General features: G+C 47.9%; 1 pseudogene; it reads right to left on the bottom strand.

Moving 5' to 3' along the window:
• Positions 1-35449: 35449 nt before the first annotated feature.
• Positions 35450-70261, bottom strand: LOC141160798 (gamma-crystallin-3-like; annotated as a pseudogene).
• Between the last annotated feature and the right edge of the window lie 1828 nt (positions 70262-72089).

Genomic DNA, 72089 nt, shown 5'->3' with positions numbered 1-72089 from the left:
GCGACCTCACGTCTCTTCCGAGGGGCATTAAAACCATCTTGTTAAGCTACTGTGACCTCCACCACTTCTCCAAGGGGCATTAAAACCATCTTGTTAAGCTACTGTGACCTCCACGTCTCTTCCGAGGGGCATTAAAACCGTCTTTTTAAGCTACTCTGACCTCCACCACTTTTCCGAGGGGCATTAAAACTGTCTTGATAAGCTACTGGGACCTCCACGTCTCTTCCGAGGGGAATTAAACCCGTCTTGTTAAGCTACTGTGACCTCCACCTCTTTTCCAAGGGGCATAAAAACCGTCTTGTTAAGCTACTGTGACCTCCACGTCTCTTCCAAGCAGCATTAAAACACTCTTGTTAAGCTACTGTGACCTCCACCACTTTTCCAAGGGGCATTAAAACCATCTTATTAAGCTACTTTGACCTCCACCACTTTTCCAAAGGGCATTAAAACCATCTTGTTAAGCTACTGGGACCTCCACGTCTCTTCAGAGGGGCATTAAAACTGTCTTGTTAAGCTACTGTAACCTGCACCACTTTTCCAAGGGGCATTAAAACCATCTTGTTAAGCTACTGTGACTTCCACGTCTCTACCGAGGGGCATTAATACCGTCTTGTTAAGCTACTGTGACCTCCACCACTTTTCCAAGGGGCATTAAAACCATCTTGATAAGGTACTGTGACCTCCACGTCTCTTCCAAGAGGCATTAAAACCATCTTGTTAAGCTACTGTGACCTCCACCACTTTTCCAAGGGGCATTAAAACCGTCTTGTTAAGCTACTGTGACCTCCACGTCTCTTCCGAGGGGCATTAAAACCGTCTTGTTAAGCTACTCTGACCTCAACAACTTTTCCGAGGGGCATTAAAACTGTCTTGATAAGCTACTGGGACCTCCACGTCTCTTCCGAGAGGCATTAAACCCGTCTTGTTAAGCTACTGTGACCTCCACCACTTTTCAAAGGGGCATAAAAACCGTCTTGTTAAGCTACTGTGATTTCCACGTCTCTTCCAAGCAGCATTAAAACCGTCTTGTTAAGCTACTGTGACCTCCACCACTTTTCCAAGGGGCATTAAAACCATCTTATTAAGCTACTGTGACCTCCACCACTTTTCCAAGGGGCATTAAAACCGTCTTGTTAACCTACTGGGACCTCCACGTCTCTTCCGAGGGGCATTAAAACCATCTTGTTAAGCTACTGTGACCTCCACCACATTTCCATGGGGCATTAACCCATCTTGTTAAGCTACTGTGACCTCCATGTCTCTTCCGAGGGGCATTAAAACCATCTTGTTAAACTACTGTGACCTCCACCACTTTTCCAAGGGGCATTAAAACCCTCTTGTTAAGCTACTGTGACCTCCACCACTTTTCCAAGGGGCATTAAAACCCTCTTGTTAAGCTACTGTGACCTCCATCACTTTTCCAAGGGCCATTAAAACCATCTTGTTAAGCTACTGTGACCTCCACCACTTTTCCATGGGGCATTAAAACCATCCTGTTAAGCTACTGTGACCTCCATGTCTCTTCCGAGGGGCATTAAAACCGTCTTGTTAAGCTACTATGAGCTCAGTGTCTCTTCCGAGGGGCATTAAAACCATCTTGTTAAGCTACTGTGACCTCCACCACTTTTCCAAGGGGCATTAAAACCGTCTTGTTAAGCTACTGTGACCTCCACGTCTTTTCCAAGGGGCATTAAAACCGTCTTGTTAAACCATTCTGAACTCCACAGCTCTTCAAATGGGCATTGATATGTTGTTTTTAATTAACTCTAACCTCCATGACTCTTCCAACGGGCATTGCATTTCCTTCTAATTTTAGTCAGCTTTTGCTTTTCAATGCATAGGCGAACACTAACGGAGACCCACTCCCCTATAATGGGTAGAAGGTTTTTAGTATGCTGTAATCCACGTCTGTTTCAAGGGCCATTGCAGTTCCTCATAATTTTTGGAAAGCCTTCCATTCACTGCTTAGGCCAACAGTGCACATGAGACCCAGTTGCTATAAATGGAAAAACAGTTTAGTTAAGGCCCTCTGACCTCCATGTCACTTCCAAGGGGCATTAGAGTGCCTCAAAATTTTTGGTAGGCATTGCACTCACTGTATGCCCTATAACTGTGTATCCGAACTGCTCCTTTTGGTACAGAAACATATCCTACAAGGCATGTGTGATTGACTGGCCTGATATTGATGAGAATGGTACCTGTTCCTCCTGCTCTTTCTCCTTTGCCACCACCTCATCCATCATTCATCACCTGAAGCTTTGTTTTAACGGGAGTCATAGAACTGGGATAGTGGCAGGAAAACATCCAGCAATCCTCGGAGGAGGTAGGATATGTGCCAAAACGCTGACCACCTCAGGCCTAGCCACTAATACATACATGCGCTTGCATTCCAAGGAACAGAAAGCTAAGGACATGGATGGCCTCATGATCATGAGTAATTTACTCGTTGTGTAGGAGGCTGACCACTGCTGCTGTCTACCTTTTGAACTTTGTGTTGAAGCCTGATTGACCCAGGACCCGCAATCCTCTATGTCTGGAGGACGTGTTGCATCCCAGTGTCCATCTGTGTCCCAGCTTCCACAATATTGACCCAGTGTGAAGGCGTGAGATGGACCATCCCTGGCCACATTCACTTGTCCACGTGTTTGTGGTTAGGCTGTCCTACAAATAGGGACGGCTGGGGAGCGTTTATGGACACCCATCCGCCCCCAGGAGGCTGGGGACCGTGTGTGGACACCCGGCCGCGGGGCAACTGGGGACCGAGTATGGACACCAGGCCGCCCCCTGGTGGCTGGGGACCGAGCGTGGACACCCGGCCGCCGAGCGGCTGGGAATGGAGTATGGATACCTCGCCCCCGACGCAGCCATGACGTGGTGGCCAGATTCCACCTGCACATGCCTAAAAGGCCCAATTTCAAGTGCAAGCAAGCTAGCAGTATGGTATTGCAGCCTGGGGGTGGGTGGGTGGCAGGTTGCACACTTAAGCTTGCATTCCAAGAAAACAAAGCAGATGCTAACTTCTATCATCATCATGCTCCTCACCTTGGCACTCTCAACTCCCCTGATGGAGAAGCCAGGGCACACTGGAGGAGTCTGGTTCTCTGGTGGGCTCGTCCAATGCTGCCCTAAAGCAGGCCGAGCTAAGAAAAGTGTGTGTGGGGAAGTTAACAGGAGAAATAGGGGTGGCTGGGGACCGTTTATGGACACCTGGCTGCCCCCAGGCGGCTGGGGACCGTGTGTGGACACCCAGACGCGGGTTGGCTGGGGACCGAGTATGGACACCCGGCAGCCCCCTGGCGGCTGGGGACCGAGCGTGGACACCCGGCAGCCAGGCGGCTGGGGACTGAGTATGGATACCAGGCCGCCGACGCAGCCATGACGTTGTGGCCAGACTCTGCCTCCACATGCCTAAAAGGCCCAATTTGAAATGCAAGCAAGCTAGCAGTATGGTATTGCAACCTGGGGGCGGGTGGGTGGCAGGCTGCACACTTACGCTTGCATTCCAAGAAAACAAAGCAGATGCTAACTTCTATCATCATCATGCTCCTCCCCTTGGCACTCTCAACTCCCCTGATGGAGAAGCCAGGGCCCACCGGAGGAGTCAGGTTCTCTGGTGGGCTTTTCCAATGCTGCACTAAAGCAGGCTGGGCTAAGAAAAGTGTGGGGGAAGTTCATCGGAGAAAAATGGGCGGCTGGGGACTGTTTATGGACACCCAGCCGCCGGGCGGCTGGCGACAGAGTATGGATACCAGGCCGCCGACACAGCAATGACATGGTGGCCGGCGTCTGCCTCCACATGCCTAAGCAAGCTAGCAGTATGCTATTGCAGCCTGGGGGTGGGTGGGTGGCAGGCTGCATACTTGCGCTTGCATTGCAAGGAAAGGGTGAGGTACAATTGAACACTGCTCTGGGAGAAGGACTTGCACGGGGATAGTTTCAAGTCTGCATCTTCTGATGCGGCAAGGATCACTTCTGATTGGCACACTTTTAGTCAGTGATCTAGGTGTCAGAGATGCTTCCAGGGGTCTTCCCCATGCTGTTCCCATGTCTTTTCAGCACTGTAAGCATGTGTCACACAGCACATGGCCAGATAAGGTTGTAAAATGTTAAAATGACATTTCCCGGTGAATGCATTTGTCACGGTTGAAAGCAATACAGAAGGGCAAAAACGCATAAAAAATGCTACTTGTGAACATAGCCCAAGGTGTGGCGGAGTATTTTTGTTTTTAGTTATTTATTTTACCTTATTCACAAGTCTTTAACCTGGAAAGGAAGTTCCGTAACATATTTCACAGGAAAGCACTTTCAGTTTAGTTTTTGAACGTTTTCTTGTGACCCCATAAAAGTGGCATAATACCTCTGACCACGTTGTTGACAGCAGTGACCTGGGGGTCAGAAATACTTCCTGGAGTGAAGCCCATGCTGTCCCCATGTCTTTTGAGCACTGTCACTATCGTTTTGGGCACTTTTTAGGCTTTGTACAGACTGCCAGGGGTGCCGCCGCAAAAATGCTCGGGTCTCCCATAGACTAACATTGGGCTCGTTGCTCGGGTCGAGCACCCGAGTATTACGGCGAGCTCGGCCCGAGCTTCGAGCACTCGAGCATTTTAGTGCTCACTCAACACTAGTACAGACCAAAAGTTTGGACACACCTTCTCATTTAAAGATTTTTCCGTATTTTCATGACTATGAAAATTGTACATTCACACTGAAGTCATCAAAACTATGAATTAACACATGTGGAATTATATACTTAACAAAAAATTGTGAAACAACTGAAAATATGTATTATATTCTAGGTTCTTCAAAGTAGCCACCTTTTGCTTTGATGACTGCTTTGCACACTCTTGGCATTCTCTTGATGAGCTTCAAGAGGTAGTCACCGGAAATGGTTTTCACTTCAGAGGTGTGCCCTGTCAGGTTTAATAAGTGGGAATCATTGCCTTATAAATGGGGTTGGGACCATCAGTTGTGTTGTGCAGAAGTCTGGTGGATACACAGCTGATTGTCCTACTGAATAGACTGTTAGAATTTGTATTATGGCAAGAAAAAAGCAGCTAAGTAGAGAAAATTGAGTGGCCATCATTACTTTAAGAAATGAAGGTCAGTCAGTGCGAAAAATTGGGAAAACTTTGATAGTGTCCCCAAGTGCAGTTGCAAAAACCATCAAGCGCTACCAAGAAACTGGCTCACATGAGGATCGCCCCAGGAAAGGAAGACCAAGAGTCACCTCTTCTTCTGAGGATAAGTTTATCCGAGTCACCAGCCTCAGAAATCGCAGGATACCAGCAGCTCAGATTAGAGACCAGGTCAATGCCACACAGAGTTCTAGCAGCAGACACATCTCTTCAACAACTGTTAAGAGGAGACTTTGTGCAGCAGGCCTTCATGGTAAAATAGCTGCTAGGAAACCACTGCTAAGTACAGGCAACAAGCAGAAGAGACTTGTTTGGGCTAAAGAACACAAGGAATGTACATTAGACCAGTGGAAATCTGTGCTTTGGTCTGATGAGTCCAAATTTGAGATCTTTGGTTCCAACCACCGTGTCTTTGTGCGACGCAGAAAAGGTGAACGGATGGACTCTACATGCCTGGTTCCCACCGTGAAGCATGGGGGAGGAGGTGTGATGGTGTGGGGGTGCTTTGCTGGTGACACTTTTGGGGATTTATTCAAAATTGAAGGCATACTGAACAAGCATGGCTACCACAGCATCTTGCAGCGGCATGCTATTCCATCCGGTTTGCGTTTAGCTAGACCATCATTTATTTTTCAACAGGACAATGACCCCAAACACACCTCCAGGCTGTGTAAGGGCTATTTCACCAAGAAGGAGAGTGATGGGGTGCTACGCCAGATGACCTGGCCTCCACAGTCACCAGACCTGAACCCAATTGAGATGGTTTGGGGTGAGCTAGACCGCAGAGTGAAGGCAAAAGGGCCAACAAGTGCTAAGCATCTCTGGAAACTCCTTCAAGATTGTTGGAAGACCATTTCCCGTGACTACCTCTAGAAGCTCATCAAGAGAATGCCAAGAGTATGCAAAGCAGTCATCAAAGCAAAAGGTGGCTACTTTGAAGAACCTAGAATATAAGACATATTTTCTGTTGTTTCACACTTTTTTGTTAAGTATATAATTCCACATGAGTTAATTCATAGTTTTGATGCCTTCAGTGTGAATGTACAATTTTCATATTCATGAAAATGCAGAAAAATCTTTAAATGAGAAGGTGTGTCCAAACTTTTGGTCTGTACTGTATTCACTTCCAAAAATCCATAAAAACGTATTAACACCACCTGTAGACCAATTGTCGCCTCGACAAATTCCATACTTTCTCCCTTATCGATAATATTAGACAAAATCCTGACTCCCTTACTATGCAATATTCCATCCTTTTAAAAGATACTTCGCATTTTCTTTCGGACATACGTTTGTTGAATCACATTCCTTTGAATTGCCTTTATGTGACGATGGACATCAATAGTCTTTATACCAATATCGATCATCAATTGGGATTTAGTGCTGTTGAGACTTTTTTGTGCGGATTCTCCTCCTTGACAGATACACAACGAGCATTCTACTGTGAAGTATTAACCTTAATTCTACAGAAAAACTATTTTCTTTCTGAGGATCGTTTTTATTTTCAGAGGACAGGTACGGCAATGGGGGCAAATAGGCACCCCCATATGCCAACATTTTTATGGCACAATTTGAAACAGATTACGTTTATTATAATCCTGTTTTTCAATCACATGTTCTGATTTGGAGAAGATTAGTGTTGAGCGAGCATGCTCGACACTGCTCGTTACTCGCCCGAGCATCTCACTACTCGGGATGTTCGGTGAGCACCGAGCATTTCCGGGTTACTCGGGCGGGAGCTCCGGTCTCCGCCCTGCACGTTTGGCGCTCTTTACAGAGCCAATGAACATGCAGGGATTACCAGCCAGTCACTGTAATGACACAGCCATGCATTACAGTGATTGGCTGGCCGCACAGCGTCACCTCGAGTATTTAAAACCGGGCGCCGCCATCTTGGACACAGTCTCTCCCGATCAGACAGTGTAGGGTCAGTGCTGCTGAATTAGGGAGAGATTTATCCTGCAAAATAGTTAGTTTAGGGTCTTTAAGCCTGCCAAATCAAACAAACAGTCCTTCTCAGGACTAATATCCATCCCAGATATCAGGCAGGCAGGCTGTATAGGAGATGCAGTGGTTAAACCAGCAAACGCTGCATTACAGTCCTTTGTGCTCCTGTTGATCAAATTGCTAGACATATCCCCCAGTCTCAGGGGCCAGGAAAAATAATTTTTTTCATCTAAATCCTTTTTTTTTTTTTTTCCCTCAGTCAGACTGTACAAATACGTGTTTTATTAACCTTTTGGCATTCCCCCCCCCAAAAAAAAAATTGAGTGTGTCTGTGACTGTTCAGACACCAATATATCTGTTTAAAAGAGTCTGGTGTAGGCCAGAAAAATAGAACTGTGGTTTTGCAGTTCCACAGGTCAAATCTCTGTATTATCCTGCTTTTGTCATTTTTTGCCGTAAAAAAAAAATGTAATAGTGTCTCCCTGACTGGTCAGACACCAATATATCTGTTTAAAAGATTCTGGTGTATGCCACATAACTATGACTGTGGTTTTGCAGTTCCACAGGTCAAATCTCTGTATTATCCTGCTTTTGGCTTTTTTTGCCAAAAAAAAATCTGTAGTAGTGTCTCCCTGACTGGTCAGACACCAATATATCTGTTTAAAAGAGTCTGGTGCAGGCCCGAGAAATAGAACTGTGGTTTTGCAGTTCCACGGGTCAAATCTCTGTATTATCCTACTTTTGCAATTTTTTGGCGAAAAAAAAATGTAATAGTGTCTCCCTGACTGGTCAGACACCAATATATCTGTTTAAAAGAGTCTGATGTAGGCCAGAGAAATAGAACTGTGGTTTTGCAGTTCCACGGGTCAAATCTCTGTATTATCCTGCTTTTGGCATTTTTTGCCGTAAAAAAAAACTGTAATAGTGTCTCCCTGACAGGTCAGACACCAATATATCTGTTTAAAAGAGTCTGGTGTAGGCCACATAACTATAACTGTGGTTTTGCAGTTCCATGGGTCAAAGCTCTGTATTATCCTGCTTTTGGCATTTTTTGCCATAAAAAAACAGTAATAGTGTCTCCCTGACTGGTCAGACACCAATATATCTGTTTAAAAGAGTCTGGTGTAGGCCAGAGAAATAGAACTGTGGTTTTGCAGTTCCACGGGTCAAATCTCTGTATTATCCTGCTTTTGGCATTTTTTGCCGTAAAAAAAAAATTTAATAGTGTCTCCCTGACTGGTCAGACACCAATATATCTGTTTAAAAAAGTCTGGTGTAGGCCAGAGAAATACAACTGTGGTTTTGCAGTTCCATGGGTCAAATCTCTGTATTATCCTGCTTTTGGCATTTTTTGCCTTAAACAAAAACTGTAAAAGTGTCTACCTGACTGTTAGGCGTCGGTCTGGGGCTGGATTTGAAATGGGTCTAAGACCTACTGTGGTCTCCCATTCCAGGCCAGCCAGGGCTGATAGTACTCAGCATTTTTTTCAGCCTCAACACCTAGCTGTTCCATGAGCCCTGCAGATTGTCTCCCAGGCATTTATGCCTAGCAGTGTTAAGCAGAGGCTGCAGAGGGAGACAGGGCTCGTGGAGTCTAAGTCTAGAATTCGCCGCACTGAGCATGTCCGTAACCTGGCGGATCATGATTGGTGGGTTGGCACCCACCTGACTCGGTGACCTGGCACTCCCTGATTGGTCCACGGGTAACGTCACCAATAGCGCGTCGCTGGGCAGGGCTTAGTCTTTAAAAGGCCCACCCACAAACATGGCGGCGCGCTCAGATCATTTGAGCTAGCTGTTTGTGGTGTGCACGCTGACTCCGGGCTCAAAGAGCCATAACTTTAGCTAGGCAGGCCAGGCTCAAAGAGGCATAGCTTTAGCTAGGCAGGCCGGGCTCAAAGAGCCATAGCTTTAGTAGGTAGGTAGCTTCGCCTCGCTGACTGGCTCTAACCAGGGGGTTCGCTTTACACCCTGAGCCGCCTGTGAGCTAAATAGAGCGGGTTAGCTCAGTCCGGTAGCTCGCCGGCTGAGTGCTCGAACACCCGGCGGGAATCACCCGCACGCTAGCGCCGTCTCCTTTAGCGTAGCGCCTGTACCGAAGACAGGGCTACTGCTCATAGTCCGGTCATACGTCTCCCTGCGGTTCTTGGAGATTGTGTGAACCGCTTTAGCGCCAATCCCCATAGCGTAGCGCCTGTATCAATGACAGGGCTACTGCTGTTCCCACGGTCGCTCGTCTCCCTGCGGTTCTTGAAGATTGTGCGAACAGTCTTACCCTTCCGTGTGCCTTAACACGAAGGGTTAAGATATTTGTTAGGTGCGTCGCCGGTCGCTCTCTCCTCCGTGCAGTTAACGGAGATAGAGTGTACCGCTATACCCTGTCCGGTGTGAAGTTAACACGGAGGGGTTTATCATTTAGTTGTCGTTTGCTTTTCCACCCGGAAAGTGTTCGGCAGCAGTCCTCTAGGCTGCATCGCGGACCCCGGGGTCGGTTGCGTTCCATTAAATAAAGTTGTCTGCAACCGCTCCCCCTAACACTGACTGGTCAGACACCAATATATCTGTTTAAAAGAGTCTGGTGTAGTCCAGAGAAATAGAACTGTGGTTTTTCAGTTCCACGGGTCAAATCTCTGTATTATCCTGCTTTTGGCATTTTTTGCCGTAAAAAAAAACCTGTAATACTGTCTCCCTGACTGGTCAGACACCAATATATCTGTTTAAAAGATTCTGGTGTATGCCACATCACTATAACTGTGGTTTTGCAGTTCCACGGGTCAAATCTCTGTATTATCCTGCTTTTGCAATTTTTTGCCTTAAAAAAACAGTAATAATGTCTCCCTGACTGGTCAGACACCAATATATCTGTTTAAAAGATTCTGGTGTACGCCACATAACTATAACTGTGGTTTTGCAGTTCCACGGTTCAAATCTCTGTATTATCCTGCTTTTGGCATTTTTTGGCGTAAAAAAATCTGTAATAGTGTCTCCCTGACTGGTCAGACACCAATATATCTGTTTAAAAGAGTCTGTTGTACGCCACACAACTATAACTGTGGTTTTGCAGTTCCACGGGTCAAATCTCTGTATTATCCTGCTTTTGGCATTTTTTGCCATAAAAAAAACTGTAATAGTGTCTCCCTGACTGGTCTGACACCAATATATCTGTTTAAAGAATCTGGTGTAGGCCAGAGAAATAGAACTGTGGTTTTGCAGTTCCACGGGTCAAATCTCTGTATTATCCTGCTTTTGACATTTTTTGCTGTCAAAAAAAGCTGTAATAGTGTCTCCCTGACTGGTCAGACACCAATATATCTGTTTAAAAAAGTCTGGTGTAGGCCAGAGAAATATAACTGTGGTTTTTCTCTTCCACAGTTCTAATCTCCTTTTTATTACCCTTTTTCCATTGATAGTGCGAGTGTAAGCTATTTTACTTCATTTACAATGGGCAAGGTGCGTGGCAAGTGAAGTGGAACTGGACATTCTGGTGATGGTGCGTGTAGAGGAAGGGGCCGTGGCCAAGGTGAAAATGTGCCACAACCAACAGCTACATCATCTTGTATTGCGAACTGTTCAGTGTGAACAGGTTATTAATTGGATAGAAGATAATACTTCCAGTTACCTGGGCATCACCACCTCCGGTCTGTCTTCCACACGGTCAAGTTTTAGTAGCCGTGAGTCTCGACCGCATACTCCTCCTCACCCTAATGCTCCTTCCTCCCATCATGCCAAGTGTCGTCAGACAGCAACTGATCCCACACTTTAACAGTCTGAAGTGCTGTTCACTAGTCCATTTCCATATTTGTGCCCCTTGCCTGCTCCGCTTGAAGTGGTGGAAGAGGAGATCCCATGTAGCGATGCCCAAATATTTGAACAGCCACGGCCACAGGAAGTCGACGCTGGCAATTTGTCACAAGAGGTGGACGATGACGAGACTCAATTGCCACGAAGTGAGGAGGAGGATCGTCGTGCGCAAGTGGATGAGGAGGAGGTGGTGGATGATCTAGTAACTGACCCAACGTGGCAGGAGAACACGCAGAGCGAGGCCAGCAGCACACAGGGGGAGGGAGGCAGAGTACCCCAACAGGCAGGAAGAAGCAGTGTGGTGGCCTCACACAGAAGGTGGGTAACAGTTCCCCGTAACACCAACACGAGGGACGTTGCCAGTACAACCGGTAGGTCTTCCAGAGTCTGGAATTTTTTTAAAGACTCTGCTGATAACCCCAAAAAGGAAATTTGTACCACCTGCCATGACAGCATCAGCAGGGATGACAAAACTACCAGCCTGACCACCACCAGCATGATCAGGCATATGTCACCAAAGCACCCGACTTTGTGGGGCGAACCCCAGGGTCCACAACCAGTGTCAGCGGGTGTCACCACTGCTTCTTCCGCTGTTGTTCGTGAAATAGAACCCCCTGTTGTGCGTGCAAGGCAATCCCCTGTCCATACTACGTGCAAAGATGCCCCCTCCTCTCAGTCTTCACTTGTTATGGCAGTTTCTCAAGAAACAGCATCAACGTCCACGTCCACGTCCCACCACAGCATTCAATTGTCCATATCCCATAGCTTTGAACGAAAGTGCAAATTCACAGCCAACGCCCCACAGGCCACAGTCCTAAATTCACACATTTCACGACTGCTTGCGTTGGAAATGCTGCCTTTTAGGCTTATGCAGATGGAATCCTTCCGCAACCTTATGGCGGTGGCCGTTTCTCGGTACTCAGTCCCCAGCTGACACTATTTTGCCCGGTGTGTCATCCCTGCACTACACAAGCACGTGTCCCAAAACTTCTGCCGTGCCCTCAACAATGTAGTTACTGGGAGAGTCCTCCTGACAATGGACACGTGGACAAGTGCTTGTGGCCAGGGACGGTACATCTCCCTGATGGAACACTGGGTAAACATAGTGGAAGCCGGGACCCAATTGGACCTGGAACGGAACACATCCTCCCCACACCGAGGATTGCGGGCCCTATGTCATTCAGAGTTGCACCCACAGTGTACAGCTCCTGCGCATCATCCTCCTCCTCCTCCTCATGTTCAGCCTCCATCTCAGATATCGCCACATCAGTTACAAGCTGGAAGCACGGCAGTACTGCCTCAGCAAAGCGGCAACAGGCTGTGCTGATACTCATAATGTTAGGTGATAAACCTCACACTGCTTGTGAGTTGTGGACAGCTGTGAAAGAGCAGGCAGATCTGTGGCTGAGACCGCTGAACCTACATTCAGGCATGGTCGTGTGTGACAATGGCCATAACCTGGTGGCGGCTCTGAGGCGAGGCGAGATCACACACGTACCATGCCTTGCTCATGTGCTTAGCCTTCTGGTTCAGCGGTTTCTTAAATCATACCCCGAGTTGCCAGATCTGCTCGTCAAAGTACGCCGCCTGTCAGCTCATTTTCGGAAGTCGGCTACAGCTTCCGCCGCCCTTGCTGTGTTGCAGCAGCGTTTGCAGCTTCCGGCACACCGACTGGTGTGTGATGTCCCCACATGTTGGAACTCTACCCTCCACATGTTGCAAAGGATTTGTGAGCAGAAGAGAGAAGTTGTGGAGTACCAGCTGCAACAAGGCCGTCGATATTCAGGTCAGACTCCACACATAAGACCTCAGGAGTGGACCTGGATGTCTGACAAATGTACCATCCTGACAAACTTTGAAGATTCCACCAAGATGGTCAAAATGTTGGGTGACAGTCATTACTGGTTGGTGACACTCTTAGACCCCCGCTACAAGGAGAACGTTCATTCTCTTATTCCTGAGGTGGAGAGGTTTACTAAACCACCAGAAGGCCCTTGCTGCAGAACTGTTAAAAAAATTCCCATCTGAACACGCTGGCGGCAGAAGTCACGGTTCGTTGACCTACCAAGGCGTACAGGCGAGAGAGATGCAACTCAAATCCAGCAGAGGCAGGGGAACACTGTCAGCGTTCTGGGACAGTTTTCTGAGACCCGCCCAGATTACAGGCCCTGAGGCACGGGGTACTCTCACAAGGAGTGGAAAGATTCAAAAGATTGTGAGGGAGTACCTTGCCGACCGTACCAGCGTTGTTAGAACCTTGCTCTTAGGTTTTTTCTATTGCTGGTCACATGACCTTGTTGGCCTAATTAATCCTGCTCCGCCCTTCTGGCTTTGCTGGACTTCATTGTTTAACTACTTTCTAGCTAGCCTGTGCTCTGTATCTAACTCTGTTAGTTTGCTTGGTCTACGGACCTCTATGTTCTATATATTTTGTTTGTTCGTCTGTCTGCTACTATTTCTGTTAGGAGGTGTCCCATTTTCCTCCCAGTCCTTAGTACTTGTAGGGATTCCTTCCCCACATCTATAGGTCTCCTTACAGACTAGCTTAGGACTTTAGCAGGTCTGATCGCAGGATCAGGTCCCCTGTTACATCGTAGGGATTAAGCTGAGTTCTATCGTAGGGACAGATCTCTTCTCTTTCCTTAGCTCTGGTAGCAGAACATAATAGTAAGTCCAGCCCAGCAAATGCTCTAAGGAAAGATTTTTTTTCTGTTCCATCATGGTGTCGGTTCTGGATTTGGCTAAACACCTGCAGGGACTCTCTTTGGAGGTGACTGAGCTCCGTAAGCACGTGAGTAACTGTCCTGGAGCACGTTTCTTGGAGCCTAAGGTACGTTTGCCGGATTTATTTTTTGGTGAACACCGAGATTTTTTTTCATTTAAAAATGCTTGCTTATTGTATTTTTGTTTGAGACCCAAGTCCTCTGGGGATGATTCCCAGCGCATAGGGTTTATAATGTCACTTTTGCGCAAAGAGCCTCAGGAGTGGGCATTTTCTTTGCAACCTAGTGATACATGCTTCAGTTCAGTGGATAGTTTTTTTTCTGCTTTGGGACTATTATATGATGATCCTGACCGTGTCTCATCAGCTGAGACTGAGTTAAGACGTTTGAGACAGGGACCAGGTAATGTGGAAAAATATTGTACTCATTTCCGTCGATGGTCTACTCAAACAGGGTGGAACGATTCTGCTCTGAAAAGTCTATTTCTTGCTGGGCTCAGTGAAAGGGTTAAAGACCTGCTAATTGCTTATCCTACACCTGAAGATTTGCAACAGGCTATGCAATTAGCTATACGGGTGGATAGGAGACTGCGTGCAAGGGTTAATGAGAGCAAATCCTCTGCTATGTCAGTTTCTGGTTATGAGAATGTGTGTACTAACAGTGGTGAATCGATGGAGATTGGAGCGATGGCACCTCGCTCTCAAGAAAAAGATCGCAGATTTTCTGAAGGCTTGTGTTTCTATTGCGGAAAATCTGGTCATTTAATTAAAGACTGTGAGTGTAACGGGTCTGGGAGGCGGAACCTCTGAGCTACTATACAAGGGGGCAGTCCTTGTAAGGGAGCGGGTGGCGACCAGGCAGGCAGTCACAGCAGGTGACCGGGACAGTCTCTGGAAGAACGGGCAGGAGATCACGACAAGTGACTGGGGCAGTCTCTGGGTGAACGGGCAGATGGTCATGGCAAGTGACCGGGACAGTCTCTGGAAGAACGGACAGGAGATCACGGCAAGTGACTGGGGCAGTCTCTGGGTGAACGGGCAGGTGGTCACGGCAAGTGACCGGGGCAGTCTCTGGGTAAAGGGTTGGTACGACCTGTGGCGGCTGATGGTAGACTTGAGCTCCCAGGTGAGCAGGCGAGAGTCTCTGGATAAACGGGTGGTCACAGCATGTGACGGCGGAGCCTCCAGGAAGACCAACAGACAGGCGGCAGATGAGCGCTCCCAGGAGAGCGGGCAGAAGTCTCTGGACAGGCGGGTGGTCACAGCACGTGACGGCAGAGCCTCCAGGTAGGCTAGCAGACAGGCAGCAGATGAGCGCTCCCAGGTGAGCGAGCAGGAGTCACTGGACAGGCAGGTGGTCACAGCATGTGACGGCGGAGCCTCCAGGTAGACTAGCAGGCAGGTAGCAGGTGAGCGCTCCCAGGTGAGCGGGCAAGCTGGTCCATAGACAGACTGACGGGAGTAGGAAGGCAGACCGTCGTACCTCAGGCAAGCAGGCAGGTGGCTGGTGTGCGCTCCCAGGTGAGCGGGCAGGCTGGTCCTTAGACAGACTGACAGGAGTAGCAAGGCAGACCGTCGGACCTCAGACTAGCAGGCAGGTAGCAGATAATCAGGCAGGAATCTGGCAGGTAACTGGCAGGTAACTGGCAGGTAACTGGCAACGGGACCTGAGGGCTGAAGCAGAGTAGTGAACAGTGCAACAACATTGCTCGGGCACCTCCATTTTGGAGGAGGTGCCTTATAAATGGTAAAGTCCTCCGGCCATTGGCCGGGGACTCCTTAGGACGGCGCGCGCGTCCCCTTTAAGAGGGATTGAGGGCGCGCGCGCGCCCTAAGCACAGTGGCCGGGAAGGAGCGCGCGCTGCCAGCAGAGCGGGAGAGGGATGCCGGGCACGGAGCAGAGCGGTGAGGGGAACAGCGTCCCTGCCTAGCAGAGGGCAGGGATGCCGGCACTACAGTACCCCCCCCTTTAGGCCCCCCCTTTTTTAGGCCAGATAGAAATTTAGCTAGGATGAGATGGGCATGGATGTTCTCCCGGGGCTCCCACGTTCTCTCCTCAGGACCAAACCCCTTCCCATCTACCAGAAAAAAGGTCTTTCCTCTTACCCTTTTGGTGGCAAGAATGTTCTCTACCTCAAACTCGTCCTCAGCAGAAACCGGAGCAGGAGGCGTACCTGTAGACTTGGAAAAAGAGTTAAGCACCACGGGTTTGAGGAGAGATACATGGAAGGAGTTAGGGATCCGTAAGTTGGCCGGGAGTTTCAATTTATAGGCCACCGGGTTGATCTGACTGATGACCTCCAGAGGACCGATGAACCGAGGCCCTAACTTGTAAGAAGGTATCTTGAGTCGAACATATTTAGATGAGAGCCAGACTTTATCTCCTGGACGAAATTGTGGAGGATCCAGGCGTTTTTTGTCAGCGTGTCTTTTCATACGCTCGGATGACAGAAGGAGTGCGGACCGGGTACTCTCCCATATGGAGGAAAATTTGCTAACGAGAGATTCCGCAGCCGGGTTGTCCACAGAGGTGGAGACAGGAAAAGGAATCCGAGGATGCTGACCAAAGACTACAAAAAACGGGGATTTGGAGGAGGATTCGCTCTCGTGATTATTATAAGAGAACTCGGCCCATGGTAGGAGATCCACCCAGTCAGAATGGTGGGCATTAACGAAGTGCCGGAGGTAACTGGTCAGGTTCTGATTGATCCGCTCCACTTGACCATTGGACTGTGGGTGGTAAGCGGAAGAGAAGTCCAGGGTGACGTCTAGTAGTTAACAAGTGGCTCTCCAGAAACGTGAGGTGAACTGTACCCCACGATCCGACACGATGTGGAGGGGCAGGCCATGAAGACGGAAGATGTGGCGGATAAAGTCTTTAGCCAGCTCGGGTGCAGACGGAAGGCCTGGCAGGGGAATAAAGTGAGCCATCTTGGAAAAGCGGTCAGCGACCACCCAAATGACCGTACAACCGGCAGAGACGGGAAGATCTGTTATAAAGTCCATTGCTATATGCTGCCAGGGGGCAGCAGGTACAGGAAGCGGAAGGAGGCGTCTGGCTGGCAGATGTCTCGGGACTTTGTTGCGGGCGCAGGACACACAGGCAGAAACAAAGTCTATTATGTCCTTGTGCAGGGTAGGCCACCAATAGTGCCGGGCAATAAGCTGGAGGGTCTTTTTCTGACCGGCGTGGCCAGCTAGTTTAGACGAATGGCCCCAGTGTAGGATCTTCTCCCGATCAGGTACTGAAACAAACGTCTTACCGGGAGGGAGACGATTTAGACTCACGGGAGCCACCTGCATTACTCTGGCGGGATCGATGATATGTTTAGGTTCTTCCTCGAGATCGGACACCAGAAAGGATCGGGACAAGGCGTCTGCTTTGACGTTTTTGTCAGCCGGGCGAAAATGAAGAACAAAATCAAAGCGAGCAAAAAACAAGGACCACCGGGCTTGGCGCGGGTTAAGTCTCTGGGCATGCTGGAGGTAAGCCAAGTTCTTGTGGTCAGTGTAAATTATTACCGGATGAAGAGCCCCCTCGAGTAGGTAACGCCACTCCTCCAACGCCAGCTTGATGGCCAATAACTCTCGGTCTCCTATGGAATAGTTGCGCTCAGAAGAGGAGAAGAGTTTGGAGAAGAAGCCACAAGTTACCATTCTCCCGGAAGATGATTTTTGAGTAAGTACCGCTCCGGCTCCAGAGGAGGAGGCGTCAACTTCCAGGAAGAACTGCTTGTTGCCGTCCGGGCAATGCAGCACCGGGGCGGAAGAGAAGGCCTGTTTTAGGGAAAGAAAGGCCTCCTCTGCTTCGGGCGGCCACTCTTTGGGATTAGTACCCTTACGGGTGAGCGCGGAAATTGGGGCAGTCCGGGAAGAGAAGTGCGGGATGAAGAGGCGGTAATAGTTGGCGAAGCCCAGGAACCGTTGAATAGCCTTCAACCCCTCTGGTCGGGGCCATTTCTCGATGGCAGACAGTTTCTCAGGATCCATTTGTAGGCCGGTCTGAGAGATAATGTAGCCCAGAAACGGAAGCGAGGTCTGCTCAAAGAGGCACTTCTCATATTTAGCGTAGAGATGGTTCTGCCTGAGCCTGAGCAGGACCTGACGAACATCCCTCCGGTGAGTCTGGAGATCCGGAGAGAAGACCAAGATGTCGTCCAGGTACACCACTATGCAGGAGTAGAGAAGGTCCCGGAAGATGTCATTGACCAACTCTTGAAAGACGGCAGGAGCGTTACAGAGGCCAAAGGGCATTACCAGATATTCATAGTGGCCGTCCCGGGTGTTGAATGCCGTCTTCCATTCATCCCCCTGACGGATACGAACCAGGTTGTAAGCCCCACGGAGGTCCAGTTTGGTGAAGATTCTAGCCCCTCTCAGACGATCAAATAACTCCGGAATGAGCGGAAGGGGGTACTTATTTTTCACCGTGATCTGGTTAAGGCCTCTATAGTCTATACAGGGACGGAGAGAGCCGTCCTTCTTTTTTACGAAGAAGAAGCCTGCTCCCGCCGGGGAGGTAGACTTCCGGATGAATCCCCTGGCCAGATTCTCCTCAATGTATTCGGACATCGACCGGGTCTCAGCAGCGGATAATGGATAAATACGCCCACGGGGAGGAGTAGTACCGGGTAACAAGTCGATAGGGCAGTCGTATGGTCTATGAGGGGGTAGTGTCTCTGCTTCCTTTTTATTAAAGACATCAGCATAAGACCAATAAGGAATCGGAAGTCCAGGTAGATTAGCTGGGGTAGGAGAAGGACGGACGGGATGGACGGGAACCAGACAGGTCTTATGGCAGTCCTGTCCCCAGCGAAGGACTTCTCCGGTCTGCCAGTCAAGCACGGGTGCATGTCTCTGGAGCCAAGGTAGACCTAGCAGGAGGGCGTGAGAGAGTCCAGGCAGAACATGAAAGGAGATACTCTCAGAATGCAGCATTCCCACTTGCAGAGTAATGGATTCGGTGATGAGTTGGATGGGGCGTGGTAAGAGACCCCCATCCACGGCAGCAACAGACAAGGGTACAGCCAGAGGTTTGGTGGGGATGCGGTACTTCTCTACCAGGGACTGTGAAATAAGATTCCCGGCTGCTCCAGAGTCCAGTTGGGCTAGTTCGAAATAACGGTTCTCCCCGCAGATGATTGAAACTGACAGCAGCAGAGATGGAGAGGATTTATTCTTGTCTAGGTCGACCTCTCTGAGCGAACCTAGACACAGGCGTTTCCCGACCTCTCTGGGCAGGCACGGATCCGGTGCTCCTTACTGCCACAGTAGAAGCAGCTCCCCTCGGCACGGCGTAAGTCCTGACGGGTTTTGACCATCTTCGTCTGGTCGACCTGCATAGGCTCAGGAGAGTGTACCTGGGGAGAGACGGAGGGAGTGACGGGTTTCTGAAAAGTAGGAGCTAGACGTGGAAACCTCCTCTCACGGGTGACCTCTTTGGCACGCTCCTGGAACCGTAGGTCAATCCGGGTGGCAAGAGTTATTAGGTCATCGAGAGTGGTAGGAACGTCCCGACCGGCAAGTTCATCTTTAATACGGCCGGACAGACCCTCCCAGAAGACGGATACCAGAGCGTCGTTATCCCAGGCCAGCTCCGAGGCAAGGGTACGGAACCGTATGGCATATTGGCCCACGGTGAGACTTCCCTGACGGAGGCGTAGCAGAGACAATGCGGATGAGGTCTTCCGTCCGGGTTCATCGAAGACTTTCCGGAAAGCCGTGAGGAAGGCAGGCAGGTCGGACACCAGGGGGTCTCCTCTCTCCCATAGAGGATTTAGCCAGGCCAGGGCCTCCCCGGTGAGATGGGACATGATGAAGGCAATTTTGGCCCGGTCGGAGTTAAACTGGTGGGACAATAGTTCAAAGTGCAGGGTGCACTGATTAATGAAGCCCCGAGCCTGGGCGGGGTCGCCTCCGAAGCGAGGAGGTGCAGAAAGCCGGGGTCCGGGGTAGGATACCATGGTATTGGTGGGCAGCGGAGCTGCCGGGTTGGGAGTCATGGCACTGGCGGTGGTTGCTGGTGGAGCAGTCAGAGTGTCCAGGCGAGAATTGACATTCCGGAGGTGACCCAGGATGGACTCCTGTTGGGACCTCTGATGGGACAGTTCATGACAGAGGTCCGAGAGCGAGGTAGCTTGGGTGCCACCGGGTTCCATGGCCCGAGCAAACTGTAACGGGTCTGGGAGGCGGAACCTCTGAGCTACTATTCAAGGGGGCAGTCCTTGTAAGGGAGCGGGTGGCGACCAGGCAGGCAGTCACAGCAGGTGACCGGGACAGTCTCTGGAAGAACGGGCAGGAGATCACGACAAGTGACTGGGGCAGTCTCTGGGTGAACGGGCAGATGGTCACGGCAAGTGACCGGGACAGTCTCTGGAAGAACGGACAGGAGATCACGGCAAGTGACTGGGGCAGTCTCTGGGTGAACGGGCAGGTGGTCACGGCAAGTGACCGGGGCAGTCTCTGGGTAAAGGGTTGGTACGACCTGTGGCGGTTGATGGTAGACTTGAGCTCCCAGGTGAGCAGGCGAGAGTCTCTGGATAAACGGGTGGTCACAGCATGTGATGGCGGAGCCTCCAGGAAGACCAACAGACAGGCGGCAGATGAGCGCTCCCAGGAGAGCGGGCAGAAGTCTCTGGACAGGTGGGTGGTCACAGCACGTGACGGCAGAGCCTCCAGGTAGGCTAGCAGACAGGCAGCAGATGAGCGCTCCCAGGTGAGCGAGCAGGAGTCACTGGACAGGCAGGTGGTCACAGCATGTGACGGCGGAGCCTCCAGGTAAACTAGCAGGCAGGTAGCAGGTGAGCGCTCCCAGGTGAGCGGGCAAGCTGGTCCATAGACAGACTGACGGGAGTAGGAAGGCAGACCGTCGGACCTCAGGCAAGCAGGCAGGTGGCTGGTGTGCGCTCCCAGGTGAGCGGGCAGGCTGGTCCTTAGACAGACTGACAGGAGTAGCAAAGCAGACCGTCGGACCTCAGACTAGCAGGCAGGTAGCAGATAATCAGGCAGGAATCTGGCAGGTAACTGGCAGGTAACTGGCAACGGGACCTGAGGGCTGAAGCAGAGTAGTGAACAGTGCAACAACATTGCTCGGGCACCTCCATTTTGGAGGAGGTGCCTTATATATGGTAAAGTCCTCCGGCCATTGGCCGCGGACTCCTTAGGACGGCGCGCACGGCCCCTTTAAGAGGGATTGAGGGCGCGCGCGCGCCCTAAGCACAGTGGCCGGGAAGGAGCGCGCGCTGCCAGCAGAGCGGGAGAGGGAAGCCGGGCACGGAGCAGAGCGGTGAGGGGAACAGCGTCCCTGCCTAGCAGAGGGCAGGGACGCCGGCACTACAGTGAGCTTCGTATCAAGAAAGAAAAAAAAATGGTCAGTCATGCCCGTATTGCCTGTTTAAATTCCAAGGGTGTATTTTTAGCTGCTTCCACGATTGCTCAGGAAAAATGAATGGAATTTCGGGTGTTTGTTGATTGTGGGTCTACTCTGAATGTTATTGATGGGGGATTCTTGGAAAGACTCAGTTTAAAACCCGAACCTTTATCATCCCCCATTGCTGTGGTTTCTGTGGATGGTTCCCCTTTGAAGAATATTACTCTCAAGGTCTGTGAATTTCCTCTCACTATTAATGGTGTTCACCATGAGAAATTGGATTTGGTAGTGTTGAATAACTTGCCTTCTCCAGTAATATTGGGATTGCCCTGGTTAAAATTTCACAATCCTGTACTGGATTGGTCTACCAGTGAAATTAAATCCTGGAGCCATAAATGTTATGACAAGTGTTGTAACGGGCGTATTGCAGCTTTGGATAGGGGAGAATTGCCTGTTCCTATTCAGGATTTTTGGAGAGTTTTTTCTGAGAAGGAATCGCAGGTTTTGCCTCCCCATAGAGACTATGATTGTTCTATTGAATTTGTCCCTGGAGCGACTCTTCCTAAAAGTCGTTTATTTAACCTTACTATTCCTGAGAGAAAGGCTTTGGAGGAATACATACAGACAAGTTTGGCCGCCGGTCACATTAGGCCCTCTAAGTCTCCTGTGGCGGTTGGATTTTTTTTTGTAAAAAATAAGGACGGCGGTTTACGTCCTTGTCTGGATTTTCGTGAGATTAACAAAATTACTGTACGCAATCCTTACCCATTGCCATTGATTCCTGATCTGTTTAACCAGTTAATGGGGGCCAAGTGGTTCTCTAAAATTGACCTTAAGGGGGCATACAATCTGTTGCGCATGAAGGAGGGTGACAAATGGAAAACTGCTTTTAACACTCCTGTGGGTCATTTTGAGAATCTGGTTATGCCTTTTGGTCTTACTAATGCTCCTGCATTTTTTCAGAATCTTATTAATGACATCCTTAGACCTTTGATCGGCAAAAATGTGGTTGTGTATTTGGATGACATTTTGATTTATTCGCCGGATCTGGAGTCTCATTGGCGGAGCGTACGTGAGGTATTACAGTTATTAATGGACAATTCGCTTTTTGCTAAGCTGGAGAAATGTGAGTTCGCTGTACAGAGAATTAGTTTTTTGGGCTACATTATCTCCAGCGAAGGTTTTGAGATGGACCCGGTTAAAGTTCAAGCTGTACAGGAATAGCCTAGGCCTATTGGTTTGAAATCGATACAGAGGTTTTTGGGTTTCGCCAATTATTACAGAAAATTCATAAAAAATTTTTCTAGTATTGTCAAACCTCTGACCGATCTCACCAGGAAAGGTGCTGATGCGGTTCAGTGGTCTTCTGAGGCCATTGAAGCTTTTGTGTATCTCAAGGAGAGGTTCACCTCTGCTCCCATCCTTATGCAGCCTGATGTGACTAAGCCGTTTTTGGTTGAGGTTGATGCTTCCTCTGTGGGGGTTGGCGCAGTATTGTCTCAGGATAACGGGGATGGATTACATCCCTGTGCCTTTTTTTCAAAAAAATTTTCGGAGACTGAACTGAATTACGATATTGGTAATCGGGAATTATTGGCTATTAAACTCGCATTTGAACACTGGCGCCACTTCTTGGAAGGTGCGGAATTTCCCGTTCAGGTTCTTACGGATCATAAAAATCTGATATATCTTGATGCTGCCAAGCGCCTGAATGCCCGTCAGGCTAGGTGGGCACTGTTTTTCTCGTGGTTTAATTTCTCCGTTACTTACATCACTGGTACTAAGAATGTTAAGGCGGATGCCTTTTCTCCCATAGTCGGTGCTGAGAAAGAGGAGAACATTTTACAAGAAGGTGTTGTGATAGCTGCTTTGGACTCCGTTTTGGAAGATGAGATTCTTAAAGCACAGGAGAATGCCCCATCTAACACTCCTCATGGGAGGTTGTTTGTGCCTGGGACCTTTAGGAGAGATTTGTTTGTTGAGTGTCACGAATCTCGGTTGGCAGGTCATCCCGGAATCTCTGAGACCAAGAGACTGGTGGGTCGCAGTTTTTGGTGGCCTGGATGGCAGAAGGAAGTCATTAAGTGGGTGCGCCAATGTACTATTTGTGCTAGATCTAAGTCCTCACATACTCCTGCTGCGGGGTTGCTTTGTCCTTTGGAGGTTCCCAGTGCTCCTTGGACACATTTGGCTATGGACTTTATAACTGACCTTCCCCCCTCTGAGGGTTTTACTGTCATCTGGGTGGTCGTGGACCGTTTTAGCAAGATGTGTCACTTGGTTCCCTTTGTCAAACTGCCCTGCGCTAAAACTCTCGCTAAGGCCTTTGTCAAGGAAATTGTCAGACTTCATGGCGTTCCTACTGACATTGTTTCTGATAGGGGTCCTCAGTTCGTGGCTCGTTTTTGGCGTGCTTTTTGTGACAGGTTGGGAGTTCATTTGTCGTTCTCGTCCGGATATCATCCTGAATCTAATGGCCAGACAGAAAGGAAAAACCAGGATGTTGAGCAGTTCTTGCGTTGTTTTGTGGCAGACAATCAAGAGGGGTGGTCTGAGTTTCTGCCACTTGCTGAATTTGCTCTGAACAATCATACATCTTCTTCTGCTGGTTGTTCGCCTTTTTTTTGTTGTTCTGGGAGACATCCGTCGTTTGGGTCGTTCTCCAAGTTGGGATCTGCCGTGCCTGAGGAGGAGAATTTTTCCGGTGATTTGGAGAGAGTTTGGACGGATGTGCGTGGTAATCTTCAGGAGGCCAACAGAAAATCTAAAGACTACTTTGATAGGAAACGACAGGAGGTTTTGTTCGCTGTTGGTGACATGGTTTGGTTGTCCTCTAGGAATCTGCGGTTGAGGATTCCTTCTAAGAAATTGGGTCCCAAGTTTGTAGGGCCCTTTAAGGTGCTTCAGGTTGTCAACCAATCTGCTGTTAGGTTGGAGGTTCCTACCTCCTGGAGAATTAATCCGGTATTTCATGTCTCTCTGTTGAAAAAAGCTGTTGTATCGGATTGTGACGCCTCTGCCTCTGTTCCTCCGGTGGTGGAGGACGGGGAATATGAAATTTCTCGCATCCTTAACTCTAGACAGTATAGAGGTAGTTTGCAGTATCTTGTGGCCTGGAAAGGTTTCGGACCCGAGGATAACTCTTGGGTGAGGTCGGATGATGTTTCCGCGTCCAGACTTATCAGAGCGTTTCACAGGAGATTTCCTGATAAGCCTGGTCCTAGGGGATCCGGAGGATCCTCTTAGAAGGGGGGGTATTGTTAGAACCTTGCTCTTAGGTTTTTTCTATTGCTGGTCACATGACCTTGTTGGCCTATTTTATCCTGCTCCGCCCTTCTGGCTTTGCTGGACTTCATTGTTTAACTACTTTCTAGCTAGCCTGTGCTCTGTATCTAACTCTGTTAGTTTGCTTGGTCTACGGACCTCTATGTTCTATATATTTTGTTTGTTCGTCTGTCTGCTACTATTTCTGTTAGGAGGTGTCCCATTTTCCTCCCAGTCCTTAGTACTTGTAGGGATTCCTTCCCCACATCTATAGGTCTCCGTACAGACTAGCTTAGGACTTTAGCAGGTCTGATCGCAGGATCAGGTCCCCTGTTACATCATAGGGATTAAGCTGAGTTCTATCGTAGGGACAGATCTCCTCTCTTTCCTTAGCTCTGGTAGCAGAACAAAACAAGCGTCCTCCGTGATTCCTCTGTGCCTTTTAATTATTGGGTATCCAAGCTGGACACTTGGAATGAACTCGCTCTGTACGCCTTGGAGGTCCTGGCCTGCCTTGCCGCCAGTGTGTTATTGGAGCATGTTTTTAGTGCCGCTGGGGGAATTATAACTGATAAGCGCACTCGCCTGTCAACTGACAATGCTGACAAGCTGACCCTTATCAAAATGAACAAGGGCTGGATTGGGCAAGACTTCTCATCACCACCAAATGACAGCAGAGTAATATAAAGTCAAATCCACTGTGTTATTTTGGGAGGTGTATTCCCATGCACCGCTTCACACCCACACATGGGTATACGCTTCCTCATTTCGGCTGTATTTTGCTCTTCTCCTTATCCTCAGCCTCCACCACCACTATACCACCAGGGTGACCGTGGTCCTTGTTGTCAGCATTGCAAGTTCCTCCGTCCTAATTTTTGGCAGCTTTTGCTTGGAAGGCATAGGCAAAGACTATGGGAGACCAACTCTCCAATAATGGGAATAATGTTTTTAATATGCTGTACTGCATGGCTCTTGTAAGGGGCATGAAAACTGTCTTGTTAAGCTACTACTATCTCCACAACTTTTACCAGGGGCATTAAAACCGTCTTGTTAAGCTACTGTGACGTCCACCACTTTTACCTGGGGCATTGTTATTGTCTTTTTATTCTACTGCGACCTCCACGTCTCTTCCAAGGGGCATTAAAACCGTCTTGTTAAGAGACTGCGACCTCCACCACTTTTCCCAGTGGCATTGATATTGTCTTTTTATTCCACTGCAATCTCCACGTCTCTTCCAAGGGGCATTAAAACCGTCTTGTTAAACCACTGCGACCTCGACGTTTCTTCCAAGGGGCATTTAAACTGTCTTGTTTAGCTACTGCGACCTCCACCACTTTTTCAAGGGGCATTGATATTGTCTTTTTATTCCACTGCGACATCCACCATTCTTCAAAGGGGCATTAAAACCGTCTTGTTAAGCTACTGCGACCTCCACCACTTTTCCCAGGGGCATTGATATTGTCCTTTTATTCCACTGCGACCTCCACGTCTCTTCCAAGGGGCATTAATACCATCTTGCTAAGCCACTGCGACCTCCACGTCTCTTCCAAGGGGCATTCAAACAGTCTTGTTAAGCTACTGCGACCTCCACCACTTTTTCTAGAGGCATTGATATTGTTTTTTTATTCCACTGCGACCTCCACCACTTTTCCCAGGGGTATTAAAACGATCTTGTTAAGCTACTGCGACCTCCACCACTATTCCCAGGGGCATTGATATTGTCTTTTTATTCCACTGTGACCTCCACCATTCTTCCAAGGGGCACTAAAACCGTCTTGTTAAGCTAATGCGACCTCCACCACTTTTCCCAGGGGCATTAAAACCATCTTGTTAAGCTACTGCGACCTCCACCACTTTTCCCAGGGGCATTGATATTGTTTTTTTATTCCATTGCGACCTCCACATCTCTTCCAAGGGGCATTAAAACCGTCTTGTTAAGCTACTGCGACCTCCACCATTTTTGTCAGGGGCTTTAAAACCGTCTTGTTAAGCTACTGCGACCTCCACCACTATTCCAAGGGGCATTGATATTGTCTTTTTATTCCACTGCGACCTCCACGTCTCTTCCAAGGGGCATTAAAACCGTCTTGTTAAGCTACTACGACCTCCACCACTTTTCCAAGGGGCATAAAAACCGTCTTGTTAAGCTACTGCGACCTCCACTTCTCTTCCAAGGGGCATTAAAAAAGTCTTGTTAAGCTACTGCGACCTCCACCACTATTCCAAGGGGCATTGATATTTGCTTTTCATTCCACTGCGACCTCCACGTCTCTTCCAAGGGCCATTAAAACCGTCTTGTTAAGCTACTGCGACCTTCACGTCTCTTCCAAGGGGCATTAAAACCGTCTTGTTAAGCTACTGCAACCTCCACCACTTTTCCCAGGGGCATTGATATTGTCTTTTTATTCCACTGCTACCTCCACGTCTCTTCCAAGGGGGATTAAAACCATCTTGCTAAGCCACTGCGACCTCCACGTCTCTTCCAAGGGGCATTAAAACAGTCTTGTTAAGCTACTGCGACCTCCACGTCTCTTCCAAGGGACATTAAAACCGTCTTGTTAAGCTACTGCGACCTCCACCACTTTTTCAAGTGGCATTGATATTGTTTTTTTATTCCACTGCAACCTCCACCACTTTTCCCAGGGGCATTAAAAAGGTCTTGTTAAGCTACTGCGACCTCCACCACTTTTCCCAGGGGCATTAAAACCGTCTTGTTAAGCTACAGCGACCTCCACCACTTTTTCCAGGGGCATTGATATTGTTTTTTTATTCAATTGCGACCTACACGTCTCTTCCCAGGGGCATTAAAACCGTCTTGTTAAGCTACTGCGACCTCCACCACTTTTGTCAGGGGCTTTAAAACCGTCTTGTTAAGCTACTGCGACCTCCACCACTATTCCATGGGGCATTGATATTGTCTTTTTATTCCACTGCTACCTCCACGTCTCTTCCAAGGGGCAATAAAACCATCTTGTTAAGCTACTACGACCTCCACCACTTTTCCAAGGGGCATTAAAACCATCTTGTTAAGCTACTGCGACCTCCATGTCTCTTCCAAGGGGCAATAAAAAAGTCTTATTAAGGTACTGCGACCACCACCACTATTCCAAGGGGCATTGATATTTACTTTTTATTCCACTGCGACCTCCACGTCTCTTCCAATGGGCATTAAAACCGTCTTGTTATGCTTCTGCGACCTCCACCACTTTTCCAAGGGGCATTAAAACCATCTTGTAAAGCTACTGCGACCTCCATGTCTCTTCCAAGGGGCATTAAAACCGTCTTGTCAAGCTACTGCGACCTTCACGTCTCTTCCAAGGGGCATTAAAACCGTCTTGTTAAGCTTCTGCGACCTCCACCACTTTTCCAAGGGGCATTGATATTGTCTTTTTATTCCACTGCGACCTCCACCATTCTTCCAAGGAGCATTAAAACCGTCTTGTTAAGCTACTGCGAACTCCACAACTTTTCCAAGGGGCATTAAAACCATCTTGTTAAGCTTCTGCGACCTCCACCACTTTTCCAAGGGGCATTGACATTGTCTTTTTATTCCACTGCGACCTCCACGTCTCTTTCAAGGGGCATTAAAACCGTCTTGTTAAGCTACTGCAACCTCCACCACTTTTCCAAGGGGCATTAAAACCGTCTTGTTAAGCTACTGCGACCTCCACGTCTCTTCCAAGGGGTATTAAAACCGTCTTGTTAAGCAACTGCGACCTCCACCACGTTTCCAAGGGGCATTGTTATTGTCTTTTTATTCCACTGCGACCTCCACGTCTCTTCCAAGGGGCTTAAAACTGTCTTGTTAAGCTACTGCGACCTCCACGTCTCTTCCAACGGGCATTAAAACTGTCTTATTAAGCTACTGCGACCTCCACGTCTCTTCCAAGGGGCATTAAAACCGTCTTGTTAAGCTACTGCGACCTCCACCACTTTTTCGAGGGGCATTGATATTGTCTTTTTATTCTACTTCGACCTCCACCATTCTTCCAACGGGCATTGCATTTCCTCCTAACTTTAGTCAGCATTTGCTTTTCAATGCCTAGTCGAACACTATGGGAGACCCCCTCTCCAATAATGGGTAGAAGGTTTTTAGTATGCTGTAATCCACATCTGTTTCAAGGGGCATTGCAGTTCCTCATAATTTTTGGAAATCCTTCCATTCACTGCTTAGACCAGCAGTGCACAGGAGACCCAGTTGCTATAAATGGAAATAACAGATTAGTTAAGGCCCTCTGACCTCCATGTCACTTCCAAGGGGCATTGGAGTGCCTCGAAATTTTTGGTAGGCATTGCACTCACTGCATGCCCTATAACTGTGTAGCCGAACCACTCCTTTTGGTACAGAAACATATCCTACAAGACATGTGTGGTTGACTGGCCTGATATTGATGTGAATGGTCCTTGTTCCTCCTGCTCTTTTCCTTTGCCACCACCTCATCCATCATTCATCTCCTGAAGCTTAGTTTTAACGAGAGTCATAGAGCTGGGATAGTAGCAGGAAAACATCCAGCAGTCCTCGGAGGAGGTAGGATATGCGCCAAAACGCTGACCACCTCAGGCCTAGCCGCTACTTTATACATGCGCTTGCATTCCAAGAAAACAAAGCAGATGCTAACTTCTGTCATCATCATCATGCTCCTCATCTTGGCACTCTCAGCTCCCCTGATGGAGAAGGCAGGGCCCACCGGAGGAGTCTGGTTCTCTGGTGGGCTCATCCAGTGCTACCCTAAAGCAGGCCAGGCTAAGAAAAGTGTGGGGGGAACTTCCAAGGAGAAATAGGTGCGGCTGGGGGCCGTTTATTGACACCCGGCCGCCCCCAGGCGGCTGGGGACCATGTGTGGACACCCGGCCGCGGGGCGGCTGGGGACCGAGTATTTACACCTGGCCGCCCCCTGGTGGCTGGGGACCGAGCGTGGACACCCGGCCGCTGGGCGGCTGGGGACTAAGTATGGATACCTCGCTGCCAAAGCAGCCATGAGGTAGTGCCCAGCTTCGGCCTCCTCCAAACTAAAAGGCCCCATTTCAAGTGCAAGCTAGCAGTATGGTATTGCAGCCTGGGGGTCGGTGGGTGGCAGGCTGCATTCTTGCGCTTGCATTGCAAGGAATGGGGGAGGTACAATTGAACACTGCCCTGGGACAAGGACTTGCACTGGGATAGTTGCAAGTCTGCATCTTCTGATGCGGCAAGGATCACTTCTAATGGGCACACTTTTAGGCAGTGACCTGCTTGTCAGAGATGCTTCCAGGGGTCTTCCCCATGCTGTTCCCATGTCTTTTCAGCACTGTATGCATGTGTCACACAGCACATGGCCAGATAAGAATTTAAAATGTTAAAATGGCATTTCCCGGTGAATGCATTTGTCACAGTTGAAAGCAATACAAAAGTGCAAAAACGCATAAAAAATGCTACTTGTGAACATAGCCCAAGGTGTGGAGGAGTATTTTTGTTTTTAGTTATTTATTTTACCTTATACACAAGTCTTTACGCTGGAAAGGATGTTCCTTAACATATTTCACAAGAAAACCGTTTCAGTTTAGTTTTTGAACGTTTTATTGTGAGCCCGTAAAAGTGGCTTAATACCTCTGACCACGTTGTTGACAGCAGTGACCTGGGGGTCAGAAATGCTTCCTGGGGCGATGCCCATGCTGTCCCCATGTCATTTGAGCACTGTCACTATCGTTTTGGGCACTTTTTAGGCTTTCTACAGACTGCCGTGGGTGCCGCAGCAAAAATGCTTGGGTCTCCCATAGACTAACATTGGGCTCGTTACTCAGGTCGAGCACCCGAGTATCACGGTGAGCTCGGCCCGAGATTCGAGCACCCGAGCATTTTAGTGCTCGTTCAACACTAGAGAAGATATATAGATGATGTTTTTCTAATATGGCAGGGTGCGGAAGAAATCTTACTGCAGTTCTTTCATGCACTTAATCGATGTATTCCCCATCTTACATTTTCTATACAATATCATCATCAGAAAATGAATTTCCTTTATACTCTTGTTATTCTACATGATTATGAAAGTCTTGAGACTGACATATATAAAACCTACCGATAAAAATAGTTTACTTCATTTTTCAAGTTACCATCCTCATCACATCAAAACGGCATTAAATAAATCCCAGTTTTGTTGAATCAATCATATTGTTTTGGATAACCACAAACGTATTTACAGGATTAATGAGATGTCTAAAAAATTTCAAGATAGGGGCTACACCTTGGAGGCTCTGGAAATAGCGCAGAATGAGCCGATATGGGAAAGGTCCAATTCCCCTAGGATATCGTTGGTCAACACTTATCATCCCTTTAATAAATTAATACATTCTTGTATTAGGAGACATTGGCCTCTGCTTCGTGAGGCATACCCAATGATTACTGAATTTAAGTCATATCCCCCATTTTGTAATAAAAAAATCACAAAACTTACTTAACACTCTAGAAAGGGCCGATGTTGGATACGGTAAACCAACACCGCTCCAAATTTCATTGGCTACACAGAAGAGAAGGACGTTCCCGTGCCTCCATTGCCTTCAATGCTCTCATATTATTAACCCCTTCGCAACCCTGGGATTTTCCGTTTTTGATTTTTGTTTTTTGCTCCCCTTGTTCCCAGAGCCATAGCGCTTTTATTTTTTGGTCAATATGGCCATGTGAGGGCTTATTTTTTGCGGGACGAGTTGTACTTTTAAATGCCATTACTAGTTTTACCATATCGTGTACTGGAAAATGGAAAAAAAATTCCAAGTGTGGTGAAATTGCAAAAAAAATGCAATTCCAGAGTTGTTTTTTTTTTTTTTCTTTCCACATTCACTGAATGCTAAAACTGACCTGCCATCATTATTCTCCAGATCATTATGAGTTTGCAGATACCAAACATGTATACGTTCTTTTTTATTTAAGGGGTGAAAAAAAAATCCAAAGTTTGCTAAAAAAATAAAAAAAAAAATGGTGCCATATTCCGATACCTGTAGCGCCTCTATTTTTTGGGATCTGGGACCGGGTGAGGGCTTATTTTTTGCGTACTGAGCTGAAGTTTTTATTGATACCATTTTGGGGTAGATCTGATGTTTTGATCGCCCGTTATTGCATTTTATTGCAATGTTGCGGTGACCAAAAAAACGTAAGTCTGGGGTTTGGAATTTTTTCCTCGTCACGCCGTTTACCGATCGGATTAATTCTTTTGTTATCTTGATAGATTGGGCGATTCTGAATGCGCCGGTACCAAATATGTGTATGTGGGGTTTATTGTTTACTATTTTATTTTGAATGGGGCAAAAGGGGGGTGATTTAAACTTTTATATTTTTTAAAAATTTTTAATATTTTTAAAAACATTTTTTTTAAACTTTTTGCATGCTTCAATAGTCTTTACAGGAGACTAGAAGCAGCAACTGTCCGATCACCTCTGCTACATAAAGGTGATCAGCAGATCACCTCTATGTAACAGAAATGCTCCTGCACTATGAGCGCCGACCACTAGGTGACGCTCATAGCGATCAGTACATGACAAACACTGGGGTCTGCTGCAGACCCAGGGTTGTCATGAGCAACCATCAGTGACCCGCGATCACGTGACGGGGTCACTGATGGGCGGGGCTAATGCCGCACTTCCAGTGCAGCGATGTTAAATGCCGCTGTCAGAAATTGACTGCGGCATTTAACATGTTAACAGCCGCGGGTGAATCGCGATTCCACCCGCGGCTGTTGCGGGCACATGTCAGCTGTAATAATCAGCTGACATGTGCCCGGGGGTGATGGCCTGGGGCGTACTAATACGCCTTGGGCCAGAAAGGGGTTAAAGGTGATACATTTACTCATCCTAGAACCGGCAGAAGTTTGCCTGTTAGGGGTTACTATACTTGTGATTCATCTTTTGTAATATATCTTATAAAGTGTTCCTGCAGTCTCGGATATGTTAGGGAAATCACACAACGTATCTGAGACTGTATATCTCAGCATAAACCAACTATTAGCTGCAAGAAGTTGATGTTACCTATCCATGCTCATTTTATTTCTGCTAGGCACAACATTTCTCAGTTCAGGTTTCAAGTTATTGAGAGCAAGCCTCTAAACAGACGGGGTGGGAATCGCATCCAGAGATTAAAATAAAGAGATGCTTTCTGGATCTATACAGTGCATACACTGGAACCACATGGTTTAAATAGAGAGTATGAGATTTTCTATAAGTAACTTTTATTCATTCATCATTTCTTCTTTTGTGTCTTTTTCAGATGCCGGACTAACTAGATTCTGAGGTATATCCCACTCGTGGGATTCATCTCCTATCCACTATCTCCTCTTCTTGTTCTTTCTTTTTTAATCTTTTTCTTTTTTCTCTTTTCTTTCTATTTTTTACTTCCTATTTAATTTTCTCTTGTATACCTTTTCTTCCCTCCCTCCCTTTCCCCTCCCCGTCTCTTGCATTCTTTTCTCCCTTTTTCTCAATTTTTGACTTTTTTCCTCTTATTTTTTATTTTTTGATTTTTAGCTTTCAATCTTTGATGATTTATTTTTTATAGTACTTTTCTATTTTTTTTCTCTTAGTTTGTATTCCGTATATTTTTCTGTTTTTCTTTTTTTCTCCTTTTTTCTTTTTCTTATTTTTTTGTTCTTTTTCCAGTATTCCATAGTATTTTTCATAGTATTTTTTATTATCTTTTATTTTTTATTTTTCATTTTATTTTTTTATTTTTAGTTTGCTATATACCATACCACTGTTTTTCTTGGTTGTTTTTGTCCCCATTGGTGGTTCAGCTGTAATATTTTCCCACTGATCATTATTCGATCTGTGGGCTTTTCTTCTTTCCTTTTTCTCCCCTTGCCAGGAACGATCCTTTATCAGCTTAATTCTTGGTCTGCTTTTGCGCCCTCGCAATCTCTTGGCTCTGATCGGCCGGCTTTTTTTCGATGACACATGCGCATAACGGCGCGGTCTCTTCAGGCGCCTTCATTTTTTTCCGCCAGAGATTGTGGGCAAGCGCGCCTGCGCACTGGCCTCCACTCCTCGTAACTCTGAACTGGAAGGGCTTTTTTCACGGCATGTATAGGGCCAGCGTCTCTGCTGGCTGGTACGCAGCCTCCTCCTTCCACTGGACACCAATCTGACTTGTATGCATTGTTGTATGTGACCTCTTTTCCCACGGGTATTCTTTTCCTTTATCCTTGCTTTATTTGCCCGTCACTAGCCTGATTTCATTTACAGATCTCCCTTTAATGAATTACTGCACAGCTGATTCTCTCCAATATGCAACCTACAGGTATAGACACTATAGTTCTAGTCTCCCATTTTCCATTTAATATTTATTTTTTATTTTATTTTTTATACTTTATTTTTTATTTTTATTTTTTTTATTTTTTTTTATTTTTTTCTTATTTTTCTTATTTTTGGTTAATTTTTTCCTATTTTTATAACTTTTTATCTCTTATTTTTTATTTTTAATTTTTCTTTTTCTCTCGTTCTTCATCTCCGCTCCTTCTCAACTCCTGCATGTATATTCTTGTTGCATCTTCAGGACCATATTGGTCCACAAGGGCTATATCAGATGTTTAATGTGCATATTGGTTACATGACCTGGGTTTATACATGATTTGATTTTTTGAAATGATATGGCATCTTTGCTTTTCCTCTTCTTAAATTGACCATATGATGTATATGGCTTTCCTTGGTGGATAGGATATTGTTGGACCCACTATAAAGATGATACGGGATCCACAGTTCACCAACTGAACATATCAGCCAGAATATAGATATATACTGTATATACAATGTGTTATATACATATAAACGTCTTTATGTAGATGTATATATATTTTTTTCCTTTCTATTCATTTTTCTTTTATGTATATTCAGATAAATCTTGATGAAGGCTCTCCAGCCGAAATGTTGAAAATTATTATCTGTTTTCATCTGTTGGTGTTGGAATTATTAAATATGATTTTTTTGAGCAAAACTATCTCATTTGTTCTGTGCCGAGGGTCACTATTTCTTTAGACTGTCTCTTTCCCTCTGAGCACGAACTTCATACCTGCCATCGGAGTGCGGACCCTTACCTATATTTTTCTACTTATGTAAGACAGTTGTCTTTAATGCAGGTAACGAGTTGATTAGGAGCATCTAACTGTAACTGGTCTGTAGGAGCCAGAACTCATTATGGTTTGTAGGGGATCAAATACTTATTTCTCACTGCAAAATGCAAAAAAAAATTCTAATTTATACAATGTGATTTTCTTGATTTCTTTAGGATATTTTATCTCTCAATGTTAAAATTAACCTACCCTTAAAATTATAGACTGCTCAAGTCTTTGTCAGTGGGCCAACTTACAAAAACAGCAAGTGATCAAATACTTATTTCCCCAACTGTATCTACAATCTGATGTATTATTCCAGAGAAATTCACAATTTTCTCAATATGTAAATGAGCTATTAAGATGTATGGGAACATATTTTTCATAGTTTTCATGTGTGAGCTTGCATGTACATTCTTTTTGTTTTTCCTATATGTAAATTAACTATTCAGGGCTATGATCTGCACAAGAATCTGCCTCCAGATCTTATTTTAAATAAAAGGAGGTATTACCGGTATGAGACTTGTATGTAACACAGAACATTGGAACTGTACTTTATCTCATAACAAACATAGTTTCTGCAGCTCTCATGGCTCTGCTATATTGCAACAATATTACACCCCTGTCTGACTGTGAGATGGAAGCTGAAGCTCTACAGTGAGATCATGAGAGCAGAGAGAGGCCATTACACATCACACTGGTAATACCTCCTTTCAAATAAAATAAGCTGCCAAAGCAGATTTACATGTAGAACCGTGTTGTGCCCATAGTCCTGAACAGTTAATTTACAAATGATAAACGTGGAGTTCTCTGGAATAAAACATCGGATCACAGATATCAAGGTATCATTTTATTCTGATTCCTATGATCTATATACCTATATAGACGGCTTAGGAGGGTCCATCTGACAGAGTCACTTTAAATATTAATCTATGCTTAGAAATAGGAAAAAGTTCAAGAGCGTTAGTAAAAAATTAAATATTTCCATTTTAAGCAATTTGCTAAATTTAGAGAAAAAAAAAGTAAAATAAAGCAAAACATTGTAATTATATTACTTTTATTTAGGTTTGTCCTGTGCAAAACAAAAATAAAGTATTTGAAATTACTCCATAAACAGAATTGCAGTTTTTCAACATAAACATCATTAGTATAAATCTGTGGCTCTCCTAAAAGAGCCAACACGACTATTCATGGCACCCCAGTAAGAGAACCTCCTGTACTCTCCAGGTCTCAGGTAATACTGACGGCCTCTGTAGTTAGACTCTTCATAGAAAATCCAGTACCCCTCAAGGACATTGCAGGAGTGGATATCCTGATAATGGAATTGTTCATTGCCAAATGGGCAGTCCTCAGAAAACTCCATCATCTGTCCTCTAAAGTCTTCTCTTTCATAAATTCTCACTTTAAAGGAACCCTGATGCTATAAAAAATGCAAAAATTATGATAATAGTTATATAGCTGTTAAGAGTTAAAACATCACAGATTCAACATACTGTACATAATGTGTCATTACTAGTGATGAGCTTTTGTGCTCGCCACTGCTCGGTACTCAGCCGAGCATCACTGTGCTCGACAAGCTCAGCGAATATTTCCGGGTAGCTCGGGCGGGAACTCGGGTCCCCTCCCTGCATGTTTGGCGCTCTTTAAAGAGCCAATGAACATGCAGGGATTGCCTGCCACGCAATGTAATGCCGTAGCCCTGTCGGTTGTGGGCATTACAGTGATTGGCTGGCCATACAGCGTCATCAAGACCTGGCGCCGCCATGCTCGTCACAGTCACTCCAGAATCAGGCAGTGTAGGGAGAGCTGCTGCTGAGTCAGGGAGAGATTTGCTTCTTTATAGTTAGTAAAGGTATTCCACAGCATATATACACAGCTCAAAAAAATAAAGGGAACACTAAAATAACACATCCTAGGTCTGAATGAATTAAATATTCTCATTGAATACTTTGTTCTATACAAAGTTGAATGTGCTGACAAACAAAATCACACAAAAATCATCAATGGAAATCAAATGTATTAACCAATGGAGGCCTGGATTTGGAGTCACTCCCAAAATTAAAGTGGAAAAACACACTACAGGCTGATCCAACTTTGATGCAATGTCCTTAATACAAGTCAAAATGAGGCTCAGTATTGTGTGTGCCCTCCACGTGCCTGTATGACCTCCCTACAACCCCTGGGCATGCTCCTGATAAGGTTACGGATGGTCTCCTGTGGGATTTCCTCCCAGACCTGGACTAAAGCATACGCAAACTCCTGGATAGTCAGTGGTGCAACATGACGGTGGATAGAGCCAGACATGATGTCCCAGATGTGCTCAATCGGATTTAGGTCTGGGGAATGGGCGGGCCACTCCATAGCTTCAATGCCTTAATCTTGCAGGAACTGCTGACACACTCCAGCCACATGAGGTCTGGCATTGTCCTGCATTAGGAGGAACCCAGGGCCAACCGCACTAGCATATGGTCTCACAAGCGTTCTGAGGATCTCATCTCGGTACCTAATGGTAGTTAGGCTACCTCTGGCGAGCACATGGAGGGCTGTGTGGCCCTCCAACGAAATGCCACCCCACACCATTACTGACCCACTGCCAAACCGGTCATGCTGAAGGATGTTGCAGGCAGCAGATCACTCTCCACGGTGTCTCCAGACTCTATCACGTCTGTCACATGTGCTCAGTGTGAACCTGCTTTCATCTGTGAAGAGCTCAGGGCGCCAGTGTCGACTTTGCCAATCCTTGTGTTTTGTGGCAAATGGCAAGCGTCCTCCACGGTGTTGGGCTGTGAGCACAACCCCTTTCTGTGGACGTTGAGCTCTAATACCACCCTCATGGAGTCGGTTTGTAACCGTTTCTGCAGACACATGCACATTTGTGGTCTGCTGGAGGTCATTTTGCAGGGCACTGGCAGTGCTCCTCCTGTTCCTCCTTGCACAAAGGTGGAGGTAGCGGTCCTGCTGCTGGGTTGTTGCCCTCCTATGGCCCCCTCCACATCTCCTGGTGTACTGGCCTGTCTACTGGTAGCGCCTCCAGCCTCTGGACACTACGCTGACAGACACAGCAAACCTTTTTGCCACAGCTCGTATTGATGTGCCATCCTGAATGAGCTGCACTACCTGAGCAACCTCTGTGGGTTGTAGAGTCCGTCTCATGATACCACGAGTGTGAAAGCACAACCAACATTAAAAAGTGACCAAAACATCAGCCAGAAAGCATTGGTACTGAGATGTGGTTTGTGGTCCCCACCTGCAGAACCACTCGTTTATTGAGGGAGTCTTGATAATTGGCAATAATTTCCATCTATTGTCTATTCCATTTGCACAACAGTATGTGAAATTGATTGTCAATCAGAGTTGCTTCCTAAGTGGACAGTTTAATTTCACAGAAGTTTGATTCACTTGGAGTTATATTCTGTTTAAGTGTTCCCTTTATTTTTTTGAGCAGTGTATATATATATCCAACTGAACTAGCAGTTCTTCTGAGGACTAATTCAGCTGCATATATTCAGTGGTGATAGCAGGAGTTAGGCAGAGAGACAGGTTATGTGGCAGACTGCAGTGCATATAGTGCAAGAGGGTCCATTGAACGTCCTGTTAGTATAGGTATTAAACAACATATATATATATGCATCTCAACTAGCAGTCCTTCTGAGGACTAATTTAGCTGCATGTAATCAGTGCTAGGCAGGCAGGCAGTGTATGTGGCAGACTGCTGTGTATGATACAGCACAAGAGGGTCCATTGAATATACTGTCTGCTGCTGCTGCAATAATTACAGCTATTTGTAGACATAGCCCCTGATATCAAGGGCCAGGGCAATTTTTTTTTAGATTAATCCTGGTTATTTGCTTAAAAAGCAATCCAGAGTACCCCATTTTTCCGCTCCATTTGCTTGTTCTCACTGCAGAATAAAGCCAAATCTGTTCCATATTTCATCGATAAAAATCCAGAAATTTAAACTGAACGTGGAAAATTTTGGCCTCCTTTTCCATTCTGTTCTGTTGCAGTGTGTTGGTCAAGCTATTGACACTAGGTGTCTGTGAAGAATAGTATTAGTAAATTACAGGTCTGCTGTTTAAAACCGTGAGTCTCTGTCAGACATATCACCTATAAGACTGGTCCAAAATCAGACATTTCTTCCATTTTCATTCCGTTGCAGTGTGTCGGTCAAGCTATTCACACTAGGTGTCTGTCAAGAATAGTATTAGCAAATTACAGGCTTGATATTTAAAACCATGGTTTTCTGTCAGACATATCACCTATAAGACTGTTGCAAAATCATCCATTTCCATTCTGTTGCAGTGTGTCAGTGAAGCTATTCACACTAGGTCTCTGTGTGGAATAATATTAATAAATTACAGGAATGCTATATAAAATTGTGGTTCTCTGTCAAACATATCACATATACAGTAACTGCGTTCCAAAATCAGCCATTTCTCGTGAATGTGGAAAATATTGTAGACAAGGTGTGTGGCAAGGGACGAGGAAGTGGACGTGAGGGTGATGGTGCATGCAGAGTTTGAGGATGTGGACGTGGGCAAGCTGAAATTGTACCACAGCAAACACCCACATCATGTTGCTCGACCTTCCTGTCCAAATTACTAGGTAACCACAGTACACCACTATTGAACCCAGAGCAGTGTCAAAAGGTTGTTGGTTGGATAGCAGATAATGCTTCCAGTCACTTTGCCACCACCATTAGGTCTTCCACATGGTCAAGTCTCAGTAGCCGTGAGTCTGGATTGCATATTCCTCACCCTGATACTCCTTCCTCCCACCATGCCGAGTGCCCGGAGATAACTGATCCCACACTTGGACACTCAGAAGAGCTGTTCACTTTTCCATTTGTATATTCGGGCCTCTCACCCAGCCAGCTTCAAGCGAGTCAAGAGGAGAACGGGTGTAGCGATGCCCAAATATTGGAGCAGCCACGGTCACTTAAAGGCGACGGTGGGAAAGTGCAATTACTGTCGCAAGATGTGGATGATGATGAGACATAACTGCCAGAAAGTCAGGAGGAGGACCAGGTTGTGGAAGTGGAAGACGAGGTGGTGGATGATATAGTAACTGACCCAACCTAGCGGGGGGACATACAGAGCGAGAACAGCAGCACACAGGGGGATCGAGGAGTAGCACCACAACAGGCAGGAAGAAGCAGTGTGGTGCCGCAGACACAAGGCAAGAAAGCATTCCTCATAATGCCAACACAACGGAAGTTGCCAGTACAACTGTTAGGTGTTTTCGAGTCTGGTTATTTTTTAAAGACTCAGCAGATAACCCCAAAAAGGCCATTTGCACCCCCTGCTAGACCAGCATCAGCAGGGGTAGCAAAACTAGCAGACTGACCACCACCAGCATGATCAGGCACATGGCAGCATAGCACCCGACTAAGTGGGCCAAACTCCAGGGTCCAGCAACAGTGTCTGCGATTGACACCACTGCATGCTTCGCTGTTGTGCGTGCACGCCAAGGCAACCCTGTGCCTAGTGCATGCCAAGATGCCTCCCGCCCTGCACCTGTTGTTGAACACTATCAACTAGCACCATCAGCAAGCACATGCATGTCCTTGTCCCAGCACAGAGTACAGTTGTCCCTACTTCAGTCCTTGGAATGCAAGTGCAAATACGCAGCCAACGCCCCACAGGCCACACTACTAAATTCCCAGATTTCTCAAATGCTTGGCTCAAGATGTTACCTTTCAGGCTCGTGGAGATGGAAGCTTTCCACAACCTGATGGCAGCGGCCGTCCCTCGGTACTTGGTCCCCAGCTGCCACTATTTTTGTCGGTGTGCCATCCCCGCATTACACGAGCATGTGTCCCACAACATTAGACGTGCCCTCAACAACGTTGCTACTGGGAAAGTTCACCTAACCACAGACACGTGGACAAGTGCTGAGGGCAGAGACGGTACATCTCACTGACGGCACACTGGATTAATATAGTGAAAGCCGGGACCCAGTCTGACCTTGGGATGGAACACATCCTCCTGACGTTGAGGATTGCAGGCCCTGTGTCAATCAGGGTTGCCCCCACATTCTACAGCTCCTGCACCTCCTCCTTTGTCTTCTCTTCAGCCTCCATCTCCGAAAAGACCACGTCAGTCACAAGCTGGAAGCACTGCAGCACTGCCTCGGCCAAGCGGTAACAGGCTGTGCTGAAACCAATATGCTTAGGTGACAAACCGCACAATGATGAATAGTTGTGGACAGCTCTGAAAGAGCAGGCAGATCTTTAGCTGATACCGCTGACCCTATAGCCAGGCATGGTCATGTGTGACAATGGCCGGAACCTGATGGCGGCTCTGAGGTGAGGCGAGCTCACACACGTACCATGCCCGGCCCATGTGCTTAACTTCGTGATTAAGTGGTTTCTCGAAACCTACCCTGATCTGACAGATCTGCTTGTCAGCTACAGCTTCAGCCGCCCATGCCGTGCTTCAGCAGCGTTTGCAGCTTCTAGCTCACTGACTGGTGTGCAATGTCCCACGTGTAGGAACTCTACATTTCAGATGTTGGGAAGGATTTGTGCGCAGAAGAAGGCAGTTGTTGACTACCGGCATCATCAAGGCCATCGGTATTCAGGTCAGACTCCACACATAAAACCTCAGGAGTGGACATGGATGTCAGACATATGTAACATCCCTGGCGGCGTGCTTGCGTAGTGCACCACCTCACACTATGCAAGACAGCAATCTTACCTGTCAGTCCAGCTTTCAAGCCGTGCTCCAGTTCATGCTGTGTGCATGTCTCTTGACTGACTGCTTAGGGCGGCTACCCGGTTACTTCCTGATTTTTATAACTGCTGTGGGCGCACCCCTAATGCGTCTCCAGCCAATTGCTGTGAGTCACTGGATATTTAAACCCCCTCCACCCAGTAGGAGGGGCCTGAGCAACACTAACATTCAGTGTGCTCCTTGACTCTGAAGTTGCCAGGTCCAGTTCTGCTTCTTGTCTGTTTCCGCCATCTCTGGGGGCTGCATACCCAGACCTGTTATCTGTGACTTCTTGTCCGTTTCCGCCAACACTGGGGGCTGTATACCCAGGCCTGTTATCTGTGACTTCTATCCGTTTCCGCCATCTCTGGGGGCTATATACCCAGGCTCGTTCTAGTATCTCATTATAGTAGCAGTTCCTGTCTGAACTGTATCCTAGCCTGTTACCTGTTTGTCTCTTTGTCCGTACCTTCCTTTTTCCTGCAGTATCTGAACCTGCACCTAACTCCAACTCGTTGTCTCTGTACTTCTGTTTGTGAGTTTTGTTTCCACTCACTACTTCATAGGAAGTACCTTGTGTGTATCTGGTTCTGCTTGTCCCTTTTCCCTTCCTCCGTATCTTCCTGTATTTTCCAGTCTGTTCCATGTGAACAGAGCCCTGTCCTCTCTGCCTTGTCCACCGCACCTGCGCTTTCGCTCTGCTCTGACTTGCCCACTGCTCCGGAGGTTTCTCTCCGCTCTGACTTGCCCACCGCTCCGGCGGTTTCCATCTGCTCTGCCTTACCCACCGCTCCGGCGGTTTCTCTCTGCTCTGACTTGCCCACCACTCCGGCGGCTTCCCTCTGCTCTGCCTTACACACCGCTCCGGTGGCTTCTCTCTGCTCTGACTTGCCCACCGCTCCGACGGCTTCTCTCTGCTCTGCCTTGCTCACCGCACCAGCGGTTTCTCTTTTCTCTAACTTGCCCACCGCTCCGGTGGCTTCTCTCTGCTCTGCCTTGCCCACCGCTCCGGCAGCTTCTCTCTGCTCTACCTTGCTCACCGCACCAGCGGTTTCTCTCTGCTCTGACTTGCCCACCACTCCGGCGGCTTCTCTCTGCTCTGCCTTGTCCACCGCTCCAGCAGCTTCTCTCTGCTCTGCCTTGCCCATCGCTCCGGCGGTTCCGCTCTGCTCTTCCTTGTCCACCGCACCTGCGGTTTCTCTCTGCTCTGCCTTGTCCACCACTCTAGCGGTTCCGCTCTGCTCTGCCTTGCCCACCGCACCTGTGGTTTTCGCTCCACTCTGCTTGCTCACCGCACCAGCAGTTCCTTTCTGCTCTGCCTTGTCCTCTGCTCCGGCGGTTTTACTTTACTCTGCTTGTCTACCGCATCTGCGGCTCTGTTCCTGTCTCCCAGTCTGTACTGGACCCTATCCAGCCTGCGCTCCAACCTGCTAGTACCTCCCGGTCTGCACTCCAGCCATGCTTGCCAGTATCTCCATGTCAGCATACCAGCCGTGCTTGCCAGTGCCCACCTGTCTGCATACCAGCCATGCTTGCCAGTGCCCACCTGTCTGCATACCAGCCGTACTTGCCAGTACCCACCTGTCTGCATACCAGCCGTACTTGCCAATACCCACCTGCCTGTATGCCAGTCTAACCTGCCTGTTCATGCATTCCCCGGTGTGGGTCAACAATTATGACCGGGGTCTGACCTGGAGTCGCACCTGGTCCCTCTGCTCGGTTCCTCCTTGGTCTATGGAGTCGACTAGCCGCCGTGCGACCTTGGTCGGATCGGGTTGATACTTAGTTACGCCCCTCCAGGCACTCCTCGGTTCATGGTACAGTGGAATCACTAATCACGCTCACGCCAGTCAGTCCGGGCGTGAGCTTAACAGTTTGCTCAGGACATGGTTCCCGTTGAGCCCCACGGCCTTTCGCTCTCAGAGACATTTTGAATCCTTGTCTGGCGAATACGTGCACCAAGAAAATTTTTTTTTCTCAAGCTATGGCCCAGGTGATTTATGCACCAGCCCAAATGGATCTATCAGCACTCGTTCCTGCGGATCCACCACGGTACTATGGGGAATCAAAACGAAGCCGTGCATTTGTGGAGCAATGCATGCTGCATTTCAAGTTCTATGCTCACTATTTTTCTACTGATCGGGCTAAAGTAGCATTCATGATGTCCTACCTAGCGGGTGATGCCTTGAAATTGAACACCCCCCTATGGGAAGCATGGGATCCTATCATCTTTGACCTGCAGGCCTTACTGGTGGCCTTTCTTATAGTCTTCGATGACCCTAATCCTGAAGCCTCTGCTAAAGCTTCCCTTCCCAATATCCCGGAGCAGCCCCGATGGGTAATGTGTGTAGGTAGCCTACCAGTCCTCCAGCCCGAAGAGACTGCTGCCCACCCAAAATCCACACAGGATGACTATGCTCCACAGAATACTTTTCTTCCCAACCTCAAGAGGCAGTCCAGACGTGCAAGGCGTAGAGGTAAACCGTCACGCCAGGTTCTGTCCTCCCAAAGACCTACTGTTCCCCAGCCTGTAGAGGCAACTTTCCGCACAGAATCCATGAAGGATGACTATGTTCGTCAGGCAAAGCAGAAGTCAGAACTCAGTCACAAAATCGGATTGCGGTCCCGCTGCGGTGGTCTGGGACCCCCTGACGGTCTTTGTCCAGCCAAGGTTGGAGAATCCCAAGACATTAGGCCTGTAGGAGAGGCTGCCCTTGGCGTTAGTGTTTCCTCTCCACAGATGACCATGACTGTCTCCGTGGCAAGTGAAGGCCTCGGATTAACTGGAAGTTTCGGGCTTAAAGCCTTGAAGAGTCGGTGTCTGATTCCCGTCCGACAACTCCAGAAGCCGGTTTGGGCATTTTCAGCAGAAGGACGAGCCCTACTCAGAAACAGTCAAAATATGTCTGTACAAATTAAGCTCCAGATTGGAGCATTACTCATGAAGAAGTTCACATTCCAGGTGCTGACTGGCTTACCCACAGGTCGTCCAGAGCCGAGAGATCTAGTGCCCGCTCAGGTCTGGAGATCCTGCATGGGGTATCCTGGGGGACTGCTAAGGTACAAGGGATGTACAGTCCCCATATCTTCAGGACAGTCAGCAATTTCTTCTTCTTCACCAGATCTGCTAGTCGCTGACTCGCTGTGAGCTAAAGTCTCCGAAGGAAGAGAAGTGGAGGCTATGTCCCCACACAGTCTCGATGATTGTACCAATGATCTGGCTTCAGGTACCGTCCCGCCTTACAGACATGTCATCTCTGAAACCAGTCTGAAGATGGTCCTAAAGCAAGGACCCTCCGTCTCTAATAAATCTAGTCTTACGTCCATCAAGGCGGTGCTACCTGATAACAAATGGAGAGAGACTTTCCTTCACCCTGTACCTGGTACTTCGCCCACTTCATCCAGTAAGCCTGGCAAAGTGTACTTCGAAGCAGAGAGTACCCCCGAGTCTCTGCACCCCTCCAACCAGGCGGAGGACCTCCAGTTGTCTCCTGAATTCCCCGGGGTGCTACCTGTTAAACGGAGAGAGACTTTCCTACATCCGGTACCTGGTACGCCGCCCACTTCATCCAGTAAGCTTGGCAAAGTGTACGCCAAGGCGGTGGTTACCCACGAGTCTCTGCACCCCTACAACCAGGCGGAGGGCCTCCAGTTGTCTCCTGAATCCACCAGGGTGCTACCTGATAACAAACGGAGAGAGACTTTCCTGTGTGCTGTTCCTGGTACTTCACCCACTTCATCTGTTGCTGAGGATGGCTTGATAGGAGGAAGCATCCAAGTCACCAAGATGATGAGATCAGTTTTGTTTCCTCTAATGTACAGAAGAGGTAATCCTCTTGAAGAGAAGGATTGGCCTCCAAATTCTCTGCAGAAGACCTATGCAAGCTTGAAGAAGAGGGGGCATAAAGGGGGGGTACTGTAACATCCCTGGCGGCGTGCTTTCATAGTGCACCACCTCTCACTATGCAAGACCGCAATCTTACCTGTCAGTCCAGCTTGCAAACCATGCTCCATTTCATGCTGTGTGCATGTCTCTTGACTGACTGCTTAGGGCGGCGGCCCGGTTACTTCCTGATTCTTATAACTGCTGTGGGTGCACCCCTAATCCATCTCCAGCCTATTGCTGAGTCACTGGATATTTAAACCCCCTCCACCCAGTAGGAGGGGCCTGAGCAACACTAACATTCAGTGTGCTCCTTGACTCTGAAGTTGCCAGGTCCAGTTCTGCTTCTTGTCTGTTTCCGCCATCTCTGGGGGCTGCATACCCAGACCTGTTATCTGTGACTTCTTGTCCGTTTCTTCCAACTCTGGGGGCTGTATACCCAGGCCTGTTATCTGTGACTTCTGTCCGTTTCCGCCATCTCTGGGGGCTGTATACCCAGGCTCGTTCTTGTATCTCATTGTAGTAGCAGTTCCTGTCTGAACTGTATCCTAGCCTGTTACCTGCTTGTCTCTATGTCCGTACCTTCCCTTTTCCTGCAGTATCTGAACCTGCACCTAACTCCAACTCGTTGTCTCTGTACTTCTGTTTGTGAGTTTTGTGTCCACTCGCTACTTCATAGGAAGTACCTTGTGTGTATCTGGTTCTGCTTATCCCTTTTCCCTTCCTCCGTATCTTCCTGTATTTTCCAGTCTGTTCCATGTGAACAGAGCCCTGTCCTCTCTGCCTTGTCCACCGCACCTGCGGTTTCGCTCTGCTCTGACTTGCCCACTGCTCCGGAGGTTTCTCTCCGCTCTGACTTTCCCACCGCTCCGGCGGTTTCCCTCTGCTCTGCCTTACCCACCGCTCCGGAGGTTTCTCTCTGCTCTGACTTGCCCACCGCTCTGGCGGCTTCTCTCTGCTCTGCCTTACCCACCGCTCCGGCGGCTTCTCTCTGCTCTGACTTGCCCACCGCTCCGGCGGCTTCTCTCTGCTCTGCCTTGCTCATCGCACCAGCGGTTTTTCTCTGCTCTGACTTGCCCACCGCTCCGGCGGCTTCTCTCTGCTCTGCCTTGCCCACCACTCTGGCGGATTCTCTCTGCTCTGCCTTGCCCACTGCTCCGGCGGTTCCGCACTGCTCTTCCTTGTCCACCGCACCTGTGGTTTCTCTCTGCTCTTCCTTGTCCACTGCTCCAGCTGTTCCACTCTGCTCTGCCTTGCCCACCGCACCTGCGGTTTTCGCTCCGCTCTGCTTGCTCACCGCACCAGCGGTTCCTCTCTGCTCTGCCTTGTCCTCTACTCCGGTGGTTTCACTTTACTCTGCTTGGCTACCGCATCTGCGGCTCTGTACTTGTCTCCCAGTCTGTACTGGACCCTATCCAGCCTGCGCTCCAACCTGCTAGTATCTCCCAGTCTGCATACCAGCCGTGCTTGCCAGTGCCCACCTAGCCACCGTGCGACCTTGGACGGATCGGGTTGAAACTTAGTTATGCCCCTTCAGGCACTCCTCGGTTCAGGGTACAGTGGGATCACTAATCACGCTCACGCCATTCAGTCCGGGCGCGAGCCTAACAACATATATACCATCCTCCAAAACCTTGAGGACTCCACCAAGATGCTGAGCGGTGATGACGCCATAATTAGTGTCACCATCCCACTTCTCTGTTTTCAGAAACGCTCTCTGCTCACAAATAAAGAGGATACATTGCAGATGGAGCACGATGAGATGGAGCAAGGAACCATACAAGGTGATGCCACACAGCCCAGTCTCATCTTATCCCAACGAGAATTGGGTGACAATGAGGAAGAAGAGGAGGAATAACAGGAGCTAGTTTACTGCGCTATAGATGGTACTAACTGCACAATTGTCATACCGTCTGTTTAGCGTGGATGGCCTGATGACAGGGAGGCGAAGGAACAGGAAGAGGATGAGGAGGAGAGCATGGTCAGTCGTCCTCTTGGTGAGGACACGGAAGTTTTCCCTCTTTTCAGTTTGGCGTACATGGCTGAGTTTATGTGACGCTGCCTTTCCCATGACCCTCGCGTTGTCCAAATTTTGGGTGACAGTGATTATTGGTTGGTGACACTTATAGATCCATGCTACAAGGATAACTTTCTGTCTCTTATTCCCGCGCAGGACAGGCCTAAAAAAATTGGGCAGTACGAAAAGGCCCTTGTTGTGGAATTATTAAAAAAATTCCCATCTGAAAACGCTGGCAGCAGTGGTCACAGTTCGTTGGACAACAAAGGAGTACAGTCGAGAGAAACACAAATGCAATTGAGCAGAGGCAGAGGAACGCTGTCAAAGTTCTGGGATAGTTTTCTCAGACCCTCCCATCGCACAAGCCCTGATGCATGGGGTACTCTTCCAAGGAGGGAAAAGTTGCGGAAGATGGTGAGGGAGTACCTTGCTGACCATACCAACGTCCTCTGTGTTTCCTCTGTGCCTTATAATTATTGGGTATCCAAGCTGGACATGTGGCATGAACTGGCTCTCTTTGCCTTGGAGGTCCTGGCCTGCCCTGCCGCTAGCGTTCTGTCAGAGCGTGTTTTTAGTGCAGCCGGTGGAATTATAACTAGTGTTGAGCCACCCCCGTAGTGTTCGAGTTCGGTTCGGTTCGTCGAACACCCGTGTGTTCGCCGAACTGTTCGTCAAACTGTTCGTCGAACACCTTCGAACACCGTTAAAACCAATGGCAGGCAAACAAAAACACATAGAAACACATAGAAAACACCTTCAAAGGTGTCCAAAAGCTGACAAACTGCTCAGAAGACACAACTAACACATGGAAAAGTGACAAGTACATATAGTCATGCGAAAAGAAAAGAGGTGGAGGAGTAAAAGGAGGGGGAGACACAGATATAGGCATGTCATGCCCTTCTAAAATCCAAAAAGTGAGAAGCCGAGACGGCCAGTCCGCTCCTGCCCGTGCCACCTCCGTGTCGCCGGGTTTGTGCCAGAGCCGCGGTGAACCCTGACGGCCAGCCCCCCTCTCCCAATACTGGTGCCTGTCCGCTGGTGGGTCGAGAGAGCCCCCCTGTGGTGGAGGCAGCTCTAAGCTTTTTAATTTAAATTGTCCCTCTAATTTGAATGAATACACTTTAAATCCATTTACAAGGATCTATTGGAGGGCAAGTCTCATGCCAGCAGCCGCGTAATTCCAGCTCCAGTAGCGTCCACTAAAGCTGCTGCAGTTAAAAAGCTTTTATAAGGATCGAGCTCGGCTGTCCACCGCAAGGCATCCTAGTGCCAGTCCCAGCCCCTATGCCTTGGGGTGCCTCCTGATGCTCTTCACTAAGTATCCCGTGGTCCCGAAGCATTTCCTTTGAAAAAATTAAGTGTCCAAACTACAGGTGGTGTAGCTTGCTTAACAGCCGGGATAATCCGCTGACTAGCAGACACTGCTACTAGGCACAAAGTATTTCCTGGGCTAGATGCAGTTAAAAATTTGTAAGTAGATACTCTCGTTGGATGCTGAGAAAGCATTCCATAGAGTCTCCTGGCACGCCATATATGATTCTCTTAAAAAGCTTGGGGTAGGGGTCTAGGGGACCCTTTTATAGCCAAAATCACGGCCCTGTATCACAATACGTCACCTAGGCTGAAGATAAATGGAACTGTAGCACCGAGGGCTCGGTTGCTACAGACGTATTGCACCTCACCCAGAGGTGTGATATCTCACTCTCAGATAAGGATGGAGTGTGGATCAGGACCCGACACCTGCATGCATTACACCACATTGCCGTGGGGCAGGGCGACCAATATGCCCCTGAGATGGGCACGACAGTCCCTGTCCCTGGCTGGAGTGGGGGGAGGGAACACTGAGGAAGGGGAACCCTGCAGTGCAGGAGCAGGGAGGAAGCAGTTCCTGGGTGCATTGAGAAGGGAGTATAAAAGGTGGGCACCATCTTAGTTCAGTGCAGAGAAGTCTGAGCAGAAGTGGCAGGGAGCAGGGGCTCTGCATGAGCTCTGCTCCGGAGGCGGGCCTAGTAACAGAGGCCCAGGCCTGCAAGAGGGAGAAGGAAGGAAGTGGAGCGGAGAAGGCTCCAGGAACGAGGAATGAAGGGATCCCAGGGGTGCGGACGGGCGAGTCGCCACCGCACGCCCGAATCCACCTGCGTGGAGGGGTCAGGCCAAAGGGGGAGACCGGTCCCCGAACTAGTGGAGGCAGGAAACGACCCTCAGCTAGAAACCGGAGGCTCTGACATTTTATGTGGCGCAGCCCCTTGCTCCACCCGCTAGGAAGGCACCACATAGGGTCAGGGAAACTGGCGCCAAGTTTACCAAGAGGAGGCCCGAGGCAGCCGGACAGAAGTGTTGGTAAGAAAGGCCAGACAAAGGACACACAAAGGGGGTCCTGTGAAGCGCTCCAAAGTTATCTGGGAGTTGTCTGAGCCCCTCACCTGGTGAGCACAGTACGACGTGGGCAGCCGTTACCTGCAGACGTGGTCTGGATAATAAGAACTGTGAGTAAAGGCCCTGAACTGCATCACTGACTCCGTGTCGTTACTGCTGCTGCCCTGCACCATCACCCCCATCCTCCGCATACACTGCCCTGAGGCTATACTCCTCCCGTGGGGAGTTATGCTACGCTCTGCTGCACCCACAACACCAGCCTTAGCGGTCTGCCCTGTAGCGGCGGTTCACTCTGACCGCAATCCACGGGTGGCGTAGTCGGACATTTAAACATCAAAACCACATAAATAGTTCCGCCACTGGTTTGACCGCCCTGAGCCACGGAACCGGATCGCCGCCACGAAGACTACAACCACCAGCATCCACCAAAAAGGGTCCGGCTCCGGGTGTCCCAAGGCCCAGGGGGTGCATCAGAACATTTTCATCACCTTTCACAATCACCAATGGGACAAGGCAGGGATGTCCTCTGTCCCCTCTCTTATACATCCTAGTGACGGAGCACCTGCTCTCATCAATTCGCCATAACCCCAATATTAGGTGGATTGAGGTGGGAGGCACCGAGTACAAGTGCTCTCTATTTGCTGATGATGTCCTAGTATCTATCACTCAATCACATATATCCATCCCTGCTGTTATGGCTGAAATAGATCACTTTGTTACATGGTAAAATTTTAAAATCAATGCAGCGAAGTCTGAGGCCCTCGATGTCTCCCTCCCTAAATCCATATAGGATTCCATCCAGTCCAACTTTCCCTTTGCCTGGCCCTCACAGGGTATCAAATACTTAGGAATTCCTATTCATAGAGACCTCTCCCATCTATGTTATCTTAATTTTGGGCCCTTTATTGAACAATTCCATACAGACCACGGTTGGCAAGTTGGAACTGTGAGATTCACTATGTGCACCACTGGTATTTTGTGGAAAAGCACATGTAAGATTCTGCAACAGTCTCTGCTGATACTCCTGCATGCGTGCATCCCTTTCTATGGCAGGAATAATTTCTGCAAATTTACTTTTGTACCGGGGATCTAACAGTGTGGCAACCCAGTAGTCAGGATTATTTCTAATTCTCACAATTCGAGGGTCATGTTGCAGGTAGTGCAGCAAGAAGGCACTCATGTGTGTTGCGCATCCAGGAGCACCAAGTCCCTGTTGTGTTGGTGGCGAGGTAACAATCATGCTTCCTTCCTCTGTCCTCTCCCCCCAACCTCGCACAACAGAAATGTGATCAAGGTCTCCCTCATCTGATGAGTCTTCCATCAGTTCGTCCTCCACTTCTTCCTGGGCTCCTGCACCTTCCTCACTAGTTTGGCTGCTACCATGCGCCCTGGTAAAATCATCTCCCCCACCCTCACATGCCTGCCGCCCTGGTGCTGCCGACCGTCTGGACCTTGCAGATGTTAGCCCTTCCGCATACAACTCCTCCTCCTCTACTTCCTCCACCTCCTCTTGTGCCACCACCTGACTCCGAATTCTGTTTAACATGTGCTCCAGCATGTAAATCACCGGAATAGTCATGCTGATAATGGCATCGTCAGCACTAAACATCTTCGTCGCCATTTCAAAACTGTGCAGAAGGGTGCATAGGTCCCTGATCTGAGACCACTCCTCCAGCGTGATTTGCCCCACCTCTGAATCTCGTTGGCCCAGGCTATATGTCAGAACGTATTGCACCAGGGCTTGTCGGTGCTGCCACAGTCGCTGCAACATGTGCAGAGTTGAATTCCACCGGGTAGGCACATCGCATTTTAGCCGGTGAAGTGGCAGGCCCAACGACTTCTGTAGAGATGTAAGTCGCTGAGCTGCGGGATGCGAACGGCGGAAGTGAGCACACAGCGACCGTGCCCTCTGCAGAAGGCCATCTAGTCTGGGATAGTGGGCTAAAAATTGCTGGACAACCATGTTCAACACGTGAGCCATACAAGGCATGTGTGTGACATTGCCCCGGCGAAGGGCCGCACCCAGGTTTGCAGCATTGTCGCACACGGCCTTCCCTGGTTTCAGGTCCAGTGGAGACAACCATTCATGAAATTGGTTCTCCAGAGCTGACCACAACTCCTCAGCTGTGTGACTCACATTTCCCAGACATTTCAATGTAAAAACCGCCTGATGACGTTGAGCCCTACTGCCAGCATAGTAAGGAGGTGTGCAGGATCCCTTCTGCGCAGTTAGAAAGCTTGTGGCATGACCAGACAGGCTTTGGGTGCAGGTGGAAGACCGAGAGGAGGTTGAGGAGGCAGAAGCAGTGGAGGAAAAATGACATAAAGAGGATTGACGCACAACTCGTGGGGACGGCAAGACTTGGACAGCAGCCCCTTGTCCTGCTGTCACCATAGTTACCCAGTGCCCAGTCAGCGACATGTAACGCCCCTGTCCATGCCTACTCGTCCAAGTGTGTGTGGTGAAATGCACCCTGTCACACACAGAGTTTCTCAAAGAAGCGGTGATGTTGTGTGCGACATGCTGGTGGAGTGCAGGCACACCTTTCTTTGAGAAGTAGTGCCGACTGGGCATCTGGTACTGGGGCACTGCGACGGACATAAGGTCTCGAAAATCCTCTGTGTCCACCAGGCGGAAAGGCAGCATTTCTGTAGCCAAGAGCTTGCAGATGGTGAAATTCAACCTCTTAGCTTTCTCATGGCTAGGAGGAAATGGTCTTTTACTTGTCCACATCTGAGGGACCGAGGGCTGGCTATTGTGCTTAGACGGGGTTGATAAGGGTGTCCCCGGCAAACTGCCGGTCTGTGAGGAAGATGCAGGCGGACATGTTAGGTTGCCTTGATCCAAAGGTGGTGCTATCGATGTCGGACAGCGCTCAAGACCAGCTGGTGTTACCACCTCCAAAGAAAATGATGACCTGCCAATCACGCTGGCTGTTGCGGGTAAAGAGGTGGCAGGTCTGCGCCCCAAAACAGGTGTGACTGCTGTCCCCCCAGTCACAGAGGATGAAGAGGCCGCGGATGCACAAGATATGGCAGACGGTGGTTGGCCCGGCCGGCTAGACCGCATTGTAGCACACTGAGCTTCCCACTGCAACTTATGCTTCATGTCCATGTGCCGGTTCATGCATGAAGTACTCAAACTATGTATTTTTTGGCCTCTACTTAGCTTTTGCTGACAAATGTTACAGATAACACGAGTTGGGTCATATTTATCGATCTGAAAAAATGCCCAGGCTATGCAAGGCTTAGCACCCATGCGACCTGAAGAGCCACCACGACTTGTGGTGAGAGGCAGAGTTGTGTTTGAGGATGCAGTTGTTGACGTGCTTCCAGTACTACGTCTCTGTCCAGGAAGGCGCAACCTGACCTCGTCGTCACTAGCATCTTCCTCCACCTCCTCTGCTGACCTCATCTCTTGGCTGACTGTGGGTTGACAGTAAGTGGGATCTCCGACCTCATCATCATCACCCTGTGCGTTATCACACCCGTCGTCCTCAGAGCCAACCTGTTCCTGCCCTGACAAAAAACTAAAGTTGTCGCTCCAATCAGGTATTTGAGTCTTATCATCGTCTTCCTCATTGTCTCCACCAACAGGAGTTACAGTTTGGGAATGAGGGTCTACATTATGGTCAGAACCTTCTGCGTCTGGTCCTGGATCCGACTCATAAAGATTCTGGGCATCAGTGCAGATCATTTCCTCGTCTGGATTCACAGAAGCGCTGGAGTCGACCTCTGATTCCCAGGCTATAGTATGAGTAAACAGCTCTGCAGACTCAACCATCTGTTCTACCTCATACTCAGACGGGCAGCTGGAGATTTGGGAGCTGTGAGGAAGCAAGTGCGATTTGGGTGACACCTTTGAGGACTGGAGTATTTGTGATGTTGAAGTTGATGTGGAGGAGAGCCCACTTAAAGGAGCACTTGATATCCGTTGAAGCACCTGCTGTTTTTGTGCCTCATCTGGAATTTGTAGCGATTGGCGTGGCCGTAAGAAAGGGATCTTATCACATTGTCCGCTAAAAGAAGTAGACATTTTAGTTTGGCTGGAAGATGGTCTTTCTTCTGCACCTACCCCACGGACACAACCTTTTTTCCCCTTCCCAACATGCCTATTCCCCTTTCCACCAGCAGCAGGCCTTTTTCCACTCATTTTGGTGGTTAACTAATTCACAACTCTGGAGTTGTTTGCACAAAAAAACAATGGATGGTAACCGAGCAGAGCTGAGTGGCCAAACTGTGGTATTAGGCCAAAACTATTGGCTGGGTTAGATGCAGAAAAAAATTATTTTTAATTTGCAACCTGATGGAGGTCAGTATAGATGGACTAATAGACCAAGTCCCACACACCGCTAGAAGCCCAAATATTTTTTCAGAGCTAGATGCAGAAATTTTTTTTATTCAATTTGCAACCTGATGGAGGTCAGTATAGATGGACTAATAGACCAAGTCCCACACACTGCTAGAAGCCCAAATATTTTTTCAGAGCTAGATGCAGAAAAAAATTATTTTTAATTTGCAACCTGATGGAGGTCAGTATAGATGGACTAATAGACCAAGTCCCACACACCGCTAGAAGCCCAAATATTTTTTCAGAGCTAGATGCAGAAAAAAATTATTTTTAATTTGCAACCTGATGGAGGTCAGTATAGATGGACTAATAGACCAAGTCCCACACACCGCTAGAAGCCCAAATATTTTTTCAGAGCTAGATGCAGAAAAAAATTATATTCAATTTGCAACCTGCTGGAGGTCAGTAGAGAAGGACTAATAGAACAAGTCCCACACACTGCTAGAAGCCCAAATATTTTTTCAGAGCTAAATGAAGAAAAAAATTATTTTTAATTTGCAACCTGATGGAGGTCAGTATAGATGGGCTAATAGACCAAGTCCCACACACCGCTAGAAGCCCAAATATTTTTTCAGAGCTAGATGCAGAAAAAAATTATATTCAATTTGCAACCTGCTGGACTTCAGTATAGAAGGACTAATAGAACAAGTCCCACACACTGCTAGAAGCCCAAATATTTTTTCAGAGCTAAATGAAGAAAAAAATTATTTTTAATTTGCAACCTGATGGAGGTCAGTATAGATGGACTAATAGACCAAGTCCCACACACTGCTAGAAGCCCAAATATTTTTTCAGAGCTAGATGCAGAAAAAAATTATTTTTAATTTGCAACCTGATGGAGGTCAGTATAGATGGACTAATAGACCAAGTCCCACACACCGCTAGAAGCCCAAATATTTTTTCAGAGCTAGATGCAGAAAATTTTTTTATTCAATTTGCAACCTGATGGAGGTCAGTATAGATGGACTAATAGGCCAAGTCCCACACACTGCTAGAAGCCCACATATTTTTTCAGAGCTAGATGCAGAAAAAAATTATTTTTAATTTGCAACCTGATGGAGGTCAGTATAGATGGACTAATAGACCAAGTCCCACACACTGCTAGAAGCCCAAATATTTTTTCAGAGCTAGATGCAGAAAAAAATTATTTTTAATTTGCAACCTGATGGAGGTCAGTATAGATGGACTAATAGAACAAGTCCCACACGCTGCTAGAAGCCCAAATATTTTTTCAGAGATAAATGAAGAAAAAAATTATTTTTAATTTGCAACCTGATGGAGGTCAGTATAGATGGACTAATAGACCAAGTCCCACACACTGCTAGAAGCCCAAATATTTTTTCAGAGCTAGATGCAGATAAAAATTATTTTTAATTTGCAACCTGATGGAGGTCAGTATAGATGGACTAATAGACCAAGTCCCACACACCGCTAGAAGCCCAAATATTTTTTCAGAGCTAGATGCAGAAAAAAATTATATTCAATTTGCAACCTGCTGGAGGTCAGTATAGAAGGACTAATAGAACAAGTCCCACACACTGCTAGAAGCCCAAATATTTTTTCAGAGCTAAATGAAGAAAAAAATTATTTTTAATTTGCAACCTGATGGAGGTCAGTATAGATGGACTAATAGACCAAGTCCCACACACTGCTAGAAGCCCAAATATTTTTTCAGAGCTAGATGCAGGAAAAAATTATATTCAGTTTGCAACCTGATGGAGGTCAGTATAGATGGACTAATACAATGATGCTATGCCCAAAAGATTTTACTTCACTAGGTGCAGTAAAAAAATTGGTATTCTATACACAGGTGGTATATCTTGCAACACAGATAGGCTACTCCACTGACTAACACACTCTGCAATAGGCCAAAAAGGATTAGCTTTGCTAGATTCAGCCAAATGCTGTGAAAAAAACTTGCACAGCACTGGCACAGACCTGCCTGGCAAAAACTGATAGGAACTGATGTAACCTAGTCCTGAAAAGGACTCCAATTACAATTAGTCTTTACTCCCACAATCTATCTATTTAAGAGCACAGACCTGCCTGATAAAAGTCGTAGGAAATGCTGTAACCTAGTCCTTAAAAGGACTGCAATCACAACTATTCCCTACTCCCAAGCTATCTGTATATTTGTGCGAAAATTGGCTTGAAATTAACAAGGTATAGCGCACTCAGCAACAGCGGTGCCGTCTAACACGCAGCTGCAGCAGTGAGAAAATGGTGGCGACGGGGAAAATGGCTTGGTCTTATAGGGCAAGGACATGTGACATACACTGCCAATCACACATGCCCTTGCTTGTGTGAAAAAAAGCACTTCGCTCCGTGTGTGCGCTGCTGATAGGCTGACAGATTGCACCTCCCCACTGCAAATGCGGGAAAGAGAAAAAAAAATGGAGATCTTCATTGTTCCTGCAGAGATCCATCCCCTGCCCCTCCCCCCGCCCCGCTGTACACTCAAACTGCATATTAACATTAATTTTCATCATTACTGAGAAAAAATCCAGTTATGATTTTGGTGCACGAACAGTTATCGAACATAACCTCGAACAGCCGAATTTTTCTCAAATTGTTCGTGTTCGCCGACCGGCTCGAACACCGCCCAAAACAGCTCGAATTTGAGATTGGCGAACAGTTCGAGTAGAACAACGCTCATCTCTAATTATAACTGATAGGCGCATTCGCCTGTCAACTGAAAATGCTGACAGGCTGACTCATAAAAATGAACAAGGGCTGGATTTGGCCAGACTTTTCAACACCACCGAATGATAGCAGCGTAACATAAACTCAATTACAGTGTATTTTTTTTGGGAAGTCCAACTCTATTACCATGCACCTCTGTCTTCACACCCAGACATGGGTATACGGTTCCTGATTTTGTTTATTTGCTCTTGTCCTCCTCCTTCTCCTCATCCTCTTCCCCCACCACCATATCACCACCATATCTACCATATCACCATATCTACGTCTCTTGCAAGGGGCATTGGAGTTCCTCCAAATTTTTGGCAGACGTTGCATTCACTGCATAGGCAAACAGTATGGGAGTCCTACTTCCAAAAAATGGGAACATTGTTTTCAGGAGGCCCTCTGACCTTTACTTCTCTTGCAAGGGGCATTGGAGTTCCTCCAAATTTTTGCTAGCCGTTGCTTCACTGCATAGGCAAACAGTATGGGAGACCCACTTCCTAATAATGGGAACATTGTTTTCAGGAGGCCCTCTGACATCTACTTCTCTTGCAAGGGGCATTGGAGTGCCTCGAAATTTTTGACAGCCCTTGCAATCACTTCATAGGCAAACAGTATGGGAGACCCTCTCCTTTCTAATGGGAATATGTCGTTACTGAGGCCCACCTCTATGTGTCTTTAAATTGTTAGTGGGGTTTTTCCTAAATTTTGGCAGCCATTGGACTCACTGCATACCCTATAACTGAATAGCAGACCCTCTCCTTTCTAATGGGAACATGTTGTTACAGTGGCCCAGCTCTATGTGTCTTTAAATTGTTAGAGTTTTTCCTAAATTTTGCAAGCCGTTGCACTCACTGCATACCCTATAACTGAATTGCAGACCCTTTCCTTTCAAATGGGAACCTGTCGTACTCGTTACTGTGACCCAGCTTTATGTGTCTTTAAATTATTAGTTGGGTTTTTACTACATTTTGGCAGCTGTTGGACTCACTGCATACCCTATAACTGAATAGCACACCCACTCCTTTCTAATGGGAACATGTTGTTACTGTGGCCCAGCTCTATGTGTCTTTAAATTGTTAGTTGGGTTTTTCCTAAATTTTTGGCAGCCGTTGGACTCACTGCATACCCTATAACTATATAGCAGACTCTCTCCTTTCTAATGGGAACATGTCATTACTGTGGCCAAGCTGTAAGTGTCTTTAAATTGTTAGTGGGGTTTTTTCTACATTTTGGCAGCAGTTGGAGTCACTGCATGCCCTATAACTGAATAGCAGACCCTATCCTTTCTAATGGGAACATGTCTTACTAGTTACTGTGGCCCAGCTGTAAGTGTCTTTAAATTGTTAGTGGGGTGTTTCCTAAATTTTGGCAGCCCTTGCAGTCGCATCATGGGCATTACCACTATAGGAGACCCGCTCCTTTATAATGGGAACATTTTTTTACTGAGACCCTCCTCTATGTCTCTTCAAAGGGGTATTGGGTTTGTTCAAATTGTTGGCAGCCCTTGCAGTCACTGGATACACAATAACAGTATAGGAGACCCACTTGTTAATAATGGGAACAACAAAGCATAGCCGGCTGATTGCTCTCTAAAAATAGCGAGGGCCGACTGCTGGCCCTATTAGAATAGTAAGGGCCGCCTGACGGCCCTATAAAAATAGGCTTTGTGACTTTCAGAGTCCCTCCATCATAAATGAAACAGGATGTGTCTGATGATGTGTCACACACCACATGGCCAGATAAGGTTGTAAAATGTTAAAATAACATTTCCCGGTGAATGCATTTGTCTTTGTTGAAAGCAATGCAAAAGTGCAAAAATGCATCAAAAACGCTACTTGTGAACATAGCCCACGGTGTGGAGGAGCATTTTTGTTTTTGCATATTTATTTTGCCTTATATACAAGTCATTACCCTGGAAAGGATGTTCCTTAACAAATTTCCCAGAAAAATCCATTTTGCTTTCGTTTTTGTATGTTTTATTGTGAGTCCGTAAAAGTGGCGTAATACCTCTGACAACAATGTTGACAGCATTGACCAGGGAGTCAGAAATGTTTCCAGGGGTCTTCCCCATGCTGTTCAAATGTCATTTAAGTACTGTTCACATCGATTTGGGCAATTTTTAGGCCCTCTGCAGACCGCCAGGGGGAGCCGCCGGAAAAATTCTCGAGTTTCCCATAGACTTTCATTGAGCTCGGTACTTGGACCGAGCACTCGAGCATTCCAATTTGCTCAACTCAAACAACAAGCATTTTAGTGCTTGATCATCACTTGTTATTACTAAAAGTGAGTAAACTGTTAATGCCATTATAAGAAACAGAATGGTCACAAGGGTTTCCAACCATAAAAATATGGGATATAAGATTAGTGTGATAAAAATAAAACAGATGTGAAACTGCTGATTCCTCTGGTTAATATGTCTGTAATTATCATCATTTTAAAGTCGTCACAAAATGTAATGGCTTGTTTACATTTTGTATAATTATCATATCATATATTCCATAATCTAAATGATTAATTTATTTTAGTTTTCATATTGTCTTTTTAAAAAAATACTTATGAATCCCATATCTAATACATAACAAATAACAATTATTGTCAATCACATATACTGATAAATACATTATATTATATATAGGGAATAGAACAAACACCAAACAGATTCCAAAAAAAATCCTGCTCTAATGATAATACAAAATCTGGGCAAATATTCCACACAGATAAAAGTTACAGAATATGTCCAACAGTCTAATGGACATTCCACACAATGGCCAGGGCCAATCTTATTGCTATTATTTTCCAAAACATTATATAGGTTAATAAGTATGCTAAATACCAGAAAACAGGAGAGCACTGTAAAAGTATGTATGGACTGTACTCAGAGCTCATTCAAAGTACTAACGAAGGAATCATATTGAGGCTGTGTGCCCACTATGCGCTTTTTAAGCTTTTCCGCAGCGGCAATTCCGCTGCAGAAATGCTTAAAAAACGCTTGGTAGAAGGCCTGTCATGTTCCCCAATGATAATCCGCATGTGCTGAGCACATGCTGTTGAAATTTCCGCTGCGGATTATCATTGTGGAAAAATCCGAATCTCTACCAATTATTTCACGTAATCGCGGCGTTTTCGTTGCCATTGACTTGCATTGAGTCACTAAATGTACGCATGACTACATGTGCACATGCGATATTAATCAATTCAATGTGCGAATGGTACCCAGGTTTGAAGAAGAGGAGACTCTCTTCCAGACCCAGGTACCAAAGTACCTGTAAAAAAAAAAGAATTACAATAAAAAATATACATTATACTCACCTTCTGGTAGCCCCCGGTCTCCTGTACGATGGGTCCTGGTTCCCTAGCAGCTCGCAATGGTCTAAAAGGACCTGCCATGATGTAATCTAGTCATGTGACGGGTCACGCGACCGCTGACGTCGGCAGTCGCATGACCCATCACATGACTAAATGACGTCATGGCAGGTCCTTTTACACAACCGCGATACACCGGGAAGACCGGACGCATCGGATAAGGAGACCGGGGGCCATCGGAAGGTGAATATAATGTTTTTTTTTTATTTTTTACCATTTTTCCTTTTTTTTTTTAACTAACTTGGTCACACTATATAAAATCCATGCCGGTTGCATGGATTTATATAGTGTGACCACGTTGTCAAGCACTTTCCAAGTGATGCTAAAATCGCTTGGAAAGTGCTTGACAACCCGCAAGCGAAATCGCATTATCAAAATGCTTCACTTCCGCTTGTCCCTGGCAGGAAAAACGCATGTAAAATCCAGATGCATTTTTTCTGCCAGGGAGATGCAGAAACGCTCAGGAAAAATCCGGAGCATTTCTGCATCGTGGGCACTTAACCTGACAGTCTTAACGGTAGCATATAAATATTTTAAAATACTATTTCAAATTACCCTATAAAATTATTATGGAAAGGATTTACAATTTAGAACACTTTTGAACATAGAACGTTCCAAAGATTCAAAGGCACGAGAGAGTTTGCATAGGGATAAAATATAGCTTTCATTCCATTTTTAAAATCACAAAGTGAAAATACAGAAATGATCTAGATGATGGAACGTTTCGGCCATAATAGACCTTTATCAAGCCAAAAAAAATATTCAGCCATTCACTGGATCCAACAATTTAGAACATAGTAAGGTATTATTATTATCATTATTGAGAGATTTACTCCTCAGATCACTGAATGACCCTTTACCATGCACATAATCCATAGATTGATCTAAATAAAGGTTACTTACTCTGAATATGTAATGTCAAAAATATTTTACCATTGAATACGTAGCTTTGTATTCTTCACAAACCTATAATTGTTCATTATTTTTACCTAATTTAGATTACTTAAAAATCAATTTACAAATACCCTGTCAGAAAATTTCTAAATTATAGAGTGATTTGTTTGCTAAGGCGCCATGGAATAAACAAAGAACTTGTTAACTTCAAGGAGAGTTAAATTATGCTTTATTTCACCTTTTTATGGTGCTGCAAAGAAATTGACATCTTGCTGTCAGTTTTCCCATACATCCTTAGATAAGTTATTCGATCGACTGTGGAACCTTAAGGTCACATTTACACATTCAGTATTCGGTCAGTATTTTTTCTCAGGAGAGGGATCCAAAACAAGGAGTAGAGGAAAAATGCAAAAGTGGTGATGTGTTTCTATTATACTTTTCTCTGATTATTCCTCTCCTGGCTTACTAATACTGATGTAAAATACTGGTCAAATACTGAATGTGCAAACATTGCCTTAGGGTCTTTGCATATGTTGCGTTTTTGCTTTGTTATTTCTTCGCAGTTTTGTCACCAAATCTAAAGAATCTCCTAGTACCAGCGCAGTGAATGATATTCCTGAAGTCTTATGCACACATTGTTTATTTTTTCCTTGCAGATTTGCAGCAAATTTAAATCTGCAACATGTCAGTTCTTTCAGTTTTCTCCCATGCTAATGAAATGGGAAAAATGCATAAAAAAAAAAGCCAGCAAAAATCGAATAAAAAATGCATGTATTTTTCCTGCTAACACATCCTTATTTACAGCAGATATGCAGCAGATGTTTTTGCTGCAAATATTGGATGTGCACACATACGTTATCAACAAATATAGGCTGTCCCTGGTGTATTCTCCTTTGCATTTTTGCCTATTAATCTTTGCTCAGAAGTCTATCTGCCTTTGGAGGTAACTTTTACCTATATGAACACTGTATGCTGTATTAGAGTCAGTGGAGTGGATGGAGAGATTTCCATTATTATACTTTATTTTTATTGTTAAAAGCAAAAAAAAAAAAAGCTTTGGTGCCTTGTTAGCCAGTTGAAAAAATATTTACTGTTCTCAGTGGTACTTTATTATACCATGCCTGATGAAGAGAACTCTCAAAACTTGCTTTGCAACATAACTTATTTTATTTTTGTGAGCCATTAAAAGGTATCATAACTACAAGATTATAATTTTTTTCACTCACTGAGAACAATCAATCTTTATATGTTATTAGTGACCTATTTTTATTTCCATTTTGTAAAACCCTTCCAGGCATTTAAGAAACACATAATATCCAGAAGCCCTAACTATAAATTTATGCAGTAGATGGTTCAATAATTTTTATATCATTCACATTCGCTATTTTTATGCTACTCTTAATTGTACAACTCACCTGAGGAGTTAATCGACAAGATCTGATTGAGTCATTGAAACCCATTCATTGGTGGAAATCAGGATATTCCCCCTTTCTAAGGAAATATTGATGCCCCTTATAGTTAGGGAACTCATACAACATCCAGTTTCCATTTTCCACTCTGATTGAATTGCAGCGACTGAAGAATGAGTGTAAATCAGAACAGTCAGAACTGCAGTCATATGACTGGCCCTGGAAGTTCTTGTGACTCACCCCCTGGGCCGTGGGGCACTCGGATCCGGGCAATAGGGAGACGATGGGGGTAGTAGTGGCGACCCGGTTCCGTGGCTCAGGGTGGTCAGGCCAATGGTAGTCCGTTATATTGATTATGTCCGACTATGCCACCCGTGGATTTGCGGTTATTAGGAACCGCCGCTGCATGCAGACCGCTGGGGCTGATGAGGTGTGCAGCTAGGGTAATGTGACTCCCCACGGGGAGAGTGCGGCCCCAGGGCAGTATAGTGGATGGTGGGAGTGATGGTAGTGAGAGTCCCAGTGCTGGAGGAGCAAGGAGCACACAGACAACAGGTTGCAGTCCAGGGTCTTTACTAACAGGTAAACTGACCCACAAACAGTCCCGGCTAGGAGGGGACCTGGATGTCTGAGAGCAACGGGGAAATTGGCCCTGGTCAGGGTGAGGGTGTAGGCCTACCGTGCTTTCTGCGCTCCTTCTGGCTATCTCCTCTTTATAGGGTAACAGCCCACGTTTCCAAGCTTTCCGTGTATTCTCGCCTGTATGGCCTGCGACGTGGGTTCCTTTCTGCTCCCAGCCTTGTACGGCTTTACTGGTCCCTTCGGTTGTGGCAGGGCCTCCAGGCTTCTTAGGTCAAGGAATGTACAGTCCCTTGCGGACTGGTTCTCTGCTGGGGGATGTGGAATCCTTCCAGCCTCAGACACCAAAGTCTGGTAAAATTAAGTCTTTTCTCTGCCAAGACAGGCTCTCTTCGCCTCTTGTGTCTGGCTTGTGGCTCTCTCCTACTGTCACACTTCCTCTTAGGTGCAATCAACTTTCTGTCCCTGCTCCACTCTGGAACACGTCTCAAAGCTGAGACAGGCAATCCAGTTCTCCCTAACCCTGTCCCCAGTACCAGCTTTTATAGGGGCAGCCTGCTCCCCCTACTGGCCTGAGACAGGAGGCATTGCATGCTAATGTTCCCCTGACCAGAGAACCTCCCCCTTGCTCTCAGACACAGCTTTATTTACACTTGTGGCATCCAGGTAGGGTGACACATTCCCCCCTAGTGAAATTTAGTACTCCGAGACTAAACAATAAACAAAGACAATATGCACAACAATAAAACATTAATAGACAGATGACGCACAAATTGAGTTCTTTAAGTCACAGTGTGGCCTGTGACCGGGTGTCCATATCACCAAAACAACGGGGAACCTTAACCAGGTGGGCGTCTGTCCTACCCCAAGTCCTTCACAGTCTTAGTTCATTCCTGGGTTAAGCTCCGAACGCAGTCCATACAAGGTCCCGGTTATAAAAAGTCCATAACCTGTGAGTCCTTTCGGTTGCTGCAAGAGACTGAAACACAGAATTACCGAACATGCATGTAACTTGGCAAACAATTCAACATTTGGCAGCAAGGTTATTTACAATTTAGTACACTCTATATTCTCCAGCGAGCGAGTATCTGTCCCTTTGTGCTCCTGGTTGACCTACGTAGCCCACTGTCTGGTGGTGGACCAACCTGGCTTTCCCCACTAGCGTTAGGGGTACAGCTACCAGCTGGGTGTACAGGTAGGGCAGGCAGCTGTCTGCGGGTCCTTTGGCTTACCGCAGGCATGGCAGGCTCACTGTCAGCAGAGGGTTGACTCTCCTGGGCTGCTGGAACAGGCTCTTCTGCCTCTGGAACCGCTTGCTCCTCTTCACCTTCCGGCTCTGGTGTTGGTTGTTGCTGTGCCGGTTGCAGGAAATGCAGGACGGGTACCACTATGGCATCATTTATGCGAGTCCAGGACTGAGGGAACTCTCCGAGAACGGTGCTGATCATTTCTTCCTTGTCCTCTGCGGGTTCAAGGTCACTCTGATCCTCTTCTGCACTACGGAGTTGCTCGGGGCACCTTTTGAGGTGGTCTCTGGAGACGACACTAGTGGTTTCTCCTCCGTCCTTGGTGATTACGCACACCTTTGGGTTGTCGTGGTCAGACTGCAGTACGGTGTAGGGTTCCCTTTCCCACTGGTCGTCCAACTTATGTAGCCTTCTTTTTCGCTTTAGGACTTGCTCACCAGGTTCTAGGGGACTAGCAGGGGCGTGTTGATTGAAGAGTCTTTCTTGCTTCTCTCTCACCTGGGCCAGGCTCTTCTCCACACTCTCCTGTACCTTCTTGTACTGCAGTTGCCTTTCCGTATCCCAGTCCGCATCCGGGGAGGTGTCCTCAGGTATTAGGACTCCCATCTCCAGGTCTACGGGCAGCTTACCTGGTCTAGCTCGCATCAGGTAAGCCGGGGTGCAGTTTGTAGCGTTCACCGGGATGTTGTTGTACATGTCTACCAGGTCCGGCAATTTTTCTGGCCACAGGCTGCGTTCCTCCACGGGAAACGTCTTCAGGAGATCGATAACTATATTGTTCATCTTCTCACACATCCCGTTGGTTTGGGGGGTGGTAAGGCGTTGTACGAATCTTCTTACAGCCATAGAGGTTGCAGAACTCCTGGAAGATTTCAGCCTCGAACGCTGGACCCTGGTCTGTCAGGACCTGTTCCGGATACCCGTGAGGACGGCAGAAGTATTGTTGGAAGGCTCTGGCCGCCGTTTGGGCTGTCAAGTCCTTTACCGGGACCACCACGAGAAAACGGGAATAGTGGTCCACGATTGTCAGGGCATAGATGTATCCGGACCGGCTTGGAGCCAATTTGACGTGGTCCAGAGCTACCAGCTCAAGAGGCTGCGTGGTGACGATGGGCCTCAAGGGTGTCTTCTGGCTGGTACGGTCCTTCCTCCTTAGGTGACAAGGGCCACAGTCTCTGCACCATTTTTCCACAGCTCCTCTCATGCCGACCCAAAAGAACCTTCCTCTTAGTAGGAACTCCAGTTTCTTCCAACCGAAGTGTCCCGCTCTGTCATGGTAAGCCCCCAGGACCATAGCTGCATCTCGCCTTGGGACCACGACTTGCCAGGTCAGCTCGTGCGTCCGGTGGTTAACAATCCTTCTGCACAACTTGCCTTCGTAGAGGAACAGCTTGCTCTTCTCCTTCCATAGCTGCTTGGCTTCCTCTGGGGCATCTGGATCTAGGCGGGCGTCTTCCCGGGTCAGCAGATCTTTCACCAGGCGGACTGCAGGGTCACTATCTTGGGTCTCGGCCCAGCTGTGGTGAGGTAGGGGATTCATCATCACAGTTGTTAGATCCTCCTCCTTCACGCGGTGAGAGTGTTGAGCGGCTCCATACCGGTGAAACGCAGGGAGTTCTACCTCCTCCAGCTCTTCTGGGTCTTCGTCACCTTCAGGTAAGTGAGGCATCCTTGATAGGGCATCCGCGTTGGCGTTGGTTTTGCCTGCCCGGTACTTGATCACGAAGTCATAGTTGGAGAGACTGGCCATCCACCGCTGTTCCAGGGCACCCAGTCTTGCATTGTCCAGGTGTGTCAACGGGTTGTTGTCCGTGTACACGGTGAACTTTGCGGAGGCCAGGTAATGCTTGAAGCGTTCCATCACGGCCCACACCACCGCCAAGAATTCTAGCTTGAAGGAGCTGTAATTCTCCGGATTCCTCTCGGTGGGCCTCAGCTTCCGGCTGGCGTATGCGATCACCCGTTCTCTGCCCTGTTGGTTTTGGGACAGTACGGCTCCCAGTCCCACATTACTGGCATCTGTGTGGAGAATGAAAGGCTGGCCATAATCAGGGTAGGCCAGGATCTCATCCCCAGTGAGGGCCAACTTTAGCTGGCGGAAGGACTCCTCTTCCGGTTTATCCCACTTGAAGGGTGGCTTTTGACTTCTGGACTTGGACTGTCCGATCAGGAGGTCCTGCATAGGAGCTGCCATCTTAGTGAATCCGGGGATGAACCTTCGGTAGTAGCCTACCAACCCGAGAAACTGTCTCACCTCTTTGATGTTCGAGGAGCTTGGCCAGCTCTTGATTGCCGTGAACTTGTCAGGGACGGGGCCACTCCTTCCGCGCTTACCACGTGCCCTAGGTACTGGACCTTTGGTTTCAGCAGGTGGCACTTCGATGGTTTCACCTTTAGGCCATAGCCTGCCAGGGCTTCGAACACCTCAGCCAGGTGCTTGAGATGGTCCTCGTAGGTCTTCGAATAGACGATCACGTCGTCCAGATAAAGGAGGACCGTCTCGAAATTTCGGTGCCCTAGACAGCATTCCATCAGCCGCTGGAAGGTCCCTGGTGCGTTGCAGAGCCCGAAAGGCATACAGTTGAATTCGCTCAGTCCCATCGGGGTGGTGAAGGCGGTCTTCTCCTTGTCAGCCTCTGCCACAGGAACCTGCCAGTACCCGCTAGTAAGGTCCAAAGTAGAAAAGAAGTTAGCAGATTTTAGTGCGGCTAAAGACTCTTCTATTCTAGGCAGCGGATATGCGTCTTTGTGGGTGATACGGTTGATTTGTCTATAGTCCACGCACATTCTCATGGTGCCGTCTTTCTTTTTGACCAGAACCAAAGGGGCTGCCCAGGGGCTACAGCTGTCTCTAATGACCCCAGCTTCTTTCATCTCTCTTAGCATGCCCTTTGCGTTCTGATAATGTGCTGGGGGTACAGGCCTGTGCCTCTCTTTTATTGGTGGGTGGCTCCCTGTGGGGATGTGGTGTTCTATCCCTTTTACTCTGCCGAAGTCTAGCGGGTGCTTACTAAAGACTCTCTCGTACTCCTGTACCACCCGGTAGACTCCTTGTTTTTGGTGCAGGGGAGTGGAGTCAGCACCCACGTGGAGTTTCTGGCACCAGTCCTCCTTTTGTTTCTGGGAGCCATTACCCTTCGCCTGAGGAGATGGAGGCAAGGGCTCCACGGCCCTGATAGCTTGGTGTTCGACAACAAACAGTTTGGCGAGTGTAGCGTACCTGGGTAAGTGTACTTCCCTCTCCCCAATGTTGAGGATGCGGACGGGCACCCTCCCATGACGGACATCAACCACCCCCCGGGCTGTCAAAATGGTGGGCCTGCTGTCTGAGTACACGGGTTCTACCATGGCTTGGTAGTCTCTACCTCTCAACCCGATTGCAGTCCGACACCAGATCATCATTTCACTTTTGGGAGGCATGGAAATGGGGAATGGATCACTGAGTCTTACGCTACCGATCTCACCACCAGACAGTTCTACCTGTTGCCGTCTCATCAGGGCTTTTATCTCCTTGTTGAGGACTCTCTGTTGGCTGGAACTAGCATTCACCGCCACCTGTTGTAGAATTACAATTACTTCTGAAAGACAATTTTCAATTATGTTAGTACCCACAGTTATTTTAGGGTGACTTTCATGACGGTCAATGTCCACAATAATCACTCCCTGTGCCGGCAGTTCAACTTTACCAATTTTAATGGTCATCTCCTTGAACCCCATCTGCGGCACGGGTAAGCCATTACTGGCGATGATGCTCAAGTTACTGTCTGGATACCGTGTGATATCAGCATCAGTCCAATACTGCTTAAAAAGTACATAAGGGATAGTGGTTACTTGCGACCCAGTATCCAGCAAGGCGCTCATGGGGTTACCGTCCAGCACCACGGGTAAAACCGGGCGCCCCCCAACGTACTTATCATGCCAATTATAAGGGCCTGGTGATCTTATGCCTGGGGGTCGGCCCTCTGCCCCAGGTTGGACCCGTTTAAATTACAGTACCTGGAAATGTGTCCGGGCTGGTTGCATCGACGGCAAATGGGCTGTCCATCCTCTGCGTAGCGGTCTGTGGGCCTCCCTCGGAACGACGGGATCCTCCTCTGTCGACGCCACGGGACATCCTCCGGACTTGAAGCCAGCTTGATGGGTCTTGACGGGTCCACTTGCAACGCCTGGACGGTCCTGGTCAACGCCGCGACGCTCCTGGTCAGCTCCTGGACTTGGTGGTGCAGGCCTTTCGACAGGGCTTGGTTCAGGGCCTGTGCATCAGCCTCCACGGAGTCCATAGAGGAGGGCGCCGCCTCCTGGTGGTAGGTGATAGCAGGGCGCCGGGGGTTCATAGCGCCACTGGTTGCAGATTCACGGAGCACCCTTATGGCCCTGTCCTTAAATTGGGCAAAGGTCAGGTCGGGGTTCTGGAAGAACATGAGGCGCAGCTGGGCCCTGTGGGCGCTGGACATCAGACCCTCTATGAATTGTTCTGTTAGCAGCTTATCGGTTTCCTGCACACTGCCAGGGTCAGTTTGTTGAATAGCCCTCAAGGCTTCCTGCAGATTTAGGGCATAGTCTCTGATGCTGTCCTGTGCCCGCTGCTTACATGCATAGAACCTCATTTTAATTTCAGCGGAGGTACGTGTATCAAAGGTACCCCGCAGCTGGGCCAGAATACCCTTCACAGTCCCTTTCTCCTCAATGGGCCATGATTTTACCTCCCTTTGGGCTGCGCCAGTTAACTGCCCTGTCAATATGCTGACCTTCTGTTCCTCTGTCAGGGGGTAAACTTGGAACAAACTATACAGTCTTTCCTTGAAGTCAGTTAGGGCATGGGGCTCCCCTGAGTATTTGGGCAGCCAGGCCGCTCCAGGGATGTAGGGCAAGGAAAAGGGCATCACCGCTGCTGCAGCTGCGTTGGTGGTAGTGGGGGCCTCTGTGTCCGACATCTTCCTCCCCCCTAGTTAAGCGTGGCCTACCTTCCGACGATCCTCTTCTGTAGGCCGCGGCTCCGCTGCTGCTGCTATGGACGAGGACCTGGCGTCGGGTCCTGATGATGTCAGCGTCGCTGTCTCTCCCTTCCAGGACCTTGCGCAGCGTCGGTGCGTGGGGCGGAGCTTCGGATCTCGCGCGGTTTTGACGTCCACGCCCCTCTTCTTCCCGCGCGGCGTCCTGAAGATGGCGTCCGATGGCGGGAAGCAGCTGCGGATGGCGGGAAGACGGCAGAAGACGGCGGGAAAAGGTCCAAGATGGCGTCTGATGGCGGGAATCGGCTCCGGATGGCGGGAAACGACTCCGGACTGCGGGAAACTTTGCCACAGGTAAGTTACAAAAGTCTTTTTCAGGCACGCAGTACCCGGTGGTTGCGGGCACGAGATCCTGCCGACTACGCCAAAGCTGACTCACCCCCTGGGCCGTGGGGCACTCGGATCCGGGCAATAGGGAGACGATGGGGGTAGTAGTGGCGACCCGGTTCCGTGGCTCAGGGTGGTCAGGCCAATGGTAGTCCGTTATATTGATTATGTCCGACTACGCCACCCGTGGATTTGCGGTTATTAGGAACCGCTGCTGCATGCAGACCGCTGGGGCTGATGAGGTGTGCAACTAGGGTAATGTGACTCCCCACGGGAAGAGTGCGGCCCCAGGGCAGTATAGTGGATGGTGGGAGTGATGGTAGTGAGAGTCCCAGTGCTGGGGGAGCAAGGAGCACACAGACAACAGGTTGCAGTCCAGGGTCTTTACTAACAGGTAAACTGACCCACAAACAGTCCCGGCTAGGAGGGGACCTGGATGTCTGAGAGCAACGGGGAAATTGGCCCTGGTCAGAGTGAGGGTGTAGGCCTACCGTGCTTTCTGCGCTCCTTCTGGCTATCTCCTCTTTATAGGGTAAAAGCCCACGTTTCCAAGCTTTCCGTGTATTCTCGCCTGTATGGCCTGCGACGTGGGTTCCTTTCTGCTCCCAGCCTTGTACGGCTTTACTGGTCCCTTCGGTTGTGGCAGGGCCTCCAGGTTTCTTAGGCCAAGGAATGTACAGTCCCTTGCGGACTGGTTCTCTGCTGGGGGATGTGAAATCCTTCCAGCCTCAGACACCAAAGTCTGGTAAAATTAAGTCTTTTCTCTGCCAAGACAGGCTCTCTTCGCCTCTTGCCTCTGGCTTGTGGCTCTCTCCTACTGCCACACTTCCTCTTAGGTGCAATCAACTTTCTGTCCCTGCTCCACTCTGGAACACGTCTCAAAGCTGAGACAGGCAATCCAGTTCTCCCTAACCCTGTCCCCAGTACCAGCTTTTATAGGGGCAGCCTGCTCCCCCTACTGGCCTGAGACAGGAGGCATTGCATGCTAATGTTCCCCTGTCCAGAGAACCTCCCCCTTGCTCTCAGACACAGCTTTATTTACACTTGTGGCATCCAGGTAGGGTGACACACTTGTCTTCATAGAAAATTACCTGAAATATTGAATGATGCAACAACACAGAGATTTAACACAATGTCACATTCATTACTATTTAAATCTCTCATTCATTACTATTTATTTTAATGTTTAACTCTCTAAATTTAGCAAATATCGTACTTTAGAAGGATACATTTTTTATTTAAATTGGTCCAAAATCTTGTACTGATTTATATTGTGACAGAGTCACTGGTTTTATATGCGAGAGGAGGTATGTGTCACTCAGCATCCTCTCCTGTGTGAACTAAGACCTGCAGAATTTCTGCCAGCATGTTATATGCTGGAGGTTACCTTTTTATTAAAGGGTGTGGTTTTTATGAAAATGACGTAGAGAGAGAGGGAAGTCATTCCCCATACCTCCCCCTCAGGGTGTGGCTGAACAAGGTTTAAATGTTCAGTCAGTTTGTTTTCCTGTGTGGAGTGTGTGCTCTGGAGATTGAAGTCTCCAAGCTGTGTGTGGCTGATGCCAGAGAGCAACACCGGAGGACTGGTGTGGCTTAAACTTCACAGGACTATCTGCAGTCGGCAAAGGCCTTGCTGGCTAGAGGACTCTGTTATATTTCATCTTTTGTTTTCCCGTTAACCCCAAGAGGGCCTGTTTATTTTTATGGGATGCTGCTGGAGTTTATGCCGCACAATAAACCCGCAGGAAGTTTATCCAAACTGTGAGTCCGGTGTCATATGTCCCCTGAGCCCATGGACTGCAGCCTAGGCAGACGGGTCTCCTAGTATGTGACGCGCCCCTGGGCCTGTGTCGCGCTGCGTTGCGCACGCGGGAGCTTACCCGGAGCCAGATCTTTTGAGGGCTGTAGTCTCGTGGCGGTGGTCCGGTCCGTGCCCAGGGAGTCAGACTAAGTGGCGCTGTATTAGCGGTAGATGTTGGACGACTACGCCACCCGTTGAGTACAGCTAAGGAGCTGCTGCCGCAGGGCAGACCGCTGAGGCCGGTGGTAGGATTGTGCAGCGTGATAGTATAACCCCCAACGGGAGGGGTATGGCCTCAGGGCAGCCGACGTGGATGATGGGGGTAGCAGGAACCACTCAGAGACGTTGCGGTGTAGTTCAGGGTCTTTACTGGTGACAAAGATAGACCCTCCCGGAGTACTGGCTAGCGGTTGGGGCCTGGTCAGTCCTTGAGCAGATGGGATCTCCCCTGGCCAGGCGGAGTTGTAGGCCTCCCAAACTGACTGTACTCTTCTGGCTACCTTGCTAGAAGCGAGTATAAGTAGCCCACGTCCCTGAGTGTACCGTGTGGTGCTCACCCGTATGGCCGGTGACTCGGGGCCTTCTAGTAGCTTCCGCTCCACGACGGCGGTGCTGGTCCCATGCGTGTGACCGTGCCTTCGGGTTTCTTGGCCAGAGGACCTGAAATCCCCTGCCTGACGGATTCTGCTGCTGGGTAGGAGTTAGTCCCCACAGCCTCGGACTCCGGGTCCGGTAAGAAATCTTCTCAGTCAGGGCGAGCTCTGCAGCTGCCAGCCCCTGACTCTTTGTAACACTGCTCCCACAGAGCTCCTGTTGTTTCTTCCTATGCTGCTTCTCTTCTCTACTTCTGGCATGGCCCAGGAGCTGGGCCCAGCCGGAGCCACAGCTCCCTGTCAGCCCTCCTGGCTGAACTCTCCCTCTCAACTCTCTAACCCTGCCTCAGCCCCAGGTTTATACAGGGGAAGTTCTTCTCCTCCCAGGACTGGGCAGGAGGTGTGGCATGCATAGGATTCCTGACCAAGAGACCTCCCACCTGCTCTCAGACATAACATTGTTGTTACTGTGGAAACCAGACCCCTGGGGTGCCACATATGCTTATCCAGCCTGCAGTGTGGACTGTCGAC

This window comes from Phyllobates terribilis, unplaced genomic scaffold (assembly GCF_046119375.1).
Source record: "Phyllobates terribilis strain yellow unplaced genomic scaffold, ASM4611937v1 Scaffold_9__5_contigs__length_417890890, whole genome shotgun sequence".
In the NCBI taxonomy this organism is placed as follows: Eukaryota; Metazoa; Chordata; class Amphibia; order Anura; family Dendrobatidae; genus Phyllobates; species Phyllobates terribilis.
This window is presented reverse-complemented; position numbering and strand designations above follow the sequence as displayed.